The 72089-nt window shown below is 43.0% G+C and overlaps 1 protein-coding gene, 2 long non-coding RNA genes and 1 other non-coding gene across 5 annotated transcripts; 1 reads left to right on the top strand and 3 right to left on the bottom strand.

The window, feature by feature from the left end:
* The first annotated feature begins 12263 nt into the window (after window positions 1-12263).
* On the top strand, window positions 12264-58692 carry LOC138976183 (sedoheptulokinase-like). Of its 2 annotated transcripts, none has more exons than XM_070349021.1 (6): window positions 12264-12340; window positions 15437-15713; window positions 44265-44665; window positions 47512-47687; window positions 50510-50701; window positions 51848-58692. In XM_070349021.1, the coding sequence occupies exons 2-6, from the start codon at window positions 15477-15479 to the stop codon at window positions 52264-52266; spliced, it is 1425 nt and encodes a 474-aa protein (XP_070205122.1). In that variant the 5' UTR covers window positions 12264-12340; window positions 15437-15476; the 3' UTR covers window positions 52267-58692. The 2 variants fall into 2 exon arrangements, with proteins under 2 accessions (XP_070205122.1, XP_070205121.1); XM_070349020.1 differs by having other exon boundaries at window positions 12265-12397.
* Window positions 34238-37373, bottom strand: LOC138976182 (uncharacterized). The gene is made up of 4 exons (XR_011458895.1): window positions 37235-37373; window positions 36338-36404; window positions 35887-36047; window positions 34238-35236 (listed from the first exon to the last, which is right to left on the bottom strand). It is a non-coding gene; the product is annotated as an uncharacterized lncRNA (long non-coding RNA).
* Window positions 57163-57235, bottom strand: Trnat-cgu (transfer RNA threonine (anticodon CGU)). Its single transcript has one exon. It is a non-coding gene; the product is annotated as a tRNA-Thr (tRNA).
* A 563-nt stretch (window positions 58693-59255) lies between the features above and the next one.
* Window positions 59256-62120, bottom strand: LOC138976181 (uncharacterized). Its single transcript, XR_011458893.1, has 3 exons — window positions 61986-62120; window positions 60976-61413; window positions 59256-59359 (listed from the first exon to the last, which is right to left on the bottom strand). It is a non-coding gene; the product is annotated as an uncharacterized lncRNA (long non-coding RNA).
* Between the last annotated feature and the right edge of the window lie 9969 nt (window positions 62121-72089).

The following is a 72089-nucleotide window of genomic DNA, read 5'->3' as shown; positions in this document are numbered from 1 at the left end:
TGAAACTGAACGCAATGCATTTTTTCACAATGACCGTAGTCCGCCGCTTGTGCAAAACAAGAACAAGAACAAGAACAAGAAATTTTATTGTCCTCATCAATACAAGGAAATTTGGCATGTGTGTGGCAAGACATAATACACTGATACATAGACATTTACAAAGCAACAACTGAAGTTCAATATCAACACACCCTTACGCACACATACCCAGTGAAACATAACGGAGTGAAACTGACGAGCCTGTTCAGCGCTGTAGTGGTTTCGCTGTGCTGCATAGCACGCTTTTCTGTACCTCTCTTCGTTTTAACTTTCTGAGCGTGTTTTTAATCCAAACATATCATATCTATATGTTTTTGGAATCAGGAAACAAAGTTTGATTGTAATGATTGCTTCCATTTTCTGTGCACCTTCCACCTCTACAACATGCATACACTTGATAGTCTTCAACTTCGACCTACGGCGATCGGTGGATAATTGAGACAGTACTAGCTCCGAGGAGCTTTCCAGGTTACCGAAAGACTTTGATTTTGATAACAATGTTGAAAAGACTGTGAGCCCTTTTATCCTCAAGGAGAGAGACGGACACCGGCCCCTATAATGGGCTTTAATTGGAGCGTGTCAAAGTTCATTGCATCCTGATCAGCATATGAAACGTTTATCGCTTATTGTAGTTTTGTATAACTCATAGTAGTGGGAATAATGTGACGCGCTAGTGTGAGTTTGTGTGTGAGTGTGTGTGATTCGTATATGTATATATATATATATAGCAGTAACGGATGTTATTTGTGTTTGGACAATTACAAACATTTAATTCTTGTACACAGATTAAAGACAGTTTCCCTTCCAGGTCAAATGTCTTAATGATGCAAATACAAATAAAATACCCCCAAACTGTTCTGAAACGATCAATTTTCGTTTGAAATACTTCATTTCTTATGAAAGGAATACACACTGGCACATGCACACAGTCTTTTGTTGTCTTGGCTTGCGGCCTAAATCTGACACAACAAGGCTCGAAGAAGGGACATAATGCTTCATTTCATATATTAAAAAGAAATACATGTTGTGTCAACACTCAGTTGGCAGTAGGCCAGAGACATAGTAGGCAGTGGAAAGTTACTAAAAAGTGACCTAAGTTGAAAAGATGTGTATTTCTACTCCAGACATTATGGAGGCTTTGGTGTCACTAATATCAATGTGCTGTCTTTGCTTTGTTTAGCGACCAGCATCAAAGAGGCGCATAGAGGATTGCCTGGGAGAAGAGGACCACCAGGACAAAGAATGAAATCGATTGAATATGCTGTGCTGTTGCCCTGCAAAGCTGCGTGCATTTTTAGTTTCTCCGCAACATAATATGCATGTTTTTGTTATGAAATAAAATTGTTGATCGTATCTTGAGTTTATGGTGTTACATGTAATAGTCCTTATGATCTGTGACTGAGTGTGAAAGTTGGTGTGTGTGCGTGTATACATTTACCAAAACCTACATTCACTCTCAACGTTGCATTCACGTCGAAATCAAACCAAATCACAACCACAACCAAAAATTCACGTTGTGTCGACGTGTAATTCACGTCAATTTTATCAGGAAAAATGCACCAAAACACAACTTTTACGTTGTGTCAACGTAGAATTCACGTAATTTTTGATCTAAATTTTGACCTAAAATTTACGTTCCATTCACGTGGACATTACGTAAAAATGCAACGCAATTTCAACCAAACCACAACCACAACCAAAAATTCACGTTGTGACAACGTAAAATTCACGTAATGTTTTTACGAACAATCCACTTCCACCAATAATTCACGTTGCATTCACGTTGGTGTCACGTAAAATGCAACGTTGTTTTCCAACGTTATTCCCACGTGATTTCGTCCATACAAATCTACGTAAAAAAACGTTGAAACGCAACGTAAACCCAACGTAACCCAACGTGAATATAACGTGAATACAACGTAAAATTGTTTGCTGGGTTCGTTTTGACGCTTTTTTTCTTCTTTTTTTGTTTACAAATGCAATTAAAAAAAGTCCAGGGTCGGTGGAAAAAAAACAGGTAGGGTCGGGTGACCAGAAACATACAACTTTTTTTTTTTTGGGGGGGGGGCCTAACAGCGGGTTGAGTGTATACATTATATAATGCAATGAAGCTGAATCAGTGATTAGGTTTGAATTTACAACGCTAAAATTCAAAATTACCGTGAATACTTACCAGCCATTACAATATTTGCAGCTTTCAGTTCTAGCCGAATAATGGCACTGCAGCTGGTGAAGCAAGGCAGAACTTCTGAAACATGCCAAACTCTCTCGGCCATCGTCTGCGCAAGGGAAGACGCGTGCTTCCGCAAGGAAGTCAGCAACTTGAAGAGCGAAGTGGAATAAAATTCAATTATATAAAACATCCGTTCAACGGTAGAGGCCAATTTATAGGGATATGTTTTGTTGAAACACTACCACGAGAGAATAGAGAGAGACGATACACGCGTACGTGACTTTTTGAGCAAAGGTGTAAACCGTTGTGTTGCCTCGCTACGTGGCGGTCACTGTGACCGACCCGGCTTCAACTTGAGATCAATGAAGGGGTCTATGTCGACCAATCGTGGGCGTATTCCCTGTAGATGCATTGCCTGTGGGCGTTTTCCCTGTATACAGGGAATACATGACCCGGGTGGAGTTCCTGTAGCCTCGTTTCGCCGATCTCGCTGAAAGTCACGTTTATCGACATCGGTAGAATTTGATGTTTTTGATTTTTTTTTCTTAAACATTTGATTCGATTGGCTGATTACCGCACACGAATTCAGGATCTCTAAAAGATGTTCCTGTTGAACCGCCCTTTTGGGAAGGGGAGGTAACGCAAATGTAATTCAAATCGTTTTACGGCAGTCACGCGCTTGGCGCGAGATTGAGCGGCACGGTATCGTACTTTCCCTACAGGGAAACCTCCCGGTTGTATTCCCTGTTTACATGAAAAACGCCTACAGGAAATGCACTTACGGTGAAGGCACCGCCACTTTTGCCGGGTCGACATAGATCCCTTCAGCTCAAGTTGAAGCTGGGTCGGTGACCGCTCAAATTGACTTGACCTGATCATAGATGTGTCTGACCTGATGCAGATATGCATATAGACTGGGCTGTCTCGATTCAAGTTGACTGCATGAGCCTCGTGCCAGTGTGTATACTCGACGCCAACGAGACAGACACAAAAATCGACATCGGAGATAAAAACAGGGACAAATGCACAGACATAAACAGGTGTGGAAAGGGAATGACAGATAGAAAGGGGGGAAAAGGAGGATCATAAACAGCGGCGCAAATGTTGCGCGGTGGGTTGAGCGGAGCGGCGATCTATACAGGCTACGATCTAGGCCTACGTGCGCGTCGAGTCCTGAGTTAAAAAAAAAAAAATAGCCAGATGCGTTAAATTTCAGATTTTTGTGGTGAGGCTGTTGATTGAAAAAAAAACCAAGTCGCGTAAGGCGAAATTACTACATTTAGTCAAGCTGTGGAACTCACAGAATGAAACTGAACGTAGTCCGCCGCTAGTGCAAAAGGCAGTGTGTTAGGAAACGCTACCGTTGCTGAGCTTTGGTTCAGTTTTGTGTGTTGCATGTAGTTGACTTATTTGTACTTTGTGGGAAGTACCGATATTATATTTTGTAAACACAATATTTATGCTTGGACGAGAATGCAGGTGAATTTTCTAGTCCTGTCAAAACAAGTTGTTTACCATGCTGTTTTAGTCGTGAGTTCGTGGCGTTCGTTCGGATTAAGTGCTCGGCGCTTTTGATGTACGTCATAAGAGAATGTCGCTAGTTTAGTCCATGCACGGCTCGTATAATGTAGTTGTATCATGTTCGGTCTGGAATATTCTCGAGATTGAGTATTTACTATATATGCCAGCGCGATTTGAATGTTAAAAAAGCTTCTATTTGAGTTCTGCTACGTTGTGCAGTTGTATGTATTGAATGCTGAATAAATCCTCGAACTCAATTTGACGAGTTGTTTTCTGCTGCTGCGAAGACGGGCGACGTAGAATAAAAGAACACAACTATACGACGTTTGAGAACTTGTGGCAATCTCAAGTGTCGTGTAACAATTGGGGGCCAAGCCAAGGATCTACGTTTAACGCCAAGGGTTTTCCAGCAACAAGGACCAGTGTCAAGACAGTCACAGGAGGTAGCCATCAATCGGGTGTATCCTGAGGGATCAGTATTGAGACTACGGAACCGTGGATTCGGTGTGACTGGTGAAGAGTTTGGTAATCGCCGCAGCTCGGTACGGTGAGCGACGCCGGAGTGTATCGGGATTACAGAGGTTAGCTGCCGTTTGGACGAGACGGACTTCGTCGCGGAGCTAGTGCATTAATACTACGAAATACGACTGAGGTACGTCGTGTACGTATCGTGAGCAGAGTGCGCCGTCACGTTAGACGAGGAGGGTGGCAGCCTGCGTCTACGAAGGTGAACAGCGACGAGAGAAGCATCGGAGGTGCAGTAGAGACTGTGTTCTTTTAGAAGACTACATTCGTCTACGTTCGTGGCTGTGAAAGAATACAGACGAACGCACCGGAAAAGACCAGAATGGCTGAGTTCTGGGCAAAAGGAGTTGAACTGGGACTGAAAGGCAAGCAGCTGACGGAGTTCGTCGAGTCCCAGACACAACTGCTAGCGCAGCGTGAAGAAAGACAAGCGCAGCGTGAGCGTGAAGAAAGACAAGCGCAGCGAGAAGAAAAAGAAAGACAAGCGCAGCGTGAGCGGGAAGAAAGACAAGCGCAGCGTGAGCGTGAAGAAAGACAAGCGCAGCGTGAAGAAAGAGAAAGAGAAGCACAGCGTGAAGAAAGGAAAATGGAGCTGAAACGCGTAGAGCTCCAAATAGAAATGGAGACGAAGCGTTTAGAGCTTCAGACAGAAATGGTGCGTGTTCAAAATGAGCACGAGGCACCACGCCAAAGAGATAACCAGCAGCAAATGTTACACAGGGCACCGAAACTTCCAGCATTCGCTGACGGGAAGGACCAGATCGACTGCTACCTTGCAAGATTCGAGAGGTTCGCTGAGAGTGCTAGTTGGCAGCGCGACGACTGGGCGATTCTACTCAGCGCACATTTGACTGGGGCAGCACTTGAGGTCTACGCTAGACTCTCAAACGATGACGCCAGAGACTATGATGTACTGAAGGAAGCTCTGTTGCGTTGCTACAACTTCACTGAAAGGGGCTACCGTCAACGCTTCCGCGAATGCCAGCCATTGTCTGGAGAGACACCGAGCCAGTTTGTGGAGCGCCTGTCGTCATACCTGCAGAAGTGGGTGGAGTTATCAGGTGAAGAGCAGTCATACGAGAGTCTGCGGGACTTGATCGTGAAGGAGCAGTTCCTTAATGCCTGCCCGAAGGACCTGGCGACCCGCTTGGAAGAGCAAAAACTGCGGGGTTTGAAGGACATTACTGATGCTGCTGAGCGTTATCTCATTGCTCATGGAAGGACCCTGGGGACGTCAAAGTCATCGAAACCTTTCCAGAAGAACGGGAACCAGAGAAACCAACCTGCCAAGGGACAAACTGAGTCCGCATCATCATCCAATGAAGGGCAGAACATAACGTGTTTCCATTGCAATGCCAAGGGTCACCGAGTCGCCAACTGCCCCCAAAAGAAAAATAACGGACATGTCAATGACAAAGCGCAAGAACATCGACGGAGATATTACGACAACAAGAGGCAAACGAGTGGCTCGAACCAACAAGTATGTGCGAGCAGCGTCATACTTCCAAGGGCTGCCGAGCAAGTGGCTACACCATCGGACGTGGAAGAATGTATTTCTGATGGCCAGCTTCTACTCGCCAATGGCAGGTCAATCTCTGTCGTCGCCAGCGCAGCTGTGTCAGTGTCGAACATGCCCGTGTCGAAGGGATTTGTTGAGAAGCAGGAAGTGACTGTTCTCAGAGATTCGGGCTGCAATGGAGTCATTGTCAAAGAGGATCTGGTGCCAACAGAGAAGTTCACTGGTGACTTCAAGTGGACGCTCATGGCTGACAGCAAATGCGTGAAGGCACCAGTGGTAAAAATCCAGATCGATACTCCATACTTCACCGGAGAAGTTGAGGCCGTCTGCCTGAAGAAGCCCTTGTACGATCTACTAATTGGGAACATTGGGGGTGCGAGACGTCCTGATGACCCTGATTTCGAATGGAGAATGGGCTCAGCTCAGCCTGCTGCTGAGGAGGAAGACCCACTGCCATTCGCGAATGAAGATATCAGCGAACTGTTACGAGATGACAGAGCAACTGTGCATCGCCGCGACCAGCTGCAGGTTGTAAGCGCTGTGACGACCAGAGCCCAGGCGAAGAAGGACAAAACAACTACGCCACTCAGGGTCACCAACAGTTCTGCAACTGCTGTCGTGGACAGGGATCGGCTGATTCAGCTACAGGAAGCTGATTTGACCTTGACAAAGTACAGGAGTCGTCCTGTCAAGGAGATGACTAAGGGCGAAGGCACTGTGCACTTTGAAGTAAAGGCCAAGATCCTGTACAGAGTGTTCCAGCACCCGAGAGTCAACGGTGGGAAGCCATTACGTCAAGTTCTGGTGCCTCAACCACTTAGGCGCCAGGTGATGGAGGTGGCCCACGACTCTATTATGGGAGGTCACCTGGGTGTCAAGAAGACATCGGACAGAATCCAGGCTGCGTTTTACTGGCCAGGACTGCATGCAGATGTGACTCGATTCTGCCGATCGTGCGATATTTGCCAGAAAACCATACCTCGAGGAAGGGTCCCGAAAGTGCCGTTGCAGAAGATGCCTTTGATCGACCGACCTTTCAAGAGGGTGGCCATTGACCTCATCGGCGAGATAAAACCGCCAAGTGAAGCGGGTCATCGTTGGGTACTGACCCTGGTAGACTATGCAACCAGGTACCCAGAAGCCGTGCCTCTGAAGAAAATTGACACCGAGACTGTTGCCGAGGCACTTGTGGACATTTTCAGCAGAATTGGGGTTCCTGAAGAGATCCTCACAGACCTGGGGACACAGTTTGTCTCTGAATGCATGGAAGAGGTCAACAGGCTGCTGAGCATTCGTCACTTGACTACGACACCCTATCACCCGATGTGCAATGGGCTGGTAGAAAAATTCAATGCGACGCTGAAGTCCACGCTGAAGAAACTATGCAGTGAGCAGCCAAGGCAGTGGCATCGCTACATCAATGCCTTGCTATTTGCATACAGGGAGGTGCCACAAGAGTCCACTGGATTCTCCCCGTTCGAGCTGATGTACGGGCGGACCGTGAGAGGCCCGATGCAGATACTAAAGGAATTGTGGACGAAAGATGTGGACACACCTGAAGTGAAGAACAGTTACCAGTACGTGTTCGAGTTGCGAGAGAAACTGGAGGAGACTCTCGAGATTGCGAGAGAAAACTTGAGAAAGTCTCAGGATAGCGGAAAACACTACTACGACCGCAAAGCCGTAAACAGGAAGTTTACACCAGGTAACAAAGTGCTGATACTGCTTCCCACTGATCACAACAAACTACTGATGCAGTGGAAAGGCCCATACGAGGTTGAGGCCGTGGTAGGGATCAACGACTACAAGGTGAATGTCGGCAAGAAGTCCAAGATCTACCACGCTAACCTCCTGAAACTGTATGTGGAGAGACCTCCGGAAGCAGTACAGGTCGCAGCAAGTGTGGAAGAACCAGCCGAACTAGACGAGTTCGATGGTGAGGAACTACTGGAGTTGGGAGACCTCCACAAGAAAGAGGGAGTGGATGACGTCAAGTTAGGACCTGACCTGACAGAAGACCAGCAGAAGGAGCTGCATGATTTTATGGGCGACTTCACCCATAGGTTCTCTGATGTTCCAGGCTCTACGTCCTTGGTCGAACATGAAGTCCACCTCACATCTGACGTTCCTGTTCGCTCAAAACCATACCCTATCCCGTTTCAGGCTCGGGAATCCTTGAAGAAGGACATCGACAACATGTTGAAGATGGGGGTCATCCGTGAATCATCATCCCCTTACTCATCTCCCGTTGTTGTTGTCAAGAAGAAAGACGGCACAAACAGGGTATGCATTGACTTTAGGAAAGTCAATAAGATCACCGTGTTTGACCCTGAACCAATGCCGACGGCAACTGATCTATTCCGACAGTTAACCGGCAGTAAGATCTTCTCAAAAATCGATCTCAGCAAGGGATATTGGCAAATTCCTGTGCGCGAAGAGGACATACCAAAGACCGCCTTTGCAACTCCAGACGGAACGTATGAGTGCCTGCGGATGCCTTTTGGCATGGTGAACAGTGGTGCTACCCTTACGAGGGGAATGCGAAAAATGCTCAAAGGAATGAAGAATGTTGTGTACTACTGGGATGATCTGCTAGTCCACACAGAGACCTTTGCGGAGCATCTGGAGACTTTGAGGGAACTGTTTTCCCGCCTGACAAAAGCCAATCTGACCGTGAGACCCAGCAAGTGCATTTTGGGGACCGACAACGTTGACTTCATAGGTCATTCACTGAAGGAAGGTCAAAAGGGGCTTTTGTTGGAAAACGTCACCAAGATCCTCAATGCGCCACGTCCTGAAACCAAGAAGCAGGTGCGATCCTTCCTTGGATTGGCTGGGTACTACAGAGAGTTCATTCCAAACTTCGCCGCCATAACGGCGCCTTTGTCGGACATGACCCGAAAAGGATGCCCCAACCGAATACTCTGGGGACCAGCTCAGGAGAAGGCATACCAGACCGTGCGCGACCTGATGTCACGAGACCCGGTGCTACGCCTTCCTGATACTGCCAAAGAGTTCATCTTGCGTACAGACGCATCGGACGAAGGGATCGGCGCCATGCTGATGCAAGAGCATGGAGGTAAACCGTTTCCGGTCAGCTATGCCAGCAAGAAGCTGTCAGGAGCCGAGAAGAACTACTCGACCATGGAGAAAGAGTGTTTAGCCATCGTGTGGGGAATCAAGAAATTTGAACTCTACCTCCAAGGGGTGAAATTCGTGCTTCAGACTGATCACAAACCCCTCACCTACCTGAACTCTGCGAAGTTTGTGAATAATCGTATCATGAGGTGGGTGATGTACTTGCAGAACTTTGATATTCGAGTGGAATCGATCAAAGGTTCAGATAATGTTGGAGCAGATTTTCTCAGCCGAGTATGTGAGTAAAACTGTTCATTCTCCAACAGACTAATGTACATACCTGGATTTCAATCTGTTATGTATACATAGTATGTGTACAGGTAGCGTTTCAATGATTGAAAGAAATTAGGTAAATTTCTTCTGGTGTTGGGGGTAATGTTAGGAAACGCTACCGTTGCTGAGCTTTGGTTCAGTTTTGTGTGTTGCATGTAGTTGACTTATTTGTACTTTGTGGGAAGTACCGATATTATATTTTGTAAACACAATATTTATGCTTGGACGAGAATGCAGGTGAATTTTCTAGTCCTGTCAAAACAAGTTGTTTACCATGCTGTTTTAGTCGTGAGTTCGTGGCGTTCGTTCGGATTAAGTGCGTCGGCGCTTTTGATGTACGTCATAAGAGAATGTCGCTAGTTTAGTCCATGCACGGCTCGTATAATGTAGTTGTATCATGTTCGGTCTGGAATATTCTCGAGATTGAGTATTTACTATATATGCCAGCGCGATTTGAATGTTAAAAAAGCTTCTATTTGAGTTCTGCTACGTTGTGCAGTTGTATGTATTGAATGCTGAATAAATCCTCGAACTCAATTTGACGAGTTGTTTTCTGCTGCTGCGAAGACGGGCGACGTAGAATAAAAGAACACAACTATACGACGTTTGAGAACTTGTGGCAATCTCAAGTGTCGTGTACTGTAACACAGTGAAAGTGACGAGCCTGTTTGGCGCGGTAGCGATTGCGCTGTGCTTCATAGCACGCTTTACTGTACCTCTCTTCGTTTTAACTTTCTGAGCGTGTTTTTAATCCAAACATATCATATCTATATGTTTTTGGAATCAGGAACCGACAAGGAATAAGATGAAATTGTTTTTAAAACGATTTCGGAAATTTAATTTTGATCATAATTTTTATATTTTTAATTTTCAGAGCTTGTTTTTAATCCAAATATAACATATGTATATGTTTTTGGAATCAAAAAATGACGAAGAATAAGATGAAATTGTTTTTGGATCGTTTAATAAAAATATAATTTTAATTACAAGTTTCCGATTTTTAATGACCAAACTCACTCATTAGTTTTTAGGCCACCAAGCTGAAATGCAATACCAAACCCCGGGCTTCGTCGAAGATTGCTTTGCCAAAATTTCAATCAATTTGATTGAAAAATGAGGGTGTGACAGTGCCGCCTCAACTTTTACAAAAAGCCGGATATGACGTCATCAAAGGTATTTATCGAAAAAATGAAAAACAAGTCCGGGGATATCATACCCAGAAACTCTCATGTCAAATTTCATAAAGATCGGCCCAGTAGTTTAGTCTGAATCGCTCTACACACACACAGACAGACAGACAAACAGACACACATACACCACGACCCTCGTCTCGATTCCCCCCTCTATGTTAAAACATTTAGACAAAACTTGACTAAAATGAAAACAAGTTGCGTAAGGCGAAAATACAACATTTAGTCAAGTAGCTGTCGAACTCACAGAATGAAACTGAACGCAATGCAACGCAGCAAGACCGTATACTCGTAGCATCGTCAGTCCACCGCTCATGGCAAAGGCAGTGAAATTGACAAGAAGAGCGGGGTAGTAGTTGCGCTGAGAAGGACCTATAGCACGGTTTTCTGTACCTCTCTTCGTTTTAACTTTCTGAGCGTGTTTTCAATCCAAACATATCATATCTATATGTTTTTGGAATCAGGAACCGACAAGGAATAAGATGAAAGTGTTTTTAAATTGATTTCGAAAATTTAATTTTGATAATAATTTTTATATTTTTAATTTTCAGAGCTTGTTTTTAATCCAAATATAACATATTTATATGTTTTTGGAATGAAAAAATGATGGAGAATAAGATGAACGTAAATTTGGATCGTTTTATAAAAAATTTTTTTTTTACAATTTTCATTTTAATGACCAAAGTCATTAATTAATTTTTAAGCCACCAAGCTGAAATGCAATACCAAAGTCCGGGCTTCGTCGGAGATTACTTGACCAAAATTTCAACCAATTTGGTTGAAAAATGAGAGCGTGACAGTGTCGCCTCAACCAGGGACCATAAAGGTCTATGCCTCAACTTTTACGAAAAGCTGGATATGACGTCATCAAAGACATTTATCAAAAAAATGAAAAAAACGGCTGAGGATATCATACCCAGGAACTCTCATGTCAAATTTCATAGAAGATCGGTCCAGTAGTTTAGTCTGAATCGCTCTACACACACACACACAGACAGACAGACACACATACACCACGACCCTCGTCTCGATTCCCCCCTCTATGTTAAAACATTTAGTCAAAACTTGACCAAATGTAAAAAGAAGACAGGACATTTTGAAGGTTGAAAACATACACAGTAGGCCTATAGTCGAACCTGCCCTTGTGACCACCTCTCAACGACCACCTGCCGGCCAATGCTGCGCACTACTACCCGGCCGGTCCAAGAAGGTTCCCGACGAGATTTGTCCCTGAAGATAATTCACCTTTCCATAGCGACTACCTGTCTACAGCGACCACTGACTTCTGATCGTTACCCTGGGTGGACGGACTGGTTCAACTGTAGTTTGTTTCTTTACGATTTCGCTCTCGAAAAGAGTAGATGATAACGCCCATCATGCATCGCCCATTCAGTTCTTTCCAGTGTTTGTTTTCATTTAATTTTGTTCACTAGCTTCACTTATGACAGCTCCTGTAATGTCGACCTGTGACGCATCTTTTTTGTTTGTTATTTCTTCCAACAAACTGAACAGAAGTACGGTTTGTCGATCAACACTAAATGTTTTGTGAGAGCTCTCCAAACTCTCATTCTAACTCCTCCCCACTCCTTATTTTGTTTCAAAGTTAGAGTAGGGTCTCAGTTATATTCAGTTCCTCCTTGATCGTTTTGTTTCGTTTGACTACTTCCTTTATGCTTAAGTCTTTTCTATCCTCAGTTACTTTTTATTTTTTCTCCGTCTTTGTCCTCTTAAAGAGCGCTAGTCACTAAAAGTCAGCAATTGACGACGTGACGAAAATATTCTGAAATTCTGAACATGTGTTGTTAATTTTGTTCTCAAACTGACTGAAATTTTAAAACAGCATCAATCTTCAAACTGCGCAGTTCCCACTCATATTTTGTTGTGCAGACGACTTCGGCAGGTCCAGTGTGAAAGCAGAAACAAGGAATTTCTGTATAATTTCCCACTGCGTTGTTATCAAAGGTAGGGTGACATGCAGTAATACTACATGCCCATCTACCCTGGCATTTTCTTGTTCAGGTGAGACAATGGGTATTCAAAAATACTCTACGTACGCTGGTTTTATACGTTGACACAGTTTCAGAAGGCAAAAAATGGGCTGAAGCAGTGAAGAAATGAAGCTTTGCGACTTGCCTTTGTGTGTTGGATGCAAAACGTAGTGTTGGACAGGTATGCATACACCGGAACACTGATTTTCACTGACACTTGAACTACTGCAGCAGAAGGGGTCTAATTCGACCCAAAGTGGGTGCATTTCCTGCAGCGCAGGTGCCTTTCCTTCTTCTTCTTAGTGACAGGTATCCAACATCAGCATGGTGATGAATCTTTACCGTAGATCTTTTAGTGCGCCAGGGTGCAGATCAGTCACACTCAAACTTGTGTCATATATATATATATACGAGACTTACTTAAACGTCTGAGTTAAGTTTCACTTTGATAAGACCACTAAGAAGAAGAAGAAGAAGAAGGTACTAGCTGGTACACCGCTTCATTTGATTAAAGGCATGTGTTACATGACAGCCCAGCATTAGGTAGAACAATTGTGTGAAACAGCTAACAGTTCATTAATACAGTACTGCAATGTGCAGGTCAAGTCCTCATGTTATCATGATGTTACACTACGTTGATAGCAAGTAAAGCTGATGCATGTTGTTAGATAGGGTTCATTCATTTATTGTAAGGCCTAAAAAAAAAAAGGTGTGGTTACGGTAACCCGACCTACCCTATTTTTTGGGGCCGACCCTATAACTTTTTATTACATTTGTCCAAAAAAAACACACAAAAACAAGTAAACGAGTGCAGAAAACGCAATGAAAGCGAAAGCGCCCGAGTCGCACACTTATTTCCCTGTCAAGTAGGTTTAATTTGTACACATTAGAAAAAAAAGTTTTAAAAAAAAAAGTGAGTGCCTACCTTCCTACCCAATTTTTTTTGGCTATGTTACCGTAACCACACCTATTTTTTTTTGTTGGTCTAACCAAAGTGAAAATGCCAGCTCTTGTGGCAGAGGCTTGATGGACTATTATTGTAACCAAAGTGAAAATACCAGCTCTGGTGGCAGAGGCTTAATGATAGACTATTATCCCCGAGTACGCTAGTACAAGGGTCCAGCAGACTTTAATTGTGTGTCTGTATGTCTGTGTGTCTCGACTTAACAGCTTATTGCTGGGAAACTACTGGGCGCAGTTCGTTCAAAAGTTGATACACTAACTTGATAATAGGTCCGATTGATCGTATTAAAACTTCATAATGTTACCTGGGACCTAAATGCGAAATAAATCACAAAAACGACTTAACGGCGGGCGGAATTCGCGGTGGGATAGAACTGCGGTTCGGCTCATAGAACGGTGCAAGGTCTCGGCCAACCAAGACTACATATGGCATACTCGTAGCAAAGCCGCCGAATGGTACCGTAAACCAAGAATAGTGACGTAATTACGTCACGGTCGAAAGTCTTTGACGTCAATGCCTCCCTGTAGTCTTTTTCTCTCGCGCGGTGTGTGTGTGTGTGTGTGTGTGTGTTCATTTTGTGCACATGTGTTAGTGTTACTGTTTGTGTGTGTGTGTGTGTGCGTGCATGAGTCTGTACTCGTGTGTGTGTGTGTGTGTGTGTGTGTGTGTGTAAGATTAAGAAAGAAAGAGAGAGAGGGAGGGAGTGAGGGAGAGAGAGTGTGTGTGTGTGTGTGTGTGTGAATGTCTGAAGAGTACTCGGGTCCAGCGCAAGCGTTTTTTATTGTAACCAAAGTGAAAATACCAGCTCTTGTGGCAGAGGCTTGATCACTGTTGATGGACTATATAAGATGTTTGGTGGCTTGTTGACAGACCAGCTTTTTTGTTGGTCCAAGGGGACCATATCGTCTTTTGTTTCATCTTTATCGACCAAGGCCGAAGGCCGCGGTTGATAAATATGAGACAAAAGGCGATATGCTCCCCGAGGACCAACAACAAAATACTGGTCTGACGACAAGCCACCAAACATCGGTTTTGTCATCATTTTGGTTGTGCAACAAAATGCACAATAACCCACAGGGAGACGAATTTTTAGAATCCAACTCCGGGCCACACAGCATCGTCACAGTAGGTCGAGATAACACGTCAACCTTGTATGTGACGTCAAACGTAGCTTGTTGACGCTTTTCTTCCAGTCTGAAAATGTACAGAGCTGCGATCATACGTGTGAGTTCAGTAAGTGTTGAGCATATTTCTTTTCTTTTTGAGTGTTTATGACTTTTCGTTGTGGATTTTGCGATTACAGAGATAAGTTGCAAATTGACCATGAGTCGCCGCGGTAATTATCAACATTGATTGGGTCTTTGAGAGTGAATGCTTACAATCGTTGTCCTCGGAAACACAAATCCAAAGCCGCGATGGTTCCACACATCAAACAATCAGCCTGATTGGCTTTTACTTTGACAATCCACGTTTCACCTGAAAGCTCAAACCCATTCACCACCTCGATTTATTGCATGGGGAACATGAGATTTATTTCCCAGGTGTTTGTGAATGAAAACTCGTGAAAATGATGACAATATGCTTTGTTAGTGCGATCAATCTCCAGCATACTCATCCAACCCTTTTTGACAGTTATATATATATATATATAACTGTCAAAAAGGGTTGGATGAGTATGCTGTATATATAGTGTACATGTTGATAAAACATCAGAAAAGCTTTAGTTTTTGCAATATGGAAACAGCTGTGAGTAAAATGATATATTTGGTGAATTATGAAGCAGTGAATATATATAGAATAATAGAACACCCTGACGAAGGCCACGAGGCCGAAATATTGGTGAAAACGTGAAGGCTTGTTTTGGTTATTTTTTCCTTATTTGTTTATATATATATATATGTAAGTTAATCTCCTAGTTTTTTTATGCATACTCGTAATCAGTAATATCGATTATGTATTGTCTAACAGTGCAAAACAGACTGGGTCATTCTACATTATGTAAGAGTGCATAAAAAATCCAACTTTTTGGAGTGATTTTCAACCTCTGGATAATGTCTGCATTATTTTGGTAATGTTATCAGTTGGTATATTTTTTATATTTTGAAGGACAAGGGAACGTGTGACCAAGTATCAGTAGCCCAGAGTCATGGATGCTACAACAAACCACCCCCAGCCCTACACACTTGGCATTGACCTTGGCACGACCTCTATCAAGATCGTCATCGTGGACTCTGCAGGAGGGGTGGTGGAGAATGTGACGGTTCCGTCGCTGGCCAACGTGACAAGCATTGTGGGTGAAGACGGGGCGGAGCAGTGTCCTGTCGCCATCTGGAATGCCTTGCATGCTGGTCTCAAACAGATTGACCCTGACAACCAGGTCAAGGTCAGTTGATTAAGACTATAAAAGCGAGATTGCCTATGAACATTTTGCGGTTAAAGAAAAGGATGAATTTAATATTATGTAGTGTAAGTTAACTTTTGATTTGGAATTTGCACTTTAAGACTTAAAAGTATTATTGACGCGTCTCAGGTACTGAACTCTCTGAATGCAGTCTCCTCTTTGCTCCACTAATGAGAGAGAAGGTAATCTCCTGAACCTAAATCAAACAAACAAAATTTCAACATTCAGGCATAATAATTTTACCTATTCTGCAATGAATCGGTGTGTCTGGTGAAGAAGAACTATACTTCTATACAAGCAGACAGTATTCCTTAAATGTTTCCCTTTTCGGTAAAATAGAGGGAAAGATAATTTCATTGCTCAACTCAAAATCTAAAACCTGTTTTTCCTTTCACAGATTGACTGAAGCTTTGTTTAGCTACTTCAATATCTTCAGCTATCAATTTATGATATGAAGCCCATCCTAAATGGGGCGAAGTCGACTACGCGAAGTATACTTTGCGATTCGCTGGAAGCACAGAGTTTTATCACTGAGTTTTTCGGTAAAAAAGACTTCGCGTAGTCTTTAGCGAAATTAACTTTATGCTCAATTAAGGACCGCCTTTAAGCAAAAGGCATGGGTGCAACTCTTCCGTCTAGGACGGAATTTCCGTTTTTCTCGGGAGGCTGCAGACGGAAAATCCGTTTTTTGTTTAATTCTGGAGTAAGGCCATTGTGTTTTGGGTGGGGGGTTGCTTGTGAGGGGGGGGGGGGGGGGGGGATGTCATGTCATACTGGTGAATGTGGCATCTTAAATGCTGTGTATTTAGCCTTCCTTATAACCCCACTTTCAGGGATTCAGAGACCTTCAGTGGTAGAGAAAATTTGCATTCCTGATCTATGAACCAGTGGTATTTTGCTTCAGATACATTGAGTCCTTTAAAAAGTTGGCAACTAAAACAAGCTTGCTTGAAACTTATTTCTCTTTTAAGGCTGGAGAACACTTTGGAGGCCCAATTTCAAAGTGATTAGGTAGTTTTAAAAGTTACTTTTTCTGTTAGTTCAATGTTTGCTTTATCAGGAAAATACAAAATATAAAGGGCTTAACGCGCAAAATTTTAAGATAACGACTGAAGTTTAAGCATAGGTATCAGATTTTTTCACGCAAACACTACTGAATAAGTTGCAATATTGTATTGTGAAAATGTAAACAAAATAACAATCAGATGATCACAAACTGAAGAAGAGAAATAGGGAAGCAAAATAGAACATTAAACGTAGTGATTTTACTTGTGAATTCGGAAAAAAATCCTTTTGTATCCATTTTGAAGCTCAATTTGAAGCATGGAACACCAACAAACATTGATTAAAAGTGTTAAAGTGATTACAGTGTTCAGAAATAGTGTTAGATACCAAGTTGAGTTATCCCTCTTTACCAATTTAAAAAAAAATACACCTCTTAACGCGCAAAATTTTGAACTGTGATGCTTTTACTACCCCCACCCCCTTCCCATTTGTCAGAAAAGAGTGCATATTATCTTTCAAATAGAAAAGCAGGGTAGTCAGATGATCAAAAACTTAAGAAGAGAAAGGGGGAAGCAAAATAGAACATCCAACATAATGATTTAACTTGTGAATTATGAGAAAACTATTTTTTTTACCCATTTGTGAAGCTTAATTTGAAACTTGGAACACAGACAAACATATATTAAAAGTGTTAAAGTGATTACAGTGTTCAGAAATAGTGTTAGATACCAAGTTGAGTTATCCCTCTTTACCACTGTTAAAAGAAATACACCTCTTGTCGCGCAAAATCTTGAATTGTGATACTTTTACTTCCCCCACCCCCTACCCATTTTTTCAGAAAAGAGTGCATAATTATTGTGAATGCCCCTGCTAAGGAGCCTTCTGTGTATTTAGATTCTTTTTGTTTTGCTTGTGTTTTTTAGTCATGCTTTTAGCTTGACTCGCATGCGACTTTCCGTGGTGGTGGCTTCCCCTTTTTGTTCTTTCACTTTTATTATCTTATTTCACTTTTGTCCCTATTTGTTCCCATTTTGCAGCCACCTCTGTAGGTTCGCGTGCGGGTCTAGCTTGCTCTTTATCCTCTAGTTTTTCTTTATTAAGTATGAGCGCCCTGGTACGAACTGTGTTTTGTTTTAATGACGTTAAATATTGTAACGAACTAATTTATAAACAAGGTAGTGTTGCCGGCGTTTTTCTGATATTAATTTCATGTGCCTGTATGGCTCACGCTGGACAGCCTATGGAGTTTTCCCCGGAGAGCACGGGACGCATGTTTTGCAACAGTAATATTGTAGTAACGCGCAGTATTTTTAGTTCACCTCTGTGGTGGATAGCCTGTATTCGTCGTCACTTACTGGGAAGCCGTTCACGCAACAAGATGTTTTAGGATAGATAGATTTTTTTGCTCTGTTCCGGGGCCCAGTGTTTTCTGCCAGCCTCCAGTTTTGTTTTAAGTTATTTTGTAGTTCAGGTTCAGTTGCTCGCCTTGAGTCTGTTTTAGATTATTGATGCTGTCAAAGGCGAGTATCCATTTCTGACTATGTTTCTTTTATTTACCGAATTCGTGTAATTTTCGTTTCGAATCTTTGTTTGTTATGACTTTCTGTCCGTTTTCTTTGTCTTCTGTCCGTTTCTGTGTCTTCTTTCCGTCTCTGTGTCTTCTGTCCGTTTCTTTGTCTTCTTTCCGTTTCTGTGTCCTACGTTTATTCTATGAAGGGTTTTTCTAACATATTTTTGTCTTGGTGATTTTTTATTGATTTGCCGCCATCTTGTTTCGGCCGCCATTTTGTCGTCCATCTTTGATGTTTATGTTTTTAGGACACCTTTGATGTTTATGTTTTTAGGACACCTTTGATGTTTAGTTTGATGTTTCGAATTCTAAGTTTAGTTTTTTCTTTTCTATCAGTTTCCACCGCTCCGCGCTTCTCGCTCCGCGCTTCTCGCACCACGCTCCGCGCTTCTCGCTCCATGCTCCACGCTTCACACTCTACTGTTCTGCACTCTCACTCAAGCTAGTCTTTTCTACTTCACATTTTAGCTTTAATTCACTTTCTAAACTTAGATTAGTTTTTCCGCCACGCTCCGATATAGGTTACCTAAGCCTCTCCATAGATTTATGTTTAGCCTTTTATATATTGATATTATGAGCTGATTCCGAATTACCATGACATCGACAAGTATTCAATAAACTTTAATTAATTTTCCAATTCTAGTGTTCGTTTTGTTTTGTGAGCGCGTCGGTTCTTTATAGCACCAAAATTACATCCTCCAGAATTTATATAAGCCATCACAGAATCTTACAGCTACTCAAGGGCAAGCACAGTGGAAACTTTGATATTTTTTGGAACATTTTGGATTGTTTTCGACAAAGAACTTTATGAACTTTTGTAGGCCTGTGATTAGGGCCACTGACTTTTGAACTTCTTATCCTTACGAATCTTGTGAAGAGATCATGAACCTTTTGTCTTAAAGGAACTGTGTTTCGTATCTAGCGAACAATATTTTAATTTATTTTTGTCGGGCCCAGAGCAGAGCAACTTAGGCATTATTTTAGGTTTGTTGACCATAGCATTGCACACTTCGTACTTCGTATTTTCTTCCCCCTAGTGAGTGACCCGAGGTGTGCCGTTTTGAATTTTGCTTCTCTATATTTCGCAAGTCTTTGTTAACCTCTACGTTTTCACTTGACTTAAAGTATGGATGAGAAATTACCTTCTCATGAGAGTGCCGAGCTATCCCCTTACACTTTGAAGTTAGAGAGGGATGAACATTTTGCTTCGGACACTGATAGTCGTAAGAATGAAGGCGACCGTGATGGCGCTCAGGGCGAGTCTCTAGCTGAACACACTCAGACCCAAGACACTTGGAATTCAGATAACATTCCCCCTCAAGCTGAACATTCTCCTACACAGGAAGGTTTAGGTACTGAGCCTTCTCAACAGGCTGCAAGTGCAGAGCATCTCGCTCAACGAAGTAGAGAAGAAAGAGGCCCCGCCATTGTTAGGGCTAGACTTAATGCTGAGGTGAGGGAACTGTCAGACAAGTACTGGGCCATAAGCCGAGCTCATAAGAATATGATCAGCGAGTTGTGCACAGCTTTTAGGGAAACACCAGACCAAAGAAGAGCCCTTAAAGCTCATAAAATAGTCCTCTGTGAGCACCTAAACAAGCTGAATGTGGCGAACTCGAGGCTTTGTCAAGTGGCTGAAAGTGATGTAGCTATAGAAGAGGATCTGAGCGATATGCACATGCAAACGGAGACGCTCAAAGAACAATATCACAGACTCTTTCCCAAGTTAGACCCGTACGCCTCCAGCTCGGACTTGACTTCCACAGTCGCTTCTGGAGGTGCTAGAGAGGTTTCTCTAGATGCTTCTTTGGCGGTTAGCGCAGCGAGATTTAGGTCCCAGCAAATGGTCGCAGATGAAAGGGCCAGACAAGAAGAGACTCTTTTGCTTTTAGAAGAGAAGGCTTCTAGGACCAAAGCTTTGGCGGCAGAGAAGAAGGCAGAGTTGGAAAGAGAGTGTGCTGAGAAGAAGGCAGAGATGGAAAGAGAGTGTGCTCGTTTAGAGAGAGAGGCTCAAGATGAAAGGTTAGCTTTGAAGAAAAAGGAAAAGGAAGTTAAGACTGCACTAGAGAGGGTGGAGAGAGAAGGCAAGATGCAAGAAGAGCATGAAGTTTTTAAGATCATTAAAACTGACATAGAAGACCAGCAAAGGGCTAGAGAAAGATTCATGCCCCAACTACCTCGTGACAGCCCCATTGATAGGTACCTAGGCACTCACAACCCCCTGCATGTAGGTACACACATAGAGAGCATAGGAGATGTGGCGGTAGGGTACGATAGGCACACACAGCACACACAAGATACATATAAGCCTGCGACAGCCGACACCTACGCCCGCCCGCGTCACCAGCCGGGAACCAACACCCTCGTCTCTGGGCAACATCAGCCTGCGGCAGCCAAGCCTGGACTCCCGCCACTTCAGAAGCCCACGGAGGTCAGGGCTTATGCCCCTTCGCATCTCCAGTCGGCCGCCGAGGATATCCGCGACACTCTTCGAGGCATCTCCAGGACCCTTGCCCAACCTGTCTCCGCTTCTCACCCACTTCCAGCAGCGGTCACAGCCACGGCTCCTACCACTACGACGATGACTACAGCCACCACGATGACGACAAGAGTCGGAGGCCAATTCGCGACCTCCTTTCGGCCTCAGTTTGTCAAAGCTGAGATTCCAAGCCACGAAGATCGTCCTCGCCAGATCTACGCGCCTTCCCGTTTCCCTCACAAATCCCTCAATCCATCAGCGAGACCTTTTCCCGGGCCTTTCCCTGGTCCTTTTCCTGCCATGACCTCCCGAGAGTCTCCGACCTATGTGCCAAGCTTTGCATATGGGCCTTCTGTCATGCATCCTCCCATGCAAACGCAGCAATATGACCACGCTGCAAGCTTTGCTCCTGACACGGACTACACACAGCATGGTTTTCAAGAGGCTCCGGTCACGAGCCCTTCAGACGTCTACTACGGGCAAGATGCATACCTTCCTCAGATGCAAGGCCAGCCAGCGCTCTCCGAGGGTTCTGCCCTAGCTCGTACTCTAGCTGAGGCTCTCCTGATCAACAGGTTACCGACGCAGGAGCCCACTACGTTTTCAGGAGATCCTTTGACGTACCCTCTCTGGAGGTCCTCATTCACTCTTTTGATTGAGCGGCAGGGCGTTTCTGCAGAGGAAAAGCTCCTCTACTTGGAGAAGTACTTGGACGGTCCGGCGAAGGATGCGGTCAAGGGACTCTTTCTGATCAGGGATGCCCAGGCCTATCAGCAGGCCCTTCAGACGTTGGAGGAAAGGTTCGGCAGTTCTTTCGTCGTTGCCAGAGCCTTCCGAGAGAAACTAGATGCATGGCCGGTAATCAAACCCAAAGATGGACAAGCCCTCCGTGCCTTCTCGGACTTTCTTGGACAATGCCTTGTGGCGAGCCGAGTGATAGGCCAGCTACAGAATCTGGAAGACCAAGCCTATCACAAGACACTCATGAGCAAGCTTCCAGATTGGTTGGTGAGAAACTGGGTGCGGAAAGTAAACAAGACCAAGAACGAGAAGAAACGCTACCCTACCTTTGAGGAGTTGTCAGCTTTCATCAAGACAGAGGCAGACATCCTTTGCGAGCCCCTTTTCTCCTCCAGCAAATTTGCCGCCTTTTCCACCTCACAGACCGCCAGTTCATCAGTCCCCAAGAAAACATCGTACAGTACGGATTGTTCTACTGCATCTGCATGTCAAGAGTGTGACAAATGTCTTTGTCAGCATCACGCGAAAACTGTCCTGAATACGAACTGCGACGAAGTCTGTCCCTTTTGTACCGTTCGTTTTCCGACCAGCTCTTCTTCTCATCCTCTACTCAGATGCCAGAGGTTCGATGAGATTCCCGTTGAGGACAGGAAACACTTCATGTACGAAGCGTCTTTGTGCTTTTCCTGTGCCAGAAAGACTGACCATAGAAGTGTAGACTGCACTACCAGGGCGATATGCGACAAGTGCCAAGGCCCACATCTCACTATGCTGCATGGAGCGCCTAGCTACAGGAAGAAGATTCCCAATCAGCAACGGAATGCCCGGGGACCGCCAGATTCTTCAAGGTTTGTCTGTATCAGTCAAGATGCCCGTGTTTCTGCCTCTGGATCAGCATTCGCGACGACCAACAAGTCAGACAGACCAGTCAGAGCTACCATGATTGTTCCGGTCAGAGTTTCAACGAAAGAGAATCCCACGGTAGAGCATACGACATACGCGCTGCTTGACACCATGTCTTGCATCTCCTTCGTTACTGAATCTTTGAGTGACAAGCTGAACACTCATTCCGAGCCAGCGTCATTGAGGCTGAACACTATGACTTCTCAGAACACTCATATCGAATGTCAGAGAGTGACCGGATTGTGTGTCAAGGCCCTCAACTCCAATGTTTCCCACAACCTGAAAACGCTCTACACGACGGACCATCTCACCAATGACACTGAGAACATACCAACATCAGAGACTGCTCGTAACATCAAGCATTTGAGCCATATTGCCAGCGAGATTCCCCCATTGCTCGAAGGCTGCACTCCCGGGTTGTTGATTGGCTACGATCATGCAGAGCTATTCATGCCAGAGAGAGTCATCAAGGGAGACCCATACGCCGTGCTCACACCGTTGGGTTGGACGATACTGGGACAAGTGTCGCCAAAACAGTCTGTCCATGACGTGATGCACGTGTCTCTAACAGAACAGTATTGTCCCAGCGAGTACGAAGGTGAATCAGTCACTTTCGTATATCGCACGACGCTCGCCGAACCCAGCATCTCCGACCCCCTCCATGCCATGGAAAGGATTTTGAGAAGACCACTACGAAGAAGACCACTACGAAGAAGACCAGTACGAAGAAGACCACAACGAAGAAGACAACGACGAAGAAGACCACGACGAAGAAGACCAGTACAAAGAAGACTAGTACAAAGAAGACCACAACGAAGACGACCACGACGAAGAAGAAAGTGGCTCCTTCCCCAACGAAACGTTGCTGTCGGAGATGTCGTCGTGCTACGTGACGAAGCCGTATGCAGAGCAGATTGGCCTCTTGGACTCGTGACGGAGGTTCGCCCCAGCGACGATGGACTCGTGCGAACCTGCAAGCTCAAGACTGTCAAGGTCACCTCGAAGACGAGCCATTCCACTTTCTACTACTGGCGCCCCATCTCTAAGCTGACCGTGCTGGTGAAGGCAGACCCGGACACTCAATGACTTTCCCAGTGAACTTTACTGTTTCGACAGACCGTTTGTGCATGTTTTGATCTGACGTAATCCGTTCGCCTTTTTGACAGGTGGCGCTGTTTTGATTTGGGGAGAAAGTTTCGTCTTAATGCAAATATTTTTTGTGACTTTGTGGTTTCTCTCCATTTGTATATATGTTTTTGGTTCCGCATTTTGGAACGAAAGCTCTTGACAGAGGCAAGCGCTTAATGAATCGGTTTGTTTAGTCCTTCCCGCGTGCGGATGCCTGTGCTTATGTTTAAGACGACTGAAGATGTTTTTCTTTGTATTTTGTAGGTTGCGACTACAGTCTTTCATACTGAGTTGCGGGTTATGTAAAGGTGTAAGAATAATGTTGACACGATATGTTGACAGTGACGGACTGACGAAATATGATGTTACATTTGTTGAAAGAACACGTGTGATTTTTAGATTGAGACTCATGAGAGTGCGTTTCGAACAGCTACGTTTTGGATAATGCCGAAAGGATTCTGTAACGTTTCGGATTTTTTGTATTTTGAACCACGTATGAGAGTGCGTTTCGAACAGCTACGTTTTGGATAATGCCAAAAGGATTCTGTAATGTTTCGGATTTTGTTTTTGAACCACGCCTGTATTCGATGATTTTGTTGATTTTTTATGTTGACTTTTGTAAAGACTAAGATGTCTTCGAGGGGGGAATGTGAATGCCCCTGCTAAGGAGCCTTCTGTGTATTTAGATTCTTTTTGTTTTGCTTGTGTTTTTTAGTCATGCTTTTAGCTTGACTCGCATGCGACTTTCCGTGGTGGTGGCTTCCCCTTTTTGTTCTTTCACTTTTATTATCTTATTTCACTTTTGTCCCTATTTGTTCCCATTTTGCAGCCACCTCTGTAGGTTCGCGTGCGGGTCTAGCTTGCTCTTTATCCTCTAGTTTTTCTTTATTAAGTATGAGCGCCCTGGTACGAACTGTGTTTTGTTTTAATGACGTTAAATATTGTAACGAACTAATTTATAAACAAGGTAGTGTTGCCGGCGTTTTTCTGATATTAATTTCATGTGCCTGTATGGCTCACGCTGGACAGCCTATGGAGTTTTCCCCGGAGAGCACGGGACGCATGTTTTGCAACAGTAATATTGTAGTAACGCGCAGTATTTTTAGTTCACCTCTGTGGTGGATAGCCTGTATTCGTCGTCACTTACTGGGAAGCCGTTCACGCAACAAGATGTTTTAGGATAGATAGATTTTTTTGCTCTGTTCCGGGGCCCAGTGTTTTCTGCCAGCCTCCAGTTTTGTTTTAAGTTATTTTGTAGTTCAGGTTCAGTTGCTCGCCTTGAGTCTGTTTTAGATTATTGATGCTGTCAAAGGCGAGTATCCATTTCTGACTATGTTTCTTTTATTTACCGAATTCGTGTAATTTTCGTTTCGAATCTTTGTTTGTTATGACTTTCTGTCCGTTTTCTTTGTCTTCTGTCCGTTTCTGTGTCTTCTTTCCGTCTCTGTGTCTTCTGTCCGTTTCTTTGTCTTCTTTCCGTTTCTGTGTCCTACGTTTATTCTATGAAGGGTTTTTCTAACATATTTTTGTCTTGGTGATTTTTTATTGATTTGCCGCCATCTTGTTTCGGCCGCCATTTTGTCGTCCATCTTTGATGTTTATGTTTTTAGGACACCTTTGATGTTTATGTTTTTAGGACACCTTTGATGTTTAGTTTGATGTTTCGAATTCTAAGTTTAGTTTTTTCTTTTCTATCAGTTTCCACCGCTCCGCGCTTCTCGCTCCGCGCTTCTCGCACCACGCTCCGCGCTTCTCGCTCCATGCTCCACGCTTCACACTCTACTGTTCTGCACTCTCACTCAAGCTAGTCTTTTCTACTTCACATTTTAGCTTTAATTCACTTTCTAAACTTAGATTAGTTTTTCCGCCACGCTCCGATATAGGTTACCTAAGCCTCTCCATAGATTTATGTTTAGCCTTTTATATATTGATATTATGAGCTGATTCCGAATTACCATGACATCGACAAGTATTCAATAAACTTTAATTAATTTTCCAATTCTAGTGTTCGTTTTGTTTTGTGAGCGCGTCGGTTCTTTATAGCACCAAAATTACATCCTCCAGAATTTATATAAGCCATCACAGAATCTTACAGCTACTCAAGGGCAAGCACAATTATTATCTACCAAATAGAAAAGCAGGGTAGTCAGATGATCAAAAAATTCAGAACAGAAATAGGGAAGCAAAATAGAACATCCAACATAGTGATTTAACTGGTGAATTTAAAAAAAAAACCCACTTTTTTACTCATTTTATTAGCTTAATTTAAAGCTTGGAACTGAAGACAGAAAAAAAAAATTAAAAGTGCCAAAGTGGTTACAGTGTTCAGAAATAGTGTTTGATACCAAGTTGAGTTATCCCTCTTCATCACAGTTAAAAAATAACGCACCTCTTGTCGCGCAAAATCTTGAACTGTGATGCTTTTACTACCCCCACCCCCTACCCATTTTTCAGAAAAGAGTGCATATTATCTTTCAAATAGAAAAGCAGGGTAGTCAGATGATCAAAAACTTAAAGAAGAGAAAGAGGGAAGCAAAATAGAACATCCAACATAATGATTTAACTTGTGAATTATTAAAAAAACATTTTTTTTTACCCATTTTTGAAGCTTAATTTAAAACTTGGAACACAAACAAACATAAATTAAAAGTGTTAAAGTGATTACAGTGTTCAGAAATAGTGTTAGATACCAAGTTGAGTTATCCCTCTTTACCACTGTTAAAAGAAATACACCTCTTGTCGGCCAAAATCTTGAACTGTGATACTTTTACTTCCCCCACCCCCTACCCATTTTTTCAGAAAAGAGTGCATATTATCTACCAAATAGAAAAGCAGGGTAGTCAGATGATCAAAAACTGAAGAACAGAAATAGGGAAGCAAAATAGAACATCCAACATAGTGATTTAACTGGTGAATTCTGAAAAAAACCCACTTTTTTACTCATTTTATTAGCTGAATGTTAAAGCTTGGAAGACAGAGAGAAAAAAAATGAAAGTGCTAAAGTGGTTACAGTGTTCAGAAATAGTGTTTGGTACCAAGTTGAGTTATCCCTCTTCATCACAGTTAAAGGTAAATATGCGCCGAAATGGCTGCAATCTACTGGCCGTATAAAATTTCATCTCACACGGCATCACTGCAGAGCGCCTAGAACTGTACCCACGGAATATGCGCGATATAAGACTCATTGATTGATTGATTGATTGAAAAGAAACACACCTCTTGTCGCGCAAAATCTTGAACTGTGATGCTTTTACTACCCCCACCCCCTACCCATTTTTCAGAAAAGAGTGCATATTATCTTTCAAATAGAAAAGCAGGGTAGTCAGATGATCAAAAACTTAAAGAAGAGAAAGAGGGAAGCAAAATAGAACATCCAACATAATGATTTAACTTGTGAATTATTAAAAAACCATTTTTTTAACCCATTTTTGAAGCTTAATTTGAAACTTGGAACACAGACAAACATAAATTAAAAGTGTTAAAGTGATTACAGTGTTCAGAAATAGTGTTAGATACCAAGTTGAGTTATCCCTCTTTACCAATTTTAAAAAAAAACAACCTCTTAACGCGCAAAATTTTGAACTGTGTTGCTTTTACTACCCCCACCCCCTTCCCATTTGTCAGAAAAGAGTGCATATTATCTTCCAAATAGAAAAGCAGGGTAGTCAGATGATCAAAAACTTAAGAAGAGAAAGAGGGAAGCAAAATAGAACATCCAACATAATGATTTAACTTGTGAATTATGAGAAAACTATTTTTTTACCCATTTTTGAAGCTTAATTTAAAACTTGGAACACAAACAAACATAAATTAAAAGTGTTAAAGTGATTACAGTGTTCAGAAATAGTGTTAGATACCAAGTTGAGTTATCCCTCTTTACTACTGTTAAAAGAAATACACCTCTTGTCGGCCAAAATCTTGAATTGTGATACTTTTACTTCCCCCACCCCCTACCCATTTTTTCAGAAAAGAGTGCATAATTATTATCTACCAAATAGAAAAGCAGGGTAGTCAGATGATCAAAAAATTCAGAACAGAAATAGGGAAGCAAAATAGAACATCCAACATAGTGATTTAACTGGTGAATTTTTAAAAAAAACCCACTTTTTTACTCATTTTATTAGCTTAATTTAAAGCTTGGAACTGAAGACAGAAAAAAAAAATTAAAAGTGCCAAAGTGGTTACAGTGTTCAGAAATAGTGTTTGATACCAAGTTGAGTTATCCCTCTTCATCACAGTTAAAAAAAAACACACCTCTTGTCGCGCAAAATCTTGAACTGTGATGCTTTTACTACCCCCACCCCCTACCCATTTTTCAGAAAAGAGTGCATATTATCTTTCAAATAGAAAAGCAGGGTAGTCAGATGATCAAAAACTTAAAGAAGAGAAAGAGGGAAGCAAAATAGAACATCCAACATAATGATTTAACTTGTGAATTATTAAAAAAACATTTTTTTTACCCATTTTTGAAGCTTAATTTGAAACTTGGAACACAGACAAACATAAATCAAAAGTGTTAAAGTGATAACAGTGTTCAGAAATAGTGTTAGATACCAAGTTGAGTTATCCCTCTTTACCAATTAAAACAAAATACACCTCTTAACGTGCACAATTTTGAACTGTGATGCTTTTACTACCCCCACCCCCTTCCCATTTGTCAGAAAAGAGTGCATATTATCTTCCAAAAAGAAAAGCAGGGTAGTCAGATGATCAAAAACTGAAGAACAGAAATAGGGAAGCAAAATAGAACATCCAACATAGTGATTTAACTGGTGAATTCTGAAAAAAAACCCACTTTTTTACTCATTTTATTAGCTAAATTTTAAAGCTTGGAAGACAGAGAGAAAAAAAAATGAAAGTGTTAAAGTGGTTACAGTGTTCAGAAATAGTGTTTGGTACCAAGTTGAGTTATCCCTCTTCATCACAGTTAAAAGAAACACACCTCTTGTTGCGCAAAATCTTGAACTGTGATGCTTTTACTACCCCCACCCCCTACCCATTTTTCAGAAAAGAGTGCATATTATCTTCCAAATAGAAAAGCAAGGTAGTCAGGTGATCAAAAACTTCAGAACAGAAATAGGGAAGCAAACAATAACATCCAACAGAGTTATTTAACTGGTGAATTCAGAAAACACACACTGTTTTACTCATTTTATTAGCTGAATTTAAAGCTTGGAAGACAGAACAAATAAATTAAAAGTGCTAAAGTGGTTACAGTGTTCAGAACTAGTGTTAGATACCAAGTTGAGTTATCCCTCTTCATCAAAGTTAAAAGAAACACACCTCTTCTCGCACAAAATTTTATACTGTGATGCTTTTACTACCCCCACCCCCTACCCATTTTTCAGAAAAGAGTGCATACTATCTTCCAAATAGAAAAGCAAGGTAATCAGATGATCAAAAACTTAAGAAGATAAATAGGGAAGCAAAATAGAATATCCAAAATAGTGATTTAACTGTAGATTTCAGAAGAAAAAAACCCTTTTTTTTAATCATTTTTGAAGCTGAATTAGAAGTTTGGAAGAAAAGTGCTAAAGTGGTTACAGTGTTCAGAAATAGTGTTAGATACCAAGTTGAGTTTTTGCTCTTTATAAAAGAAACACACCTCTTGTCGCGCAAAATCTTGAACTGTGATCCTTTTACTACCCCCGCCCTCTACCCATTTGAACAGAAAAGAGTGCATAATTTGTATTCTCTTCCAATTAGAAAAATAAGTAAAAGCAACTGGACATTTTTAAAATACATCTTTTCTGTCAGTCCAAGGATTGCTTAGTCCATTAAAAACAAACAGACTAGGATTTAACGCACCCATTTTAAGAAAAAGTTAACATGATAATTGATATAATTATCAGACTTTTTTTATGCAATTACTACTGAAGATTCCAGACCAGGTAAAACAATCATTTTATATCCTTTGTCACATTTTTTTATTTTTTATAAATCTATCTATAGCGAGTCTTGTCTCTTTGTGTCATTTAGTTATTTTCAAGAATTCTATCCTGGCAACAACAACAACAAAAACACCTACCTACCTACCCTATTTTTTTTAGCCATGTTAATAGAAACAGACAATTTATTTGTTTTGGCCTAAAGATCTTGAAACATTTGTTTTAATAGAGAAATAACAAGTACAGCCATTAGCTGTGTCACTCGAATTTCTTTGTCAGGCTGAAACTTAGCTGTTGCGTTGGTGTCTGCTGTGTGTATCTGGGTCCAAAGCAACTTTCACATTCTCATCTACACACTCACGTTACACAAGTATATATATATATATATATATATATACAATTCCACCCACAGAGGCGTTCGGGGATGGGGGTCTCGCACTCGGGCGAATCACACCACAAAATACAAAGTATAACGTACACAGATTTTACTATTGAACCAAAAAGCAAATTAAATCATGAATAAATCAATCAAGCAAAACTTCCACACAATGACACACTCACTCTCGGTTCACACTGAGCTCTGGACGTGCACACTTGGCAGCACGTATACCGTTCCGGCACCGTTTGTCTTACTGCAAGTCCAGCATAGGCACACGATTGTCCAAGAATCACAATAATCCTCGTGAATGTCACAGCAGGCATAGTAGAAAAGTCCAAAAGGGTGCGTTGATGGTGGTAATCCGGTGTACACACACACACACACACACACACACACACACACACACACACACACACACACACACTCCGGTTTGGTAAGTTACCTGATAAATAATGTAGCCTGTGGATTTAACGGGGAGACTGGTCAGACAGGAAGAGCATTTCACATTTCCGATGTTCAGCGATAAACTTGTTTTCTTCGAGAGTTCGATCTTCGTGCGATCAAGTTCTGGCGCGTTGTCACCAAGAACGTAAAAAAAAACCCAGGATATCATCATGATGCCTCTCTACAAAAACCAGGCAGTCTAGGAACTCTTCATCTAAAGTCAGTCAGTATTAGCCCCTCAACACAATCCTCATCTTGTCCCATAGTGATTTCTGCCGCCAAAGAACGTGTGGTTCTTAACTCACAAGACGGATTTGTCGTCTTCCATTGCGAAATTCAGATCTACCCCAACTACGTGCATTGATCTGAGCAATAAAATGTAGATGCGATAATCTGCAAACATCTCTTCAACACAATCTACATCTTGTCCCATCGTGATTTCTGTCGGCAAAGAACATGTGGTTCTCAACTCACAAGACCGATTTGTCATCTTTCAGAAATTCAGATCTGCCCCAAGTACGTGCAATAAAATGTAGAAGCGATAATCTGAAAAAAAATCTTTTCGCGTGAACGCTGCCACGTTGTCATCAGTCCGATGTCTTTTATCCAGAGCAGGGATGAACACACTTTTTCATCAGTAGTTTGTTATGTTTATCCGCAGACTGCTTTCCATTACTTGTCGTCTGTTTTAGCTTGACTCGTGGGGTTCTTCAGCAAGGCAAAAAGTGCTTGTTTACTGACACGTTCTCACGCACGACATGTCGTAAATGCAAGTTCTAACGATTGTTTTTTATTGCACTGATAGAGAATGTCGATATTTGTAAACGTCTGCCATTTCCTAATGTTTATTTCATTATTTTGCATACGGATATGGCTAGTAAGTGGAAAATCTGTTACGACACGAAACGCGTTCTAAATCCGGGAAGGGAGGCTACTCCAACGTAGAAGGGAGGCTACTCCAACGTACTTTCCAAAGTGTGCTCCAGCCTTAATTTAAGCTATGATTCAACAATCATTTGCGAATTTAACTCCTAAAATGAAAAAGCAGTATCAGAAGATTGCATGTGCATGGCAAGGGATATAACTCTGGAGGTTTCTGTTTTTGTCTAAACCTTCTTCTTTTTAACCTGAGCAGTTAGCCCTTTTGAAAGTATTCAATTGAAACAAACTCAGTGACTTGAAACTTGTTTCTCATTTGGTTGAAGCTATGGTTCAACAATTATTTGAGAATTTACCTCCTGCAATGATACATTCAAAAGCTTCAAGTAAAGAAGTTGTAATACAAGGGAGGTGACTAATTTCCTGTGTTTGTGAAAACTTTTTGTTAGCATGGTAATTTTCCTTTAATTCAGTAAACATTTTTTTTAAATCAAAGACAAAACTAGGTGATAAAATCAATCACCTTCAAGTTTACAAGATTTTTAATTTGGGCATCTCCAATTTTAAGGTTTTGTTAGCAAGGAGAGGCTTCTAAAACCCTTCTTCAAATGTGTTGACCTAATTGTTTTTTGTGGACCCTCTAGCAAGAGTGATGCAACCAAACACCTTCAAGTATAGAGGTTTTTCGTGTTGTGCATCCTCCTACCCCCCCCCCCCCCCCCCCCCCCCCCCCGCCAAATTTTGTTGTTGTTGTTGCTGTTTTCAGTTTTAAAACCAGGAGAGGCTCAAATAGCCCCTCTTAAAATGCTAAAATTCATTAAATATCATATTCTTACTCCGAATCACATTAGCATTGAGTCACCTGAGATGCTTATCACTGAAAAACGCTTACCCGGCTAAAGAATTTAAAGGGAAGCAACCCCATCACCAAAACGAAAGTGAAAGTAGCTTTGGTAATGGGCCAGCACACCGGGAGTTACCTCCCATACGGGTGTATGCCACGTCACTTCCTCTAGGAACACGTGCCTATTCTCATACGTCTTTTTCACCTCGGAGAGGACGGTTCACTTTTTGACGCTCTGTGGCTGACCTTGTGTGTTTGAGTGACACCCGCCGGCCACGTTACCCAGCTTTTCTGCTCGCCTTGCCTACAGTTTGGTGAGCTCGTTCCCGTTTGTTGTTGGTTGTTTGCGCTGTTTCGTTACTGTACGTTGTCTGTTTTTTACGGACTTGTGTGTCAGTGACTTGCGTGTTTCGCCATTTTGTTGTGTGAGTTAGTTAGCTAACTCGTGTGACTTTGCTAGTAGCTCTGCGTGCCCTCTTTCTGTTTGGGCAAGTGTAGCTTTAGTATTTTGTTGACGCGTAAGCGTGTGTGTTTACTGTGTTTTCAGTCGTTTAGACTTACGTTTCAGTAAATCTTTTTTGCTTTGCCACGTGTTGTTGACGTTCGTGTCAGTGTCTTGCGTGTCGCCATTTTGTTGTGTGAGTTAGTTTTCTAGCTCGTGTGACTTTGTTCGTAGCTCTCCGTGCCTCTGCTTTTTGTGGGGCAAGTTTAGCTATAGTATTTTGTAAACGCATTAGTGCGTTGTGTTTACTGAATTTTCCAGTCGTTTAGACTTATGTTTCAGTAAAAAAAATTTTTTTTTTTCGCGTTGCCACGTGTTGTTGTCAACATGTCTGATTCAGACAAGCGCCGTGGCAAGTCGGACCCCAAGGGGAAAGTTAAGCCTAAGTCTTCCTCTTCCAAAGCAACGTTACTTGTTACAGACCAAGAGCGTAACACTTTGTTGGCTGTACCAATTTCGGCGCCTAGCGCTGTTACTACTTCTGCTTCTTTTGCGGCGCCTAGCGCTACTGTTACTTCTGCACCTGTCTCTACATCGGAGACTTCGTCATCGTTGTTAGCACCTGGACAAGGTGCGTTGGTTTCCTCTCTGTTAAAGTCACTGCCCTTACCCAAATGCAGTATACTTATTTTGTACTGCAGGAGGTACAATTTTGGTACGTTTGCAGCACATTTAAGGTACGTACTGAAAATGTACCAAATTGGAACCGTGCTGAAAATATGCTGAAAAGATACCAAAAATATACCTCCAAGTACTGAAAACGTACTTCCCTTTTCAAAGTATCAACATGTACTGAAAATATACTGAATATGTGCTGTTAACATGCACACCATGAAAGTTTTAGGGCAAATGCTAGCATTTGTAAATAAGAAAAACTGAGAAAAGTCAAAACAATTTGCAGTGGCAATCTTCAGCTTTTAATATCCGAAAAATAACAATGCATTCACATGAATCCATGTGTATATCTATATCTATATATGCACACACACAATGCAAATTTAAAACAAATAGTGTTCAACTTTACAGAAAAATATGTATTAACTTTTACACCTGCATGCAAGCATACCACAACCATACTGCAAATGTACCACAAATATACTGCAACTGTACTGATTAATTGCTGCTTTGGAGACATACCTCACAGATACTGAAAGCATACCAATAATATACTGCCATAGAAGTTAAAGAATATACCATAAGTATACTGATTATGTACTGCTGCAGAAGTATACTAAAAGTATACTAATAATATACTTCTCTAGAGGTTTAAGAAAAATTGCCACAGAAAAAAGAATGTACTATAAGTATACTGATTATGTACTGCTGCAGAGGTATACCAAAAATGTACTAAAAGTATACCAATAATATACTTCCCCAGAGGTTTAAGAAAAATTGCCACAGAAAAAAGAATGTACCATTAGTATACTGATTATGTACTGCTGCAGAGGTATACCAAAAATGTACTAAAAGTATACCAATAATATACTTCCCCAGAGGTTTAAGAAAAATTGCCACAGAAAAAAGAATGTACCATTAGTATACTGATTATGTACTGCTGCAGAGGTATACCAAAAATGTACTAAAAGTATACCAATAATATACTTCCCCAGAGGTTTATAAAAATAGCCACAGAAAAAAGGGGGTGGGGGGAGGGAGAGGGGGTGGGGGGAGGGAGGGAGAGGGGGAAAGGGGGTTGGGGGGGGGGGAGATAGAAAGGAAAAAAAATATATGTCAGTACACAAAAAAACAAGAAGAGCAAACGCTCGATCGAGTCACTTTCGCAGTTCTGAATATTATATGAGGCATCAGATGGACAGGAAGAAATTGCTATTCACAACACAATGAGTCACGTTCACATAAAATTTGAGCCCGGTCACTTTTATAGTTTCCGAGAGAAGCCCAACGTTAAGTTGTGTGTTGCCGAACAGAAAAGGCTAGTTATCTCCCTTGTTTTTCTGATAACGTTCGTAAAAGGCTACAGATGTAAATACTTTGATGTAAAGAATAATCCTACAAAGTTTCAATCACATCCGATGAACTTTGTCAAAGATATAAAATGTCTAATTTTTCCTTTGACGCTGACCTGTGACCTTGAAAAAGGTCAAAGGTCAACGAAACCATCGTTAAAGTGTAGAGGTCATTGGAGGTCACGACTAAACAAAATATGAGCCCGATCGCTTTGATAGTTTCCGAGAAAAGTCCAACGTTAAGGTGGTGTCTACGGCCGGCCGGCCGGCCGGACGGCCGGACAGACTAACACTGACCGATTACATAGAGTCACTTTTTCTCAAGTGACTCAATAACCCTCATCAAAGTTTCCATACCATAGAACATGGGTGGAGATCACATAAAGACACCACAGACAAAATATGACTAGAACTCTCATACCAATAATAGGAGAGAAACAATTTGATGTACATACAACAGAACGTGACTAGATAAACGCATGACTAGAAATCACAAACCAATTTTAGGAGAGAAACAATTTGATGTACATACAACAGAACGTGACTAGATAAAAATATACCACAGAGAAAAAAAGAAAACAGATCTAAAAGAAAATAAAGTCTGTCCATACATCCAAACAACCATAGGTCCTGGCACATGGCACAATAATATATTATATCAGGACGTAAAAGTTACTTCGAATTCTTAGCTTTACAAATGGCTGCTGACAGCTTGCTCCGCAGCACCGTCCTAATCCTCGCCGACGAGCTGCCCTCATTGCTTGCCACGGTGTAAGCTGAAATGATATATTCAGCAGGTTCAGACAAAATTATAATTCAAATTAAAGCCTGCAAGAAAAATATTAATATCCATCCAAACCTCTGTACTTGAAGTCTTTTCTTTAACTTTACCAGCAGAATACCACTTGTGCAATTGAATGCATCTCTGTCTGCTTCAGATCCGGGATGTTCCCCCGGACAAGATTTTTAACTTTTTAAAAGAGATCAAGATTTTTTTTATAAGATTGTAAGTACCAGAAGTGATAGTGATTAATTTTTAGAACCTTCTTTTACAGTGATAGATCTGAATTTTTTGTTTGTTTGTTTAACGCCCAGCCGATCACGAAGGGCCATATCAGGGCGGTGCTGCTTTGACATTTAACGTGCGCCACACACAAGACAGAAGTCGCAGTATGCGAATGCTTGCAACAAAATTCACAAATGGCTATTAAGCAAGTCACGTGGACAACATCCGAGTCATAACGGAGTGGTACCCAGGCATCAGTACTTGGCTAGTTACGCTATGTTCATTATTGATTGTCGAGGGATAAGTGAACATTTTGGATGCTTGTCATTTTGTTGTTGAGCATAGCAGCTGCAAAATCGGAGCATGCTACGCCAAACATTGTAGCAGTTGGCAGGTATGCAGCTATCATACCTAACATACCTTGTGTAGCATAGCTGGCCATCAGCTCCCCCTCCAGCTCGCGCTGTCTTGCCTCCAGGCTAGTCAGTAGTGACCTTGGCCTGCAGGTCCTTGACCTGCTCCCTCAGTGCAGCTGCATTCGCCTTGCAGGCTTCAGTGCAGGCCAGGTGCTGTGGTTAGAACTGAAAAAAAGAATACCAATTATGCACATGTATAAATAAAAAATGTTACTAAAACATTAACCAAAACTGTCGGCACTTAAAAAGTGAGCAGACACATCATAATTTTGTTGGGGAATAATTAAATAAATCCATAAACAAAAAGACTGCCAACGTTCCAAAATTCAGAATCAAAATCCAAGAACGGTAGTTTGTTGTAATTTAATATATATTTGTGAATGTATTGTTTTGTCAATAACAAACGTTCCAACAAACTTACCTTTCTTGTTTTTTGATAGGGAATAATTAGTTACCTGATCTCGGCGCCTTAGCCGCTACTGTTGCACGCGGTGTTGGTGCACCATCGAGGTCATATGAAGGCTAAAACAAAAAAATCCCATAGCAACACGTGAGAACATTCAACTTTCAAGGCTTTTGAAAAAAAGACACTAGCTGCTATTAGGATCTGCTCTAAATGTCACATGCACAGAAATGATCAGGCTTCAAGCAAAGAATGAAGCAATAAACTAACTCAGTAACTGGCAACACTCGCTGCAAATTGAGGAACATTTGTCGTGGTGACTGGCGACGCTGACTCTAGCGACGCCAACTGCATAGCTAATATAAATAAAACAAATATAGATTTGCTTATTTGCTACTCTTCACTGCGCACATGTATCCAGGGGATACTTGAAAAAAAACCAGCATAGTACTCAGTAATAGTAGTTATTATTACTTTTGTCTAATAAAGTAATACTAATAGTAAATAACTTAATATACAATTCAACATTTGATTATTTTAGTTTAACTTTGAAGAGAAACAATTAGTTAAACTTGCTAATTTTCAAATACTAAATGTATGGAAGGAAATAATATTGGTTGGCAATATTACAAATGACGAATGCAAGCACTCTTCGTGGGTGCAAGTGAGGCTCTATAAAGTATAAAGAATGTCCTGCATGGCCAATGACTCATTACTAAAGTGCTCAAATTCAAACTCAAAGCTAAGTTCTGTTCTATTTCTAGTGGCACTGGTAACAGTAACTTCAGTAAGTGAAAGTTTGAAAAGAGTAATGAATGTGTATTTCTTTGTCTTCGTGCCATACTACCACTACCAGTCCCATTATGTCACTCGACTCACTGGGTCAGCACAATAGCTACACTAAAAGTTAAAATACCACTGTATCAAAACAATCAACACAATTACTTACCAACGAGAGTGAAGAGGGTTTGTGAAGAGAGTGAGTCACTCATTGCGATTCGGGTGGAGGCAAAGTGGATGTTTCATGTTTCGTTTCTGAGCCAGAGGTGTCACTGTCAGCCATGGTTAGAACTCCACGTTGTCAAAGGACCGGCTGGCTTTTCCCATGGAAGTAGTTGTGCATCTCAACATTGCAACAATATTGTAGACTTTGATCCCACACTTAGATATCCAGTTCAAAAGCTTCGTTCATGATGCATTCCTGGGAAAATATCCACTCTAGACACGCACTGTTTCAGTCATGCCTCATGGCAGCTTCAAAAATGGCGGTGTACTTTTGTCTCCTTTCATTTGATTGGGCGATATTTTTAGAACTAGCCACCATGCAGACAAGAGTGAAAAGTAGGTTTTGGACCAGAAATGTTTTCAAATCACTAAGGTGTTGTTGTTTTTTTAAAGTTTTTTTTAATCACATTCTTTTGTCCAGTGGATGCAGCAACATATTTATGTTCTGCTTATTTTGAAGTTTAAACTGTGTTTTAGGTATTAAAAAAAAATATAAAAAAAATTGAACATTTTGAATAAGTTAATTTACTGTGCCGTCTTGTTAAAATAAATAATGCAGAATATTGTATACATGTGTGTTTTGGTTGGTGTATTTATTCCAGTTTGAATGGTACCTGGATGTTTGGGGAAGAAGAAGGCAAACGTCTATATCATTAAGAATGTAGATGCAAATTGTAATGTCTTGCTTCAAGTTAACTGAAACATATGGTCAAATATATATATATATATATATATGCATTTGATTTACACTATCGATGACAGCTAGAGAAAATGGCTCGATGAAAGATTGAATGGCGTAGTGTTTGTCGTACATTTTTAGTACACAAAATGTTTCTAAGTCCAACTGGCACTCGCAGTATGAAAAGTAACAAAGTCGAAGCAGTACATTTGCAGTACAGGCAAAAAATGGCTAAGTTATTTTGGTATGTTTTCAGTATACATAATATTTTCTAAGTCCAAAAGAAGCACATTTTCAGTACACAAAATGTTTTCTAAGTCATATTGAAGTACTTTTTCAGCATACAAAATATTTTCAAAGTCCAACAAAAGCACATTTTCAGTACATCAAAAAGTGGTTAAGTCTAAACGAGGTATGTTTTCAGTACAATAGAGGTATGTTTTCAGTATACCACCTAACTTGGTTCAAAACTGCAGTACATTTTCAGTGTACCTAAAATGTACTGAATTTTCTTTGCAGCACATTTGAAGTACATTTGAAGTACATTTTTGGGCAGGAGGTACAAATTCAGTACATTTTCAGCTCATGTTTGGTATACCTAATTTGTGCTGATTTCTGTGGGGGTGGTTCCGGAAATCCGCAGCTTGGTGCAGGCAGAATTTCAGCGTTCCGTCGCCAGCAGTTCGGCGTTTCCGGCATCTGGCAGTGACGTCCGGGCATTGGCTTCCGTGTCTTTGTCCTCCACTTCCGGCTTGGAGCAGCGTCCTCCCTTTTCAGCGTCGGCTAGTAAGCAGAGCTGGTCCGATAGCCCTCGTGAGGCGCCTGGACGTTCTCCTTCGGGGGACAGCTCTTTCGCATCGGGTCACGACCGATACCTTGCTGATCTTTCATTTCCGGCGATAACCTACGAGGCCCCGGACTTGATCGAACAGCGGCGGCAGTCGGTTTCGACTGCCGCATTTCCGGCACTTGCCGGAAGTGATGATCCGTCCGCTCCGGCACGCTACGGCGGTCGCGGCAGGATGGAGTATTCACTGACTTCCGGTCCTTCCGGATCGCGAAGTCAACCAGTGCAGTCTTCACTTCCGCATTTTGCGGTTCCGTTGACTACACTTCCGGTTTCGGCCGGAAACGCTTCTTCCTCTTCTGGTGGTTCCTTCCGGATACCAGATAGTGGATTACAGCGTGTGCCTTCCGGCTTTCAAGCGCCTAGGCTTGAGCAGGCATCACTCCACTCAGTCGGGGGAGTGACGTCAGCTCATCCAGCTCCGGTTTTTGCGGATGGTCGTCCTGCTTACCCTTTACCTTCACAGGGTTTTGGGCGGCAGGATGACGTTAGTGCTCAGGCTTTTCCGGTTTCCGGTTTGCCAGGGCATGCTTCTGCTTCCGGAACTGGTGACTTCGGTCATGGTTCCACGTGTGACTATTCTGATGCTCCATCAGTGGTCAGCGAGGAGTCGCGGGGCGTGTTTCCGTCGAAGCTCAAGGCTGTTCTTGACGTCGCGGCGGAAGTAACGTCTCGTTATTTTCCTGAAGGGGTGGTGGCTGCGGACTCTTCCGCATCATTCGTTCCTTCTGCCATGGCGGACTTCCGGCCGGCACAGGAAGATGTTTCTTCCTTCCAGTTCGCCGAGTCTCCGTCAGTGGCTTACCAACTTTCGCATTCACTGGTTCGTCCAGCACATGCGGGGAGTGGTATTCGGCCAGTGCCTGTTCCGTTACTGCTTCCTTTTGGTCCAGTTCCGGAATCAGCTCAGCAGTGGGTGGCTTCAGCTGCCCAAGCCTCTTCCTTCGTGCCTACGGCCAATAGGAAGCTTGGCATGCCCAATCAGAGCCAGAGTTGGCTGGCGTCTTTTGCACTCCCTAGGGCTACACTTCCGGTTTCCCGGGAATTGCTGCCTCTTCTGACTAAACCGATCAAGCGTGATTCGGTTTTGCCGGTTTCCGAGGCTTCCCTCCTCTCTGCTGAGGAGGTTGGACGTCGGCAGATCGAACTGTCCTCCATTGCGGAGACTCTCGTTCGGGCTCTGTCTCGGGCATTGACCGATTCGCTGGTTCCTTTCACTCTCAGTGAAGAACAGAATGCGGACGATGTCTCTGCGCTTTTGACCGCATTGGCCAAGGTCAATGAGGAACAATTGCGTCTTTCCTCCCTGCAGTACACCCAAGCGGTACTCTGCAGGAGGGATCTCTTCCTCTCGCAGTCCCAATTCACGGAGCTGGCTACTAGGGAGACCTTGAGAGTCTCCCCGGTCTCAGAGGAGTCTCTCTTCTGTCCGCTGGCACTGGATGCCAGACAGAAGGAGATTCAGTCAAACAAGGACAGTCAGTTCCTTGACTACACTCTGAAGGGGGTGAAACAGTCTCAGCCTTCTAAACAGAAGCAGGCTCAGACATCGTCTAACCCCAAGCCAGCTCAGAAGCGGCAGGCTCCGCCGGCCGCTCGTGGTGGGAAGAAGAGGACGGCATCGGGGAGGGGGCGTGGCGGCTCTGGAAGTAAGCCACACCCCCAATGAAGCGCTCCCGATCTCACCTCCCTCCCGCCCTCCACCTTGGTGATGGCGGGAGGCCCCTCCCGGGCACTTTCTCGTTGGATGTCGGTAGTAGACCGCCAATGGATTGTGGGAGTGGTGAGATCGGGCTTCCGTCTACTCTGGCGGGAGGAAAAGGCGCCTCTTACCCGAGTGCCTCCGCGGTTCAAGCCCCCCTTCTCGCAGGAAGCACGTTCCGTCTTGCAGTCGGAAATTGCCTCCCTGGAGCAGAAGGGCGCGGTGGAGAGAGTTCGGGTCCACAGCTCCCTGGGATTTTACGGGCGTCTGTTCGCTGTTCCCAAAGCATCAGGAGGATGGCGTCCCGTGTTGGATTTATCTCTCCTCAATACTTTCTTGAGGGAGATAAAATTCAAGATGGAGACGCCAGCCTCTGTCCGAGACTCTCTCCGCCCAGGAGACTGGGTGACCTCGATCGATCTCACGGACGCATACTTTCACATTCTTATGCATCCGGCCGACCGGAAATGGCTTCGTTTCCGGTGGGGAGATCAGATCTACCAGTTTCGCGCACTCCCTTTCGGGCTGTCTCTCGCACCATGGATTTTCACCATGGTGGTGAGACAGGTCTGTGCACTGGTGAGGTCCCAGGGTATCCGTCTGCGGGCTTATCTGGACGACTGGCTCATCATGAACCAGTCCCAGAGCGGCTGTTCGCAGGATACCCTGACGGTTCTTCGAGAATCCAACTCGTTGGGGTTCTCGATCAACCGGGTAAAGTCGGAGCTGACCCCGTCACAGACATTCACTTATCTGGGGATGTCTTTCGACACGGTCGCTTGGACTGTCCAGCCTTCTCAGAGAAGGGTGGACAAGCTCCAAGCTCAGATTCGCTCCACTTTACCTCTCCTGATGGCTTCCATCCGCTCGCTCGCCTCCATCTTGGGGCAGATGGAGTCTATGGCTCTTCTGGTTTCACTGGGCCGGGTCCACAAACGTCCGCTTCAGTTCGCGCTGAAGCCGTTTGTGGACTCTCCTCTGGTGGACTGGGACGCCCTCATCCCTTTGCAGGGATGGTTCCAGTCTGCGACCCTTCCGTGGTTTGACACGGAGTGGGTCTGCAGAGGTGTTCCGATCGTCGTGCCCCTCCCCGACCTGGACCTCTTTACAGATGCGTCCAGGGAGGGTTGGGGGGCACATACAGATCTTCAGACTACTTCCGGTCTGTGGACGACGGAGCAGTCCTTGTGGCACATCAACTTGCTGGAGCTAGAGGCAGTTGCTCTAGCTCTGGCCAAGTTTCTGCCCTCCCTGTACGCCAAACATGTTCGTCTGTTTACAGACAACATGACAGTGGCGGCGTACATCAACAAGCAGGGAGGCTCGCGGTCCCCGTCTCTCTCGGAGAGGGCTTGCGAGATCCTGGTGTGGTGCTTTCAGCATCATATCACGATCTCGGCCAGGTACCTTCCAGGGAGGCTGAACACTTTGGCGGATGCGCTCAGTCGTTCCGGTACAGTGCTTCAGTCGGAGTGGACGATCACTCACGGGGCACTGCTTCGCCTTTGGGCCCAGGTCCAAAAGCCTCTTGTGGACCTTTTTGCCACAAGGTACTCAAAGAGGCTTCCGGTGTTCGTCTCGCCATTCCCGGACCCTCAGGCATGGCGAGTGAACGCTCTGGACTTTCCCTGGACGGGTCTGGAGGCGTACGCCTTTCCTCCCTTTCCGTTACTCAGCCGAGTAATCCGGAAAGCGGAGATGGAGGAGCCGGCCCTTCTTCTTCTGGTCGCTCCTCTGTGGCCGTCGCAGGTCTGGTTTCCAGATCTTCTTCGGCTCACCCAAGGGCCCCCCATTCCTCTCGCACTCGTGCGAGGGGAACTAGTGCAGCCCCGAACAGGCATTCCACACGAGGAGCCCAGTCTTCTGAAGCTTCACGTGTGGAAGTTGTTCGGGACTCGCTGAAGCGCTCTGGGGCGTCGTCTTTGACTCTGGACTTGGTGGCTCGCTCGCATAGAGCGTCCACCTCTTCAGTTTATGCTTCCCACTGGAAGGCATGGACTGCCTGGTGTTCAGCTAGAGGGGTGAGTTCGGTGGCTCCGCGCTCTATTCAGGTCGCTAACCACCTCTCTTTCATGTCTTCGCAGGGCGCCTCAGTCTCCTCGTTGAGGGTCCGGCGCTCCGCTATCTCGGCGACTCTTAAGCAGATTGGTCGTTCTGTTCGAGTCGGGGGCGTTATAGCTGCAGTCATTAAAGGGGCTGCTCTTAAGGAAGCTAAAGCTCGTTTGCCCGCTCCCAAGTGGGACTTGTTTTTAATCCTGGAATTCCTTCGTTCTGCGGATTTTGAGCCTTTAAGCGAGGCCAGTCTGTTCAATGTCACTCGCAAAGCGCTGTTTCTCCTTTTGTTGGCTACGGCCCGACGGGGTAGCGAGGTCCACGCCCTGTCGGGTCAGCCTGGAGATATCTCCTTTGAGCCGGACGGTTCCGCATCTTTGCGTTTCCGGCCTGATTTCCTGGCCAAGAATCAGTCTCCGGGGCAGGCCTCTCCGCTGGTTAGAGTTAAGGCTCTGACCAGCGCGTTGGCCCCGGATGACCCCGATTCGGTCAATTGCCCTGTGAGGGCACTTCGTCTGTACTTAGCCCGGACTCAGCCGATTCGGTCTAGTTCTCAGAAGTTGTTGTTTATCTCTCTCCTTACTAGGCGCGAGAAAGATTTGTCGAAGGTAACGTTGGCCCGGTGGGTGTCCTCGCTCATCAAGCAGGCTTATGAGTGGAGTCGCACAAAGAGGGGGGGGGTTATGCCCTCCTTGCCACTTGACTCGGCCCGAGCCCATGAAACGAGGGCGTGGGCATCCTCTCTGGCAGTTCTGCGCTCCAGACGTCTAGAGGAGGTGCTGACAACTGCGTATTGGCGTTCCGAAGATGTTTTTATAAACTTTTATCTTCGGGACGTCACAGCTCTTCGACAGGATGGCTCCAGAGGCCTTCCAGCGCTCATAGCAGCAGGCCAGTTCCTGTCCAGAACTTGATGGTGAGTTTTGATTCATTTCTAGCCCACCGCCTTGTTGATGTTATCTGCTAATGTGATTCGGAGTAAGAATATGATATTTAATGGAAAATTTCCTAAATAAATTTTCATTTAATTAATATACTTACCCGAATCACATACTGTATTCCCTCCCACCTGCCCCGCTTATGGTTTTAAGATTTTTTTTAAAGCCGTATGAGAATAGGCACGTGTTCCTAGAGGAAGTGACGTGGCATACACCCGTATGGGAGGTAACTCCCGGTGTGCTGGCCCATTACCAAAGCTACTTTCACTTTCGTTTTGGTGATGGGGTTGCTTCCCTTTAAATTCTTTAGCCGGGTAAGCGTTTTTCAGTGATAAGCATCTCAGGTGACTCAATGCTAATGTGATTCGGGTAAGTATATTAATTAAATGAAAATTTATTTAGGAAATTTTCCATTTTCGGCTGGGTGGTTACAAATACCTTAAGGTTTACAAGATTGTTCATATTATGCATATTCGCAAAGCCTGTTTGTTCTGAAATAGATTTAGAGTCAAAAGAGGCCATTCAAATCCTCCCTGAAATGCAAAAATTTGTTTTTGGGTGGGGGGCGCTGCCAGCAAGGGCGCTGCCCCTGCACCCCGCCGGGGCCTTGACGGCCCCTGCCCCTGGACCACGACCTTTTCAGTTTTTTCATTTTCCAGCATTGCACCCATGAAAAGGAGAAATGTTTGAAAACGGGTTTGGGAGTGGGGTACATATATATGGAAAAGAAATCAGATTTGATTTTTGTGTGTGAAGGTTCAGACAATCGGCATCTCGGGTCAGATGCACGGGCTGTTGCTATGGAAACAAGGCAAGTCGTGGGAGCGAGGCAACGACCAGATGCGCCACATCATCCTCCGCAACCTGAGCCACCTCTACACCTGGCAAGATCGTCGCTGCTCCAAAGAGTTTTTGACCACCCTCCCCAAGCCAGACTCCCGGCTGCGGGTAGCGCCAGGCTACGGTTGTGTGACGTATCTGTGGCTGCTTCACAACCAGAGACAGATGCTGGCCACAGAGCAGTATGACTGTGTAGGGACTGTCATGGATTTTGTGGTGGCGGCCATTTGCGATCTTGCGCTTCCAGTCACGTCTGATCAGCTGGCGGCCAGTTTCGGCTACTTCAACGTGGAGTCTCGCACCTGGAATACTGACATGTAAGGTGTACCGTAGTACTGTGGTACCTGAAATGTGTGCATGGCCCCTCCAGTGAGAGGACATTTTTTCTCTTCAGCTATTTCTTACCTTTACTAAAATGTACTTGCTATGCGCTGGTCCCAAGGGTGATCTTTTATTGCAGGTACCACTGTAGCGATATATTTTAGGGTCACAGAGATAGCTTAGTTGGTAGCGATGCTGGCTTAAAAACCAGTTTTTCAATATCTGCAGTCATTGGTTCTGCCCTACATTTTGCTAGGGATTTATTTCCCAAAATTAACATTGTGGAAACTTGGTGTCCAAGCATCCCCGTGTCTACACGTTCCCACGATAAAGATTCCAAGTTTACAGCGAATCCCCCCGTGGGTTAGGGGGAAGAATTTACCCGATGCTCCCCAGCATGTCATAAGAAGCGAGTAACGGATTCTGTTTCTCCTTTTACCCTTGTTAAGTGTTTCTTGTATAGAATATAGTCAATGTTTGAAAAGAATTTAGTCAAGCAGTATGTAAGAAATGTTAAGTCCTTTGTACTGGAAACTTGCATTCTCCCAATAAGGTAATACATTGTACTACGTTGCAAGCCCCTGGAGCAAATTTTTGATTAGTGCTTTTGTGAACAAGAAACAATTGACAAGTGGCTCTATCCCATCTCCCCCCCTTTCCCCGTCGCGATATAACCTTCGTGGTTGAAAACGACGTTAAACACCAAATAAAGAAAGAAAGAAATAGCTTAGTTGGTAGCGGTGCTGGCTTAGAAACCAGGTTTTCAATATCTGCATTCATTGGTTCTGCCCTACATTTTGCTAGGGATTTATTTCCCAAAATTAACATTGAGGAAGCTTGGTGTCCAAGCATCCCCGTGTGTACACGTTCCCACGATAAAGATTCCAAAGTTACGGCGAAAGTCTCGGGGCTGGAAACATGAACACAGTATAAGGGAAAGAAATGGCTAGCGCCGTACTGTATGGTAGCTCGCTTTCCCAAGGGAGAAAGTACCCCACATTTCTATGAGGGTAACCTCACCGGACTGTATGATACCTTATTCTTGTTCTTATCCTCAGGGATGTCGTTAGGCATCGGACATAGACCGATTAAAAGGCTCAAATGTCCGATTAACATAGCCGCATGGCGGTCAGATGTCCTATCGTTTTGAACTGAGCGCTGTCATTGTCCAATAACAACTCCATTCCTTCGGACAGCGCGATAATTATTTTCCTTTCAAGATACACATTTTCAAAACACGACCGAGCACTCGTACGGGTGCATTGAAGTTGTGCAGTGCGGATCTTGCTTTTTCGGGAATTTCGAACCGTTTGTGACATGAGCCGTTTGGGCAGCACACTAAAGTTAGGAGTACGGGAGACAACTCCAACTGATTGCAAGTCTTACGTCTGCTTTTGGTTTTAGTTCGAGACATTTTGAAGAAGCGCTTTGAACTATGACACAGTACTGTCACTGAAATAAAACTTAGGACCCCCAAAGATCAACAAAAGCTGAACACCTTTGTCTTTCGTGTGTGTGAATGAGTGTATGTGCGCCTTGAGTCGCCTGTTGGTGAGATATGTGCGCGTTATAAATATTCGTATTATTATTATTATTATTATTTATTATTATCCTGTGCCACGTTTGGGTTAAAAACAGGTGCAAACACGCCGAGCGTCATTCTTGAAAATGACAGTGCCAATGACAGTGTCGCCGCTGAAACTGACACAACTACCAAAAGAGAAGTTTAGTCTTTTGTACAGGACGTGGTGTCGGCACAGCAGGAAATTCGCAGAAACGGTCTTTTAACTATTCATGGCCGACCCTGTTTAGTTGGTAAGACCTTGACAGCAAAGACACTATACTGCTTTGTCAAATCTGTGTTGAAACGGACTTCTTTTTTTTCTCAGTATTTCATTTTCTAGTCAAATCTTGCAGTTTGTGAGACAATCAAAAAAAGAGTGCTGAACGTTTTTGTTGCTTTTTAGTTGTTTGTTTCTTGTTGTGTGTGTCCTATTTGAAACTAAATTAATAAAACAATGTATGCAAAAATGGTCGGTGAAAATACTACATATGTTATGTATATATGTGTGTGTGTGTGTTGAAGCGTGTGTGTGAGTGCACATGAATTTGGAGCCAGTCCATGGACAGTGTTTTTCACAAAATTACGATGTCCTATTGAAATTTCTGAAAGCAGTCAAATGTCCTTTTGATGCTGAAGAGCTCAGGACATTTGTCCTTTAGGCGTGAATTTGTAACAACATCCCTGTATCCTATGTTAAGACTTCAACAAAATCTGAAACGTTTTGTTTATGTGAACTCGTGATATTGAGAAGTCACCTTACTGATGTAAGTTCTTGGTCTTTTGATTGACTTTTGTTTGTTTGTTCGTTCATGGGCTGAGACTCCCATGGCTTTTACGTGTATGACCGTTTTTACCCCGCCATTTAGGCAGCCATACGCCGCTTTCGGAGGAAGCATGCTGGGTATTTTCGTGTTTCTATAACCCACCGAACTCGGATATGGATTACAGGATCTTTTTCGTGCGCACTTGGTCTTGTGCTTGCGTGTACACACGGGGGTGTTCGGACACCAAGGAGAGTCTGCACACAAAGTTGACTCTGAGAAATAAATCTCTCGCCGAACGTGGGGACGAACTCACGCTGACAGCGGCCAACTGGATACAAATCCAGCGCGCTACCGACTGAGCTACATCCCCGCCCCTTTTGATTGACTAATTATTGTTTGTTTTTCCATTCACTGCAAAAACCATTGGGTTGACAGACTTATGCATGATTCATTTTGTCTATATAATCAAACATTCCGTAACTGACCTTTCTGTTATTCTTATGCTTTTTTTCAGACTGAAATCGTGTGGTTTTCCTGTGAACGTGTTGCCGGAGGTGCGCAAGGCGGGGCAGGTAGCGGGACACCTGTTGCAGGGCCTGGAGCACATCCCGGCTGGTACTCCAGTCCTCTGTGCCATGGGGGACATGCAGTGCGGGGTGCTGTCTGGAGCACAGGACCGCAGCGATGCAAGTAAGCAGTGTTCATGGGCAGGGAGATAGCTAAGACGGTATAGCGGCACTGGTTTGAAACACGTCGTGAGATAGCTAAGATGGTATAGCGGCAAAAGAAACAAGAGGTGAAGCCTTCAAGGCTCTCGTAAGAAATTGACAAACAGTAACACAAACTCAATCACTCCGTCACACATACACACACACAGTAAGTGGGAGACGCTAGATCTAGATCTGTCTGTAGCCTACTTACGGGGACACGACTGCCACTGAGATCGACACTGCCCTTTCGACAGCGCTTCCTCGCGCAGACACTGAAAACACGCCGTGCAGATCAACCTGTAGGAAATCTCCTTTGGTATCTTCTTTATCTATTTTTTCTGGAGCCGCTACGAAACCGAACAATGTGAAATCGTCAGTCGGCGAATGCAGCTTGGTTAGAACTGAGAAGTGAATCTATACCACAATGCTTCACGCGATCTGACCTAACCTTGACCCCTGACCTGGTCTACATACCACACACAACACAAACCAGTCACCTGTTTTTACCCCCCCAAAACCCACCACCACCCGTTTTCTTTGGATACACACTTTATCTACATACGTGCCGACGAAATGTTGATTATTGCTTCAATACTTTGAAGCTGTTGCTTGGATAATAACCCGGTAAAATTAGTATTTCGGTGTTCAGTCAAATTGAAATGTTAAAGTTTCTATCACACACGCACGCACAGACAGACAAAAGTTAGCATCGCATAGGCTACACTTACGTGAGCCAAAAAATGGGGAAGCGCCGTACTGTATGGCAGCTAGCTTTCCCCAGTGAGAAAGCAGCACCAATTTCCATGAGGGTAACCTCACAGGACGATATGATACCAATACCAATTCTTGTTACCCCAATGCCACTTACAGCACCCTATATCACCTGCTAGATGATCAGCTTGCGGGAATAACCTTAATTAATTGTTTTCATTGCTACAGATACAATAAGCAGAGGAAAAACAGTCATGTATTTGATACATCTGAAAGACAAGGGTATGTGTTCATTGATGCAAGATTAGCATTAGAGAAAAAGAGGCAAATTATATTGTGTATGCCATACTGTCAACGTAAAAACTAAAAACACGTCAACAAGTATCTAAATGCGTCCAATGCGCAATATTCGTGCATCATTGCGATTCCTATGGTTCTAACTTTTTTGTTAAGAGCTTAAAGGCACAGTAAGCCTCCTGTAAACCATCACAGATACGGTCAGGCTTTTACACACAGTAGAACACCCTTTCATTTAAACACTCACCACTTGAGATCATCCTAGGAGCCCTCCGTAAAAAGCGAGCAATTTTCAAAGAATTTATTTTTGCGTGGTTTATCTTACCCCTGGGCCATCGTGAACCCATGTGATCCAGTTTCCTTTTTTGACTCACATGCGAAGCAAAAGTGAGTCTATGTACTCACCCGAGTCGTCCGTCCGTCCGTCCGGACGGACGGCCGTCCGTCCGGAAAACTTTAACGTTGGATATTTCTTGGACACTATTCAGTCTATCAGTACCAAATTTGGCAAGATGGTGTATGATGACAAGGCCCCAAAAAACATACATAGCATCTTGACCTTGCTTCAAGGTCAAGGTCGCAGGGGCCATAAATGTTGTCTAAAAAACAGGTATTTTTCACATTTTTCCCATTTTCTCTGAAGTTTTTGAGATTGAATACCTCACCTACATATGATATATAGGGCAAAGTAAGCCCCATCTTTTGATACCAGTTTGGTTTACCTTGCTTCAAGGTCAAGGTCACAGGAGCTCTTCAAAGTTGGATTGTATACATATTTTGAAGTGACCTTGACCCTGAACTATGGAAGATAACTGTTTCAAACTTAAAAATTATGTGGGGCACATGTTATGCTTTCATCATGAGACACATTTGGTCACATATGATCAAGGTCAAGGTCACTTTGACCCTTATGAAATGTGACCAAAATAAGGTAGTGAACCACTAAAAGTGACCATATCTCATGGTAGAAAGAGCCAATAAGCACCATTGTACTTCCTATGTCTTGAATTAACAGCTTTGTGTTGCATGACCTTGGATGACCTTGACCTTGGGTCAAGGTCACATGTATTTTGGTAGGAAAAATGTGTAAAGCAGTTCTTAGTGTATGATGTCATTGCTAGGTTTAGTTACCCTAAAGGTCGAGGTCAAGCATGTGAGTCGTATGGGCTTTGCCCTTCTTGTTTTCGCAATGTAGTCGTCAGTTTGTGATTTCAATGCGACTCGCTATAATCTTATCTGCAATGGCACGTTATTGCGTACCTCTGAATCTAAAACGCAACAAACGGCTGCGAACTAGAGCGGTGGCAGTTGGTGGTTCAGAGGAACTGGCGCGAGAAAGACATTTGGCGTGACACGTTTCCGGGCTTTTCTTTTTTCAAACTTTCAAAACTTTGAATTGTACTGATCCTGTCTTGATGAAAAAAGAATTCTTTTATGATTTAAGAATGTTTGTGTAACAACCTGTCTATTTATTATTTAGATTTTAAAAGTTAGGTCTAGCACCAAAACGACGCGCCTGATTGTCCGTTCACATAGTAAACAAAAATAAATTCTTTGAAAATGTCTCACTCTCGACAGAAAGCAACCAGGATGTTCCCGTTCGGTGAGCGTTCAAATGGAAGTATGCTTGCACTGTATGTAGAGGCTCGGGGAGCTCAGTGATGGTTTACGGGAGGCTTACTGTGCCTTTAATGTCAGCACTCAATCCAGCTGAGCTTGCATTTGGATGACATGGTAGTAAGATATACAAATATATTGTACGCTAAAATGTTACACTGTTTTTCTTTTCATTAGCACTGAACATCAGTACTTCAATACAGCTGAGCGTGCGAGTGGATGACATATTATCAGGCCGCCTGATGGGAGAAGCGGTTGAGGTGGTTCCATACTTTGACAACTTTCATCTGGCGGTGGTGGCCGGTCTGAATGGTGGTAACGTCCTGATGTCGCTCGCCTCCCTTGTCAAACACTGGCTGCAGGAGTTGGGTAAGCAGTGTTGTGTACAGCGGAACCCCCCTTTTAACTCATTGTCTCCCAGGTACGGATATATCCGTACACACAGTCACTTCAGTTGCTTTCTTGCAACGTCGATCTAACGCCTGCATTCCAGCGTGTTGATACACAGTTGCTTCACTGTTACTACAATTCTGAGTGACCTGCTGCAGCACAGCTGGTCTCGGCTAAAAAAAAACTTGGTCAACATAGGTGGGGTAGAAAGTGTTTAGACACCCCCTATTTAACACTTTGTACCCCACCTATGTTGACCAAGTTTTTTTTTTAGCCGAGACCAGCTGTGCTGCAGCAGGTCACTCAGAATTGTAGTGACTGTGAATCAACACGCAGGAATGCAGGCGTTAAGATTGATGTTACATGAATTAAGCGACTGAAGCTAACAGTATGAGCAGAATGCGGATATGTGCAGAATGAGAGCAGATGCAATGTAGTGACTGGTCAGATAGTGCCATATGAGTCTTGAAATTGGGGTGTCACTGTAGTTTGTTATCTGCTGTTTTTGTGTGTGTGTGTTTTTTTAGGGGGCGGGGGGGTGCATGATTGAATTAATGATTTATTGTTTTCGTGATTGATTTTTCCCGGCATCAATTTAATTGCCCGTTTATTATTTGGACAATGATCATTGGTTAACAATTCATAAAAGCGGTAATTTCAAAAGGCAGCTGTACTGTTTCCTCACAATTTAGGTCAGTTATTTAGTGTGTGCATGTGTGGGTCCTTTATTGTGGAAAGTGTTTCTGATGATTTTGAGTACATTGAACATTTTGTGTTTTTCTTCATTGCCTAAGTATTTACCATTGTAATCAAACCAGTCAGGCAATGCTTTTCAAAATATTCTTTGTATTGGACAGCAAAAAAGTCATTTAAAAAAAAATAATAAATAGCGGCCTCGCACCACTTTTCGGTTTACCAGGGCAAAGGTGCGCGAGAAAGTTACCGACTGCGTGGGAGCCAGCCGCGATGTTCGATTGGTTGAAATTGAGATTTGTTGTGATTTCAACAAATCAGACCCTGCGGTTAGTTCTCTTTAATTTGGGTGACACCCACTTTAGGTTCGTGCACCTCAGCCCTTTGCACGTAGTATGGAAAGTAAAAAATCTTATGTGTTGTTGATTACAGGTCTCCCACAGGACATCCTGGAGACGGCACTGCTGGAAAAGCTGTCCTCCTTGGGGCAAAAAAGTCCCAGCGACAGCACCCTCAAAATCTGCCCCACCGTGTTCGGCGAGCGACACGACCCTGACCTTTTGGCCAGCGCTGAAGGAATCTCCGCCCACAATGCATCGCTGGGTGCCATGTTCAGAGCAGCCTCGGAAGGCATCGTGGATAATATCTTCCGCCTCTTGCCTCCGGAGGTCCTGGCGTCAAACGGATTGAAGCGAGTTGTTGGTTCTGGTTCGGTGCTACGGAATCCTTTGGTGTTGAAACGCACGCAGGAGATTCTGGCTGGGAAACTGGAGTTTGTGCAGGGTACCGAGAGTGATGCTGCTCTCGGGGCTGCAAAGGCTGGCCTTGCTTTTTTGCAACAACAGCAGTGAACAGAAATAGCCTGAAACTATGTGTTCTCCGCAGCAGCTGTTAAAATGGAGGAAGAAACATTGCAGAGAAAGGAATGGGTAAAATGGACTGTATGTGCTTTTGATTGATTTGTTGGTTGATTCTGTTCAGGGGATATGTACGTATTTCAACTGTGGATTTGTTTTTGTACAGATAACTGATAAGAGCTTTTTTTGCACGTGAGCGGTGAGATGATCAAACTTTAGGGAAAAGATGGAAGAGAAAAACATCATGACATTTCAGAAAAGGAACCAAGTTACTGTGCAGGATCATGATTTTTGCTTCTGTTTCTAAAGAAGCTGAGGATGAAAATGAGAGTACATTCGACAATATGGGGATATGTAAGATTGCAGTTTCCGATGAGAGATGTGTTCTTGAATAGAAGCACAGCATGGAGCCTATTTGTTTGATTAAAAGAGGGAGGGGGTGTCAAAAATAGAAGTGCCCATTAATTAAGGTTGTGATTTGACACTTTTACAGGCCAGTCTATATTACAGTCAATGATGTAATATAATGTATTGATACATGTAGTAGATTTGTTTTGTTTTTATGAATTTGGTAGTTTCACAGGTCGCCTTCAGTTAAAAGGTAAAAAAGAAAATAAATATGTTTTTAATGAGGAGTCTTCGCCGTAAGGAGCATCTGGTATACAGCTTTGAATGACATATTTATGTTAGATTTTGAAATGCTTTTTGGCTACAATAAATTTAAAAAAATTAAGACTTAAAAAAATCTGAGAAAATCAGGTCTTTAAAAGGAGGGTCAGTCTTAAAATCGGGGTAAACTTACAGAAGTTATGAACAAAAAATCTGGGTCTTAAAAGGGAGGGTCAGTCTTAAAATCGGGATAAACTTACAGAAGTTATGAACAAAAAATCTGGGTCTTAAGAGGGAGGGTCAGTCTTAAAATCGGGGTAAACTTACAGAGGTTATGAACAAAAAATCTGGGTCTTAAAAGGGAGGGTCAGTCTTAAAATCGGGGTAAACTTACAGAAGTTATGAACAAAAAATCTGGGTCTTAAAAGGGAGGGAGTCTTAAATTGGGGGGTCTTAGAAAAGGGGTTCCACTGTATTAGGATTACTCACAGTTACTTGTGTGTATAGCTGTTACCTCAAAGGTTGAATTTTCAGGGATGAAAACATGGCAATAGAAACATGAATGTGCAATTGTTTTATTCTTGATTTATTACTTTATTTTCAGATGTGCAGAACATTAAGCAATAGCTGTGGGAACATGTGCCTCTTTCTCTTTCTTTTCATTTATTTATTTAAAGAAAACAATGATTCCATTGAATTAATTGAAATTCTAGGTATCGGTTAAGATTTTGACAAGGTAAATAGCATGTGTCTGAGGAAGTTCTTTCTCTTTCTTTTCAATATTTGTTTTGAATTTAAAAACAATGAAAAAGTGTTGTGCCATATCATTAATGTGCCTGTTAATCTTCATCGGATCACGCTTTGGACCACACAGTCCAGATGATGTGGGTCGTGTATGACCCATACTTTCTAAAGAAGGATTCAACGTAAAAAGTATGGGTTGTACACGACCCACGCCATCCAAATAGGGATACACTCTTTACCGCCTCTTTGCAGAGTATGGGTCGTACACGACCCACGCCATCCGAATAGGGATAAACACCGTAAAATGCCTTCTTTAATTCCCTATGACCCACAAAATGCGGACTGTGTAGTTCAAATGACGTCATTGTTCCACGATCCAGGAAGCACCGTGAAGGTTAAAGTACATGTAACATGATTTGGCTATGTATAAATTTGTGCACAGATACGGATACTGTAGAAGTTGTCATTTGCGCCTTGGGATTACACTTTTAAAAGTTTATTTGTGAATGACGTTAGACTGTATATTTTGTTGTAAATATCATTATAAAGTGTCTGTGTGCTTCAGTCAGAATATGCAGTGTATTAATTTCATCCCGTCTCATAAATATATTGATGCATTGCTGTTAAATATATTGATGTATTGCTGATAAATGTATTGATATATTGCTGTTCTTTAAGCAAGCAGCTATAGTAATATTACTCCATACTTAACAAATTTCTTGGTTCTTTTTCAGAACTCTGTGTAAATTGCATGTGCTCCAATTAATGCATGAACAGTCTGTGACATTATGAAATGTACCCCCCGCGGGTTAGGGGGAGTCCCATATTGGTTGGGACGAGAAAGAATTTACCCGATGCTACCCAGCATGTCGTAAGAGGCGACTAACGGTTCTGTTTCTCCTTTTACCCTCGTTAAGTGTTTCTTGTATAGAATATAGTCAATGTTTGTAAAGATTTTAGTCAAGCAGTATGTAAGAAATGTTAAGTCCTTCGTACTGGAAACTTGCATTCTCCCAGTAAGGTAATACATTGTACTACGTTGCAAGCCCCTGGAGCAATTTTTTTATTAGTGCTTTTGTGAACAAGAAACAATTAACAAGTGGCTCTATCCCATCTCCCCCCTTTCCCCTATCCCATCTCCCCCCTTTCCCCGTCGCGATATAACCTTGAATGGTTGAAAACGACGTTAAACACCAAATAAAGAAAGAAAGAAAGATGGTTCTTTTTCAGAACTCTGTGTAAATTGCATGTGCTCCAATTAATGCATGAACAGTCTGTGACATGAAATGTGAAGTATTGCTCTGTTTGTGTATGCATATTTACAGTCCTGGGTCCGACCCTAACCTATTGTCTTGGTGAAAATAATGCAGTGTATTCAGTTTCATTCAGTGAGTTTGACAGATTTAATACATTTTATAATTATATTCGCTTTGCTGGTCTTGTTGAAAGCTGATTTTCTCAGATTATTAAGATCTGAAAAGATATCAATGGTACCATTGTGTGAGCATGTTGGCCAAATAGTCTATATATAGTGTTCACTTTTAATCTCAAATCTCACGGTACCCCCCGCGGGTTAGGGGGAGTCCCATATTGGTTGGGACGAGAAAGAATTTACCCGATGCTACCCAGCATGTCGTAAGAGGCGACTAACGGTTCTGTTTCTCCTTTTACCCTTGTTAAGTGTTTCTTGTATAGAATATAGTCAATGTTTGTAAAGATTTTAGTCGAGCAGTATGTAAGAAATGTTAAGTCCTTTGTACTGGAAACTTGCATTCTCCCAGTAAGGTCATATATTGTACTACGTTGCTAGCCCCTGGAGCAATTTTTTGATTAGTGCTTTTGTGAACAAGAAACAATTAACAAGTGGCTCTATCCCATCTCCCCCCTTTCCCCTATCCCATCTCCCCCCTTTCCCCGTCGCGATATAACCTTGAATGGTTGAAAACGACGTTAAACACCAAATAAAGAAAGAAAGAAAGAAAGAAATCTCACGGTAAAAGAAGTTGATTGCATGTACTTTGCCTGAAGGGCCTTGGTTGTTGTGACTTCATTGATCTACATGTATTGAAATTCTCTTTATATTGTCCCTATGTATTTTGTATCTTTGTTATGATTCTTCTTTGCAGCAGATTATATTTTTTAATGCATAGAATTCGTAACATTTTACACGATTGATTTGTTAATATACTGAATTTGCGGAATTTATATACTTTATGATTGCATCACCATTTCTATGTTAATTTGTTTGCGAAGTGCTAGTCAATCATACAGAAATCACTCGGTACTCTTAAGTCCTTTGTACTGGAAACTTGCATTCTCCCAGTAAGGTCATATATTGTACTACGTTGCAAGCCCCTGGAGCAATTTTTTGATTAGTGCTTTTGTGAACAAGAAACAAATTGACAAGTAGCTCTATCCCATCTCCCCCCTTTCCCCGTCGCGATATAACCTTATTGGTTGAAAACGACGTTAAACACCAAATAAAGAAAGAAAGACTTGGTACTCTGTGGTTGTTTTGACTCTTGTTCTGAGTTTTGCATAAAATTGATAATCTCATTGTTTGTTTTGTTAGCACAGCATAGAGTTGCTTTGGAAAGTTGCCAGATTTACTATCTTTTAGTTTCTTGTGAAGGATCAGGCCAGTCTAAAGGCACTTTTGAATCTTTTGTTTTTTACAGCTTGCATTTTTTTTCTACTTCTGACTTCTTCTTTCTTTTTTTATTCTAGTATTTTGGTATATAATAATTTATGTAACTCCTTAAAACGTTTTACTTGCCATAACTGTTAGTTACTTGAGCACATTAGTGTAATTCATTGCCATGTTTTCCCGCAGTGGGGCACTGCGGTTATGAAATTAAAGGCCCCTCCTGTTTTTGGAACCGCAGGAGCTTTCTAGTTTGCTGTTAGGTAGATTTTTGGTTCCTCTTTCCTGTCATGCTCTCTTTTTCTTCATGAATTCTTTTTCTGCCTTCTTGCTCATTCACCTGTATTTTTTCCAAAAATCTCTTCTCTTGCCGCTTGTCTCGCGATTCATGTATAGTTTAATCTGTTAGTGTTCTGATGTAAGTCCAGCAGTAGATAGGTTAAGCCTATTTTAACATACTGGAAACTGGTAATCTTCCAGTAGGTATTAATTTAGTTTTACTAAAGCCTGCTGGGACACAAGTAATGGGTTAGTGCATTTGTAAACAGGAATCGCTTGACAAGTGGCCCCCTTCATCCCCCCCTTCCTCGTCCTGATATGGCTCTGCGTAGTCGGCTGGACGTTAAGCAACAAATAAACAAACAAACAAATTGCCATGTTTGTTTGTTTGTTTGCTTAACGCCCAGCCGACCACGAAGGGCCATATCAGGGCGGTGCTGCTTTGACATATAATGTGCGCCACCCACAAGACATGCCAGAAGTCGCAGCACAGGCTTCATGTCTCACCCAGTCACATTATTCTGACACCGGACCAACCAGTCCTAGCACTCACCCCATAATGCCAGACGCCAGGCGGAGCAGCCACTAGATTGCCAATTTTAAAGTCTTAGGTATGACCCGGGTGGGGTTCGAACCCACGACCTCCCGATCACGGGGCGGACGCCTTACCACTAGGCCAACCGTGCCGGTATTTATTGCCATACTGATCATAAGTAAATAATAGTAATAATAATAATAAATCACTTATAGAAAAGCGCAAGTCCCGAATTCACAGCTCCAAGCGCTTTACAAACACACGCACGCACACACACACACACAGACAGACACACGCACACAGAAACACACAAAATGGAAGTCTTAATCAAGCATAGTAATCATTACAATGCATAGTATTTAGTATCCACACTATACACGAAGAAACTCACTTGTGCAAATCACAAATGTATACTTGGCAGTTAGAGCCCATGAACGCAGAAGAAGAAAAAGATTCAGTATCCTCACATTGTCTGCTAGGTAGTATTTGAAGGGAAAGAATGGGTTTTTTTTCCCCTGGTACTTTTATTCTAATAATAGACATACAGGCAGCCACGCTCACACATGCACACACACTTCGTCTCTTTTTCATTTTGTCTTTTCCTTATTTGCATATTGTTTGGAATGCAAGATGAATCTTAATTTGTGAGGATAACCTTCGTGGTTGAAAACGACGTTAAACACCAAATAAAGAAAGAAAGAAAGAATTTGTGAGGAAGTACCAAGTATGTGTACTCTCTATTTTTTGTATTTGCGTGTTAGTACGTAAGTGAAGTACTATCTGTTGAGCTACAGTAACGTGAAAGGCCTTTTCTGTCATGATTCTCGAATACAACAAATTAAGTCATCCCCTTTTTATGTAGTTAACAAAGTTAGCATAGTAAATGTGATACACACAAAAAAATGTAGCATAAACTGTTTGTTTGTTCGTTTATGGGCTGAAACTCCCACAGCCTTTACGTGTATGACCGTTTTCACCCCGCATAAACTGTAAATGTGCAGAGAAAAAGAGTAAGTACTTATTTTATTTTATTTTATTGTACTTTTGTTCCATTATTAGCAACGTGATTACCCCCCGCGGGTTAGGGGGAAGAATTTACCCGATGCTCCCCAGCATGTCGTAAGAGGCGACTGACGGATTCTGTTTCTCCTTTTACCCTTGTTAAGTGTATCTTGTATAGAATATAGTCAATGTTTGTAAAGATTTTAGTCAAGCAGTATGTAAGAAATGTTAAGTCCTTTGTACTGGAAACTTGCATTCTCCCAGTAAGGTCATATATTGTACTACGTTGCAAGCCCCTGGAGCAATTTTTTGATTAGTGCTTTTGTGAACAAGAAAAAATTGACAAGTGGCTCTATCCCATCTCCCCCCCCCCCCCCCCCCCCCCCCCCCTTTCCCCGTCGCGATATAACCTGCGTGGTTGAAAACCACGTCAAACACCAAATAAAGAAAGAAAGCAACGTGATTGAAGCTTTCGTGATTAATCCATGTACATGTACATCATTATGTGATATTAATTTACTTGCATGGAACTTATCTGCACTTTTCATTGCATATCAGCTTTCTGAGTAAAGAACAATCATTGAAGTATGAACAGTGGAAAATATTATTGTGAGTCTGGAAATCAAACTAACTATTCAGTGTGTTTGCGTGCATATGTGTATGTATGTCTGTACTGTGTGTGTTAGAACTGTATATATATGAGTGTGTGTGTGTGTGTTTCTGTGTGTGTGTTTCTGTGTGTTGGTGTGTGTGTGTTTGTGTGTGTGTGTGTGTGTGTGTGTGTGTGTGTTTGTGTGTGTGTGTGTGTGTGTGTGTGTGTGTGTGTTTTTGTGTGTGTGCGTGTGTGTGTGTGTTTCTGTGTGTGTTTCTGTGTGTGTATAAGCCTCATTGATTGATTGTGTGTGTGTGTTTCTGTGTGCGTGTGTGTGTGTGTGTGTATGAACCTGAGTTCCAGCAATTTAATAAGTATCCAGACAGGCAAATGTCAGAGGAAGGTACATTTAAAGACACAAATGGATGAGTTGCAATCGTCCCATGGATTTGGTGGCTCCTGCAGTCATTATCAGCTGCAGTTTTTACATCCACACACATACACAGACGTACCCACACACACACACAAACACATACACTTACACACACACAAACACACAAACTAATTCATCAACATAATTTTGATAATCACTACACTTTTATTTGTTCTTCACTTCACGAGCAGCTACGGAATAACTGAATGCCCATAGTAGGTGAACAGTCTTGGTCTCTAATCTTCAAACCTGAAACAAAGAGCATATTTGTTAAGGTATATCTTCTCTTCTCACTACTTCTTATTCGTTCATGGGCTGAAACTCCCACGTTAACTAACTCATGTTTTTGCACAAGTAGATTTTTACGTGTATGACCCTTTTTACCCAGCCACTCGGGCAGCCATACGCCGATTTCGGGGGAAGCATGCTGGGTATTTGTGTGTTTCTATAACCCTACAAGGTGGCCGCGGCCGGGATTTGAACTCGACTTTCCGATTAGGAGGCCAATGTCTTATCCACTTTGCCCCACTGCGCCCGTCTGTTAAGGTATAGGATATCTTTAAACAAGCAGAAACAAACAAACAAAGTCGGCTACGCAGCTATATGTGATTTCGCTCACCTATACGGCATAGGTCTTTCATCAAAAATGCACTATGTACAGCTTTACATTGGAATCCCACTCTTGAGACCTCACCAGGCGGGGATGTAGCTCAGTCAGGGCGGGGATGTAGCTCAGTCGGTAGCGCGCTGAATTTGTATCCAGTTGGCCGCTGTCAGCGAGAGTTCGTCCTCACTGACGTTCGGCGAGAGATTTATTTCTCAGGGTCAACTTTGTGTGCAGACTCTCCGCGGTGTCCGAACACCCTCGTGTGTACACGCGCAAGCACAAGACCAAGTGCGCACGAAAAAGATCCTGTAATCCATGTCAGAGTTCGGTGGGTTATAGAAACACGAAAATACCCAGCATGCTTCCTCCGAAAACGGCGTATGGCTGCCTAAATGGCGGGGTAAAAAACGGTCATACACGTAAAATTCCACTCGTGCAAAAAAACACGAGTGTACGCGGAAGAAGAAGAAGAAGAAGAAGAAGAAGAAGAAGAAGAAGAAGAAGAAGAAGACCTCACCAATCCTCTCCTTAAGACCTTGCTTTTCAGATTTTCTGTTCATGATTTCTGTAAGTGTATCTGCATTTAAGATTTTCTCCTTTTTAAGACCTGATTTTTTCAGACATCCGGCGGTCTTAAAATTGGGGCTTCCACTGCATACAAATCATATTTATGTGAATCAATCAATCAATATGAGGCTTATATCGCGCGTATTCCGTGGGTACAGTTCTAAGCGCAGGGATTTATTATTTTAATTTTTTTTAAATTTTATGCAATTTATATCGCGCAGGGATTTATTTATGCCGTGTGAGATGGGTTTTTTATTACACAATACATCACGCATTGACATCGGCCAGCAGATCGCAGCCATTTCGGCGCATATCCTACTTTTCACGGCCTATTATTCCAAGTCACACGGGTATTTTGGTGGACATTTTTATCTATGCCTATACAATTTTGCCAGGAAAGACCCTTTTGTCAATCGTGGGATCTTTAACGTGCACACCCCAATGTAGTGTACACGAAGGGACCTCGGTTTTTCGTCTCATCCGAAAGACTAGCGCTTGAACCCAAACAAAGTATTGGTTTCATCTTCATGTTTAGTAAGAAATGTATCTTGCTCTTCAGGACAAATCAAATGACCTACACCATGAAGGACCCGCAGACAGGCATGAATTAACGCACACATTCATTTCTACACCACTAATCCCCCCCCCACACACACACACACACACACACACAGTCGCATCCCGCGCTGACCTGTCGTGATTGCCTTTCACCTGCGGGCTCGGACCCAGAAGCACCGTTAGCAAGCGCTTGTTGGAGGGCTGCCAGCCTGGCGAGTATAATCTCAGTGACGTTGTCTGGTGCACCAAGGAGAAAGGGGGGTGGTGACGGGGAGCTGTCTCCGCTCGAGTAGGATGGAGGCAACTGTTCGTCGTTTTGTGATGGAGAAGGGGGGCCCTCTGGATTATCGCCCCTGCCAGGAGGAGGTGGAGGGGGGTGACGACAGAAAGGAGAACGATGAGGGAACTGCCCGTTGTTTTGTGAAGGAAACATGGGGCGTCGGAATTGTGCCCAGGGACTTTGCATGTTAAAGCCTTGGCGGTCGGGGGGTCGAAAAGCAAAACCATGCAGCAAGGCGGGAGCCATGGCTACTATCAGAGCTAAGGTCCACATGTTGGATGTTGTCTACCTCTGCAATGGAAAAAGAAAAAGAAACCCGGGCCTGCTGTGATTTGAAGACACGCATGTTCAACGCTAAAAACGTCCATTCACCATCAACAAGCCAACTTACCATGTTTGCCTTCACAAATAAATAAAAACCGAACACAATCTTCGCATGGTCAAACGTGTCCATTTATATGAATACATTGCTGGTAAAAAAAAATGTTTTGTAAAGACATAGAAAACAAAGAATAAATAGATAGATAAAATGTAATGTGATGCAAACAAAAACAAGCTTTAATTATCTGATAACTGGAGAAATTCTCCGAGAGAGAGAGGGAGAGAGAGAAAGAGAGGGAGAGAGAGAGCTCGAGAGAGGGAGAGAGAGAGGGGGAGAGAGAGGGAGAGAGAGAGAGAGGGAGAGAGAAAAAGAGAGAGGAGAGAGAGAAGAGAGAGAGAGAGAGAGAGAGAGAGAGAGACGGACAAAGAAACAGACTGACAGGCAGACAGAGAGAGCGACAGAGAGAAACAGACAGACAGACATGCAGAGCCTTACTATCGGACACAAAGACAGGCAGACAAACACACATACAGACGCTTACCTTGTCAATGAAGAATGCTGGCCAACACCCAAGTTGCTGTGCAAGCCTTCGACGCAAGGTTTAAATACCCTGTGAATTTCACCCACGTTTTATAAAGTTTGTTTACATAGCATATTGACCACTGGTGGACAGAGGGATAATTGTGGGGGAGGCTGCAGGGGGGAGATGATATATAAACTTGGCCAAAAAATTATTGCAACAGATTTTAAACCCAAATTAAAGCATTAATTGCCGTGTCATTTCATTAAAATGGTATTATGCTTGTTAAGGCCGTTCACTTAACCTTCAGGATCACCCTTTGGATTAAATATTTATTTCACAGGGATCACGTGACCGCCGCGCAATTAAGGGTACCATCAAAATCGACCAGACAACAACGGAAAGGCATAAATTATTGTGATTTTTTTGTCGATTTTTCATTCGGCCCTTCCGTTTTTGTCTGGTCGATTTTCATGGTACCCTTACTTGAACGGCGGTCACGTGATCCTGATGAAATAATTATTTAAGTCAAAAGGTGATCCTGAAGGTTAAGTGAGCGGCCTTAACTGGCATATAAAGTTTTAATGAAATGACACGGGAATTAATGCTTTAATTGAGGTTTGAAATCTGTTACAATAGTTTGTTGGCTAAGTTTAGTTGGTTGAAGGGATATGGGAGTGTGGATAAGAGAACGCCACGTAACTTCACATCCAGGCTTTTGTGTGAATGTGTGTGTGTGTGTGTATGTGTGTGTGTGTGTGTGTGTGTGTGTGTGTGTGTGTGTGTGTGTGTGTGTGCATGCGGATGAGAGAGTGTGTGTGTGTGTGTGTATGTGTGTGTGTGTGTGTGTGTGTGTGTGTGTGTGCATGCGGATGAGAGAGTGTGTGTGTGTGTGTGTATATGTGTGTGTGTGTGTGTGTGTGTGTGTGTGTGTGTGTGTGTATGTGTGTGTGTGTGTGCGTACGTTTGCGTGGGTGCATGAGTCAGAACGTGTGCGTGCGTATGTGCGTCAGAGTGTGTGCGCTAGCTCACGTTTCAACGATCGTAAAAGCTTTCTTTAGTTTTTGCCCTTTGTAGCTTTTCAGGGGTCGATCGCTGTACATGTTTGCAAACCTGATATTTTTCTACAAGATCGACTGCATTGTAACCTGTTCCCAGTTACACTATTGATCAAACATTGCTATTTTCCCGATTTCGTTGCGTCCTCATTACACATACTACACCACCTTTTACCCAAAAGATACAACCACAATTGCAAGCATATGGAAGTGTCATGTGGTACAGCGCACCCCCCCCCCCCCCTTCTTACACACACACAATTTATTTCCCAAACTTCATCTGAAAATTTTGATAGGATAAACATTTCCTCTTTTTTTTCTAAAGCTTCAGACCACTTCTAGACAGCACACTCGTGAGATGGGGTGATTTGTTTGTGATAGGATCTGGCAGCCGCTGCTGAACTGTTCTAGCAGTGTTTAGGCTATTCATTTACCCCAAAGTCAATCTTGTTTTCCTTTTATTGTTACATGTTTGTCTACCATAATTTACCATTATTATTTTGACATTATTTCAAATTTGTTATATTAAAATCGTCCGCCAAATTTCATTTGCTTTTAAGAGTACGCTTATAAGCTTAGCTTGTTGTGCTCCATGTTCCTTATTTCATGTATGCGGTAATAGTACCAATGGAATTTACTGAATAAACTTGTTTAAACCAAAGTCAATCCTGTTTGACTGACTTTGCCGCCGAAAAAAATTCGACTGTACCATGCACTTGGTTACATGTGTCTCGTGCCACTCGTAGAAGGTACGTGGGACGAAGTCTACGCCGTGTTTGGTCTGGTGGTGTGAGAATAGTTGGGGCCGGGTAGCTCCGGTGGTAGAGCACTGGGAGTGTATTCAAGATAATACGACTACTTGACGTACGACACGCTCCTCGGGGTTTGATAGCTCTCGGTCCGACAATTTTTGTCGTGCTGCCGAATTCACAGGCACCGGACAGCCTCCCCGATAGCTAGCGGGGGGATTCCCTTGTTTACGGTCGATCTGCGCGTGCGCCTGACGCAGCAGCTGCATGAGCAGCTGTCAAGGCTCCGCTTGCTGTTGCTGGCTGACCGTGGCTGGCTCACCCCAAATCGGCGCCACGCAAACATCTTGATATGCACCAGACGCCTGAAACCGTAACACGAGTATCACTTGCGGGACAAGAGGCTAGGCACCCATTCTGTTCGCAAACTGACTGTTGTCAGTTATCACATCCGTCAACAGTCAACTGCAAAATATCGTGCATAAGGAATATGAATTTGTGCATATACAGGGACGTAGCACACCTAATAAAAGTCAGTGGTAGGGCGGAAAAAAATGGAAGACAAAATGCTGAGACAGCTAAGGAAATATGGGGCTTACACTACCGCCCCCCCCCCTTCCCGTCCCCTTGTAATGGTCTAAAAAAGAAAGAAAACATGATGCGATTTCGTGCCTTCTGAGCTCAGTTCCATCTAATCATCTTTCCATCCTCCACCAAACAACGGGCTGGTGAATGTATCAGTGATTATCAATCGACTTACATTTATATCTAAATTCCGATACGTTGAATGTGATGAGCACTTACTTCAAATGACTTTCGTCTTCATTATTGTCTAGTGTGTTAAAAAGCAAGGATTGACAAACTGGTTTACTTCTAAACAAGCAATTTATTGATCCGTCCAGCCATCAACATTGGCAGCCTGAGTGATGACTTAAAAATAGAGGGATTTGTCAGAATATTTTTAGCGCGTTTTCGATCCATCACAACCAGGATGCACACTTGTGTCCATTGTTCAATTCTCTCTCTACATGTTGTTTCATGTGACACTGTTAACCCCACAAGTTACTGTGTTACTCAATTGTTATGGCGTACTTACGGTTGACACACAATCACTCACCCCTCAGTCTGACCCCAGCTTCACACACAGAATATACAAAACATTTCTTACCTCCATTGTTTCTCATGGGAGCAGACGGACGAAGAAGCAATTTTCACTAAATTGGTGCCAATACTTTTATGGCCTGACGGAACTCGTCACGTGTGACGTTCTCGTCAAAATAAGACGTCATCCTATTCCAGCAGTTGACCAAGACTAACACACAAAAAAACCCACAAAAAAACCGACCTTATGCCATCGCGTGAATACTACGTGGGGTGTTCTGTTGGTAGATCTCTCTCTCTCTCTCTCTCTCTCTCTCTCTCTCTCTCTCTCTCTCTCTCTCTCTCTCTCTCTCTCTCTCTCTCTCTCTCTCTCTCTCTCTCTCTCTCTCTCTCTCTCTCTCTCTCTCTCTCTCTCTTTTTTTTTTTTTTTTTTACGGAAAAAGTGGTCGGGCGGTCGCCCTACATGCCCTACCGGGTGCTACGTCCCTGTATAATATATACCGTCCCCCAAAATCGTATGTCTTAGAATGTTTCTTCTTTCCCGGTAACGCTGCAAACTGATGGCCGCAATCTTGAAATAAAAGTTATCGTACCGACAATATAAGATGTTTGATGGGTTGTTGACAGACCAGCTTTTTTGTCGTCCGAGGGGGAGCATATCGTCTTTTGTTTCATATTTATTGACCAAGGCCGAAGGCCGCGGTCAATAAATATGAAACAAAAGTCGATATGCCCCCCGAGGACCGACAAAAAAAGCTGGTCTGACAACAAACCACCAAACATCGTTTTTGTCATCATTTTGGTAGTGAGAAAATAAGATAACAATCAACACAGGGAGCCATGCTTTGAAACACGGGTTCCGTGCTGATAACCACACGAGTTCCGTGCGGATAACCACTGGCAATCAAAGCTGGCGTGTGAAAGCAACTTTCTGTATTTTTGAGTTCATAAAATGTTGGGATGAATATGTCAGGTTTGAGGATGCACAGTTCTGTTTGTTCATCTCGGTATTCCACTCCCTCGGTTTTCAGTTGTGAGTGTTAAGCTTAGTAATCGAATGTGGAAGCTACGTTGGGTCAAAGGTCACAGAAGATTTGCGTCGTGCAGCGAAGGAAATAAAAGAATCGCGATCTTGTTTCCGACTCAGTAGGCTACCTCTTTGTTTTTCATTAGACCTGTCATTCTGCTTGCTCGGCTTTGTGAGATGTTTGCATATCTTGTTGCTATTTTCTTTGCTTTTGTCATTATTTCTTATTTGTGCTTCGTTTATCGATACAACGTCTTGTGCACGGGTCAAAATATGTGTGTCAGGGGTCAATTGGTTTGACTTGAACTTGACGTTCGTGTTTCTCACACAAAGATACACGCACTCCATGACTTTGTAAGAAGACATAACATATCGGTAGGTTTCATTTGTTTGTGATGAATTTATTGAAGTAGTTTTGTTTTTTTGTTTACTTTTGCCCGTTTGCCAGTTGGTTTTTGGAACTTTGCAAAGCAGTGTCGTGTCGTCTGTTTAGGTCTGGGGAAACGCCAATGAAAAGAGCCGAAGAATCCGCGAGCGTTTCTATTGGGTTTGCTTTTGATTATCCATGTAATAGGGCTTCCTGCAACTATGGTAACCGGGGATTTATTCCCCGGGGAACATGAGATTTATTTCTCAGGTGCTTGTGAATGAAAACTCGTGAAAATGATGACAACAGTGCTTATCGGTAGGGATAGGCACCTCTAACTTTATCGTAGGACAGTGCCTACGATAGGCGCTATCGGTTGTTCATGAATTCCACGATAGGGGGTTATCGGAAGTTTTCTGTTTCTCGTACCAACTAAACCCCCTGTCGGAGGCTTTCTGAATATGGGCCCTCAGGGCCGGACCAAATAAGTTGTAAGGGGGGGGGGGGGGGTTCCTCCTTTTTTGGGGCCTGTCAGTGTGAGTTGGTGGGGGGGGTACCTTTTTCTCATCGGATTTCACATTGAATAAAATTTGTTAGAGACACACACACAATTTATTTAAAAAAAAAAAAAACACTCAAAGCAAGGTACATGCTTTTTCCAGGTGTGGGGTTCCGGAACCCCTGGAACCCCCCCCCCCCCCCACCCCCCCCCCGGGTCCGGCCCTGGCCCTGGACTTATTATCTAAGGGTCACAGGTTGGAACTTCTTGAGCAGACTCAGAGACGGTATCCATGCCCCATGCCCGAATCACCTGAGTGGCACGTAACAGACCTCGGCCATTCTGCGAGAAGTGCGCAAAGTGGCTGATACCACATAATCACGCATACAACTGAGTAATCTTATCTATAGTCGGGGTATAACCCGGTGTAGGATCCGGTCCGGTCCCCCCTCTGAAGTAGTCCCCCGGGGGGACCAATTCGTGGCAAAAACTGCTCTATAATGGTCCCCCCTTAGACATCCAGCCTCGTTTTTCTTAGGCATTCAAGCCATTTTCAATCTATATCTTCGTCCGGTATTATGTAGTGCACAGACAGCAATCTCTTTGTTTGACTATATTTTGCAGAAAATAAAATAGATCTGATTTATAATGCCGTTCAAAAGAAATATCACATGAAATAAAATGAATAATAAATAAATACTGATAAGAAGAAATGAAAGCAGTCTCTGATTCTTTCCTTTCTTTTCTCTGAAATTGCTGGTAACATTACTAACATTGTAACAAGAACAAGTCGCGTAAGGCGAAAATACAATATTTAGTCAAGTAGCTGTCGAACTCACAGAATGAAACTGAACGCAACGCAACGCAGCAAGACCGTATACTCGTAGCATCGTCACTCCACCGCCCGTGGCAAAGGCAGTGCACGTGGAATTGACAAGAAGAGCGGGGTATTCGTTGCGCTGAGAAGGATAGCACGCTTTTCTGTACCTCTCTTTGTTTTAACTTTCTGAGCGTGTTTTTAATCCAAACATATCATATCTATATATTTTTGGAATCAGGAACCGACAAGGAATAAGATGAAAGTGTTTTTAAATTGATTTCGAAAAAAAAATTTTGATAATAATTTTTATATATTTAATTTTCAGAGCTTGTTTTTAATCCGAATATAACATATTTATATGTTTTTGGAATCAGCAAATGATGGAGAATAAGATAAACGTAAATTTGGATCGTTTTATAAATTTTTATTTTTTTTTACAATTTTCAGATTTTTAATGACCAAAGTCATTAATTAATTTTTAAGCCACCAAGCTGAAATGCAATACCGAACCCCGGGCTTCGTCGAAGAGTACTTGACCAAAATTTCAACCAATTTGGTTGAAAAATGAGGGCGTGACAGTGCCGCCTCAACTTTCACGAAAAGCCGGATGTGACGTCATCAAAGACATTTATCAAAAAAATGAAAAAAACGTTCGGGGATTTCATACCCAGGAACTCTCATGTCAAATTTCATAAAGATCGGTTTAGTAGTTTAGTCTGAATCGCTCTACACACACACACACACACACACACACACACACACACACACACAGACACACACACGCACACACACACGCACATACACCACGACCCTCGTTTCGATTCCCCCTCGATGTTAAAATATTTAGTCAAAACTTGACTAAATATAAAAACGAGGCTGGATGTCTAAGGGGGGACCATTATAGAGCAGTTTTTGCCACGAATTGGTCCCCCGGGGGACTACTTCAGAGGGGGGACCGGACCGGATCCTACACCGGGAACATGATCCCATAATGGTTTCACCGTGAGGGCGTAAAACAATAGTTATCGTGTGAGAATGGTTTAAGCAGGCAGTGCTGCGACTAGGCCTGGCGTTTGCTATTTGATAAAATATCGTCAGCTTAAGCTGCTTGCGTCTCTCTCTTCCAATGGCGGGAGATTATATGACAATGACAATCATAATTCTTTTTTTTTCTCCGAGATTAAGAAGAATAAGCATAGATATATATATATGCTTTTTTTGCATCTGGCTCTCGCCCTAAAGAGGGACTAATCTACATTGACTACAACTACTAAAGATTAAAAACACAATTTTAAAAATCGTTACACATAAACAGATTGCATGGTAGAACATATAAGTTTATGTACAAAATGCACATTATATAGAAACATTGTAAATCATTAGGTAGTGTGTGTAATGAATTCAAGCATCCTGCCAGTGCTCCCCTAACGGGATCTCTAGTTCCTTGTGATAATAACAATAACAATAACAGCACTTTATTGTCCATTAAAATATTACATAAAAATGGAAATTTTTCTTCGGCACACCCTGCCTGCCTGTAAACGATTATAACAACAATTGTATAGGACGACACACATAAAACATAAAACATAAAGGGGATACAATCAAATATGATATTGCACTATGTGAATTTACCCTCTCATATCACAGGAGTTGGGTTTCACAGCAGAGTAATCACATTACAAATATTTCACACACACCTTCACATGTACACATTGTTTGTTTTTTCCCCAGCCGACCAGCCTCTACGTGATGCGAGAAGAATTTAAAATGGTGACTGCAGAAGGCAGGAATGACTTTTTAAACTGGTTTTTGCGTGCCAAAGGGACCTTATAACGTTTACCTGAAGGGAGAATTTCGAAACAGGGGTTGAGAGGATGGATCGGATCACGGACAATTTTGAGAGCTTTCCGCTTAATGGCAGCTTCGTAGAGACTGGTCAGCTGTCGTTGGGGTTGCCCAACAAGCTTGCTAGCCGACGCAACAATGCGGTGGAGTTTAGCTTTGTTTTTAACATTTGTGGTACCATACCATGTCACAATGTTAAAAGTCAGTATGCTTTCAATCAAACTGCGATACACAAGTTCCATAACACTTTGATTTACATTAAAATATTTAAGCTTCCTGAGAAGAAAAAGTCGCTGCTGAGCTTTCTTATAAACAGCATGAACATGATAACTAAAAGTCAGCTTATTGTAAATTGAAACCCCAAGATATTTGAAGGTTTCCACAAGTTCAACTTCCTTGTCGCTTATTCTCACTCCGAACAGTGCTACAAGAAGTGTCTGTGCTCATAGACGTTACAAATTTCTACCTCAATTGATAGTGAGACATCGGTTTGCATATTCGTTTTCTCTGGAAATAATTCGGGACTTTTGCTTGTTCTGAGGCATTCGGAAGAACTGTGTAAATTGCACAACATGAAACAAAGGGACAACACAAAAACTGACGCGGAAAAGTACACAAAAACTGACGCGGAAAAGTACACAAAAACTGACGCGGAAAATACCATGTCGCATAAGGGACGGAAATCGTGAACTATCCCCATGATATGTACATCATAACACGTTTCTTGTTTTCGAAATTGTCTCCCTTTCCCCAGTCCTCCCCGTCGCAATGAATTAAGTTTTAGCGATACACTTTCTGTGATGAAGCGAACGGCCTGGTTAGGGATGCGTTCCAGGCTGTCAGTATTGTATTTGAGGTGGGGGTTTCAAACCATTGCCCCGTACTCCAGGGTGGATCTGACGAGAGCGACGTACGCGAGGCGGCGACACTCTAGCGGGCAGTTCCGGAAGTTCTGGCGTGGTGTGACAGGGTGACGTAAAAGTCCTCCTTGTCAGAGACAGCAGTTGCTCTGGATTGATGGAGTTGTCTCCCTGCTAAAGTGTGAGCTATTAATAGTAGCTCGACAATTTTGGTAGGTTGGAAGACAATCACCAGTGAAATGTGGAGTAGATGTTTGGGATAGGGTTTGACTGCTGTTTCACTTGTATGCCGCTCTTGGGGACCTTTCTGTAGGCTACCCATGGCTATTAACTAAGCTCTAAAATATCAACCTTGTTTGACTGGCTTTGACTCCAAAGGTGATTGTTGCGCTTCATGCACTCAGTTACAGTAGGCAGCCAAACGTAGATCCGTACATGTTTTGCTTTTCAGACCTCTTGTGTGAAATACATGTTTGCCGATTCAGTCTTTTAATATAAACTGTCAGTTTCTGCTCTCCCCTCCCATCTCACCTTACAACCTTATCCCCCTCCCCCTGCCCACTTGCGAGTTCGACCCTGGGTCAGGGCGTTAGCAATTTTCTCCCCCCCTTTCCTAACCTAGGTGGTGGGTTCAAATGCTAGTCTTTCGGATGAGACGAAAAACCGAGGTCCCTTCGTGTACACTACATTGGGGTGTGCACGTTAAAGATCCCACGATTGACAAAAGGGTCTTTCCTGGCAAAATTGTATAGGCATAGATAAAAATGTCCACCAAAATACCCGTGTGACTTAGAATAATAGGTCGTGAAAAGTAGGATATGCACCGAAATGGCTGCGATCTGCTGGCCGATGTGAATGCGTGATGTATTGTGCAAAAAAAATCCATCTCACACGGCATAAATAAATCCCTGCGCCTTGAATATGTGCGCGATATAAATTGCATAAAATAAAATAAATATTTAAAAAAATCCCTGCGCTTAGAACTGTACCCACGGAATACGCGCGATATAAGCCTCATATTGATTGATTGATTGAGTGGACAGGGGATTTGTTTGTTTGGTTTTTTTGCTTAACGCCCAGCCGACCACGAAGGGCCATATCAGGGCGGTGCTGCTTTGACATATAACGTGCGCCACACACAAGACAGAAGTCGCAGCACAGGCTTCAAGTCTCACCCAGTCACATTATTCTGACACCGGGCCAACCAGTCCTAGCACTAACCCCATAAATCCAGACGCCAGGCGGAGCAGCCACTAGATTGCCAATTTTAAAGTCTTAGGTATGACCCGGCCGGGGTTCGAACCCACGACCTCCCGATCACGGGGCGGACGCCTTACCACTAGGCCAACCGTGCCGGTGGACGGGGGATAGGCCAGAAAGCATTGATGAGACGCCAAGACACAGAGGTTGCGATAACGTGACTTTTATTTTATTTTATTAACGCACACCAGAAGTAACCCTGAAGGCAGTGTAGGAGGTACTCGGCGTATCCAAGATGGCGGTCGACGTGGCTCCACGACCCCAGTGTCAGATGTTCCCCCTTCCACTCCACTCTATCACACTAATATTCACTATAAAATCGTATTAAACGTACAAACCGACTCTTGTAAAACACGAGTATGCTTGGTAGCTACATCCCATGAACGCACAAGAAGAAAAAGAAGTGTCCTAACATTATTTGCTAGGTGTAGTTTTGAAAGAGAACGATTTTGTCCTTAGTACTTTTCTTTTGATTTAGAGACAGACAGACAGACAGACAGACAGACAGACAGACAAACAGACAGACAGGCAAGCAC

This window comes from Littorina saxatilis, linkage group LG9 (genome assembly GCF_037325665.1).
Source record: "Littorina saxatilis isolate snail1 linkage group LG9, US_GU_Lsax_2.0, whole genome shotgun sequence".
Classification (NCBI taxonomy): domain Eukaryota; kingdom Metazoa; phylum Mollusca; class Gastropoda; order Littorinimorpha; family Littorinidae; genus Littorina; species Littorina saxatilis.
This window is presented reverse-complemented; position numbering and strand designations above follow the sequence as displayed.

Bases quoted from the DNA above. Each gene is read 5' to 3' on its own strand.
- LOC138976183 (XM_070349021.1), top strand. From the start codon at position 15,477: ATGGATGCTACAACAAACCACCCCCAGCCCTACACACTTGGCATTGAC. The intron at 44,666-47,511 runs GTAAGGTGTACC...GCTTTTTTTCAG, and splicing joins CGCACCTGGAATACTGACAT to ACTGAAATCGTGTGGTTTTC. The intron at 50,702-51,847 runs GTAAGCAGTGTT...TGTTGATTACAG, and splicing joins ACACTGGCTGCAGGAGTTGG to GTCTCCCACAGGACATCCTG.